A 72,089-nucleotide genomic window follows, 5' to 3' on the forward strand; every position below is an offset into this window, starting at 1 on the left:
CAAACTGGTAATTGCGTCGGCGCACGTGTATATTACAATCCTCCCCACTTACGTGGTAGAAGCAGCACATGTGCACATCCATATAAAATGGCGCACACATTTACACGCATCCATCTGTATTTATAAGATGCGCGCATGTTATAAAATCGTCTCGTCAGTGGGTGAGAGCCAGCAAACGTGCATTCATGTACGCCCGCGCGGCTGTTTAAAAGTTACTGTCTTAGTGACTATCCCCTCTTCTGGACTGGCTAGCTAAGGGCACTAAAGCAGCATCGTGCCCTTGTTGCCAGCCCTTACCCAGCCTGTAGCAACCATTTTTACACTCCTCCTTCTTCAGGACACTCACTGTGTCAGTGGCCCACTGCACTGCACTGCCCTTCTCTGAGATCAGCCAGGCCAGCTCACACAGTGGCCTTTCTGGCAGGGCAGAGAACTTCCCCTGACTCCCAGTAGCACAGCAGCAAAAATAAAAAAAAAGATTACTGATTATAAAACATAGCCCTCACCTTGTCTTCTGCTTCCCCTGCTGCTGCTGTCAGCCTGTCACAAGGTGATAATAAAGTTGCAGCCCTTTTTTTTTTTTTTTTTTGCTGGCTGTAATTTGATCTCCTTCCAGCAGAGAGAGCTTGTCCCTGACATCTTCAGATTCTCCGGGATGGGGGAAGCGAGGAGAGACTGAATCAGCAGAGCCCGTGGGGCCTGATCAGCAGAGGAGGTCTCACTCTCTTGCAGATATGTCCAGTAGGTAAGAAACCTGATAGAAATTTAGAAGGGGAGAGGGGAGCAGTCGATGCTAGCAGTGGCCCGAATTTTGCGAGGCTCAGGGCCCCTGTGGCGCCCCCTTTTCGATGCCTTTGGTGGAAAGAATGCAAAATACATTTACCAAGTGCCAAAATTGTAGCATTTGTGGATTCCCCCCTCCCAAAATATCTCTCTCATTATTCTCATAGGCCCCCTAAAATGTCCTGAAATGTTGGTATGGATTGGATATAAAACCAAAAAGTTATTAGGTGACAAATTTGCGTGCGCATATTTGTGCAAAACATAGATTTTTCCTCTCCTCTATCCCTCCCCTACCCCCCCACCCCACCCCAAAAAAATAATAATCCCCATGTCATGATCCTTGTAGACCACTCACATCTCTATTTGTAGTGGCTCAGGTGTAAAGGCAAAAAGTCATTAGGTTGTGTAATTGTGTGTATCTGTTCGTGGAATATGTGGATCCACCAAATATACTCCTTTTATGATCCCCATGAAATCCTCACATATTCTTAAAATCTGGTATGGATTATATGCAAAACAAAATATTAGGAGGTGGACAACTGTGTGTGTATATTTGTGGGGTACCTGGATCCCAGGGAAAAAAAAAACAAAAAAAAACAACTATTAGGATTTGTTCTCTCTGTCATGTCCTGAAAATTTGGTGTGGATCAGATGGAAAGGAAAAAAATGATCAGGTGGTGTAACCTGCAAAATAATTGTAACCACATATTTGGGGAAAACGTGGACAACCCCCCCTGCACTCACAAAATACCCCTTTCTCCTGGACCTCCTGACATCGTAAAAATTTGGTGTCCCGAAAATGTAGTGTGAATCGGATGCAAAACCGAAAAGATGTTAGGGGTTGACAATTGCATGTGCATATGCGTGGAATACATGGATCCCCCCCCCCCCCCCCAAAAAAAAAGAAAAATACCCATCAGGATTGTTGCATGCCCACTTCCATGTCCTAAAATGTGATGCAGATCAGATGTAAAACTAAAAAGTTATGAGGAGGCATAATTACCAAAAAGTTATTAAGTGATCTAATTGCATGCGCATATTCATGAAATATGTGGCTCCCTCCTAAAATTCCCCTTCAAGATCCTCGAGGACCCCATGACATGTCATACAAATTTTATGTGACTTGTATGCAAAATGGATGCCAAAACCAAAAGTTATTAGAGGATGGCAATTGTGTGTGGATATTCATTGAGTAACTAGATTGGAAAAAAAAAAACCCCAACCAGGTCTGCATTTTCATATCCTCTGACATACTCTGAAAATTTGATGTGGGACGGGACAGAGGGAGAATGATTTCCATGGACATTGCCACAGTGCTTTATTTGGGCTTTTACCCCGCCAAACTCTGAAGAAGTACATTTGTGGGCAGGGTCAGAGCAGGGTTTGGAGTAACTCGCATTGCTTTTGCATTTTCAAAAGTAATGCACATAAAGGTGAATTATCAAAACCTGACACGCACCAAAACCAGGAGATACGTGAATATGTCGGGCTGGCGTGCGCCAAGCGGATTTTAAAATCCACCCGAGTACACGCGTATCTCCCACCGTGTGCACAAAACATTTTCCTAAAAAAGGGGGCGGGGCTTGGACAGGGCACGGGCATTTCTGGATTTCACATTCAAACCGGCACGTAAAATATCTTTCGTGCACAAGCAGGCGCTGGGTTCCCCTGCCACGTAACTTTACCTCTGCTATAGATGGCGTGTAAGTAATAAAATAAAGATTAAAAAATAGTTTGGCGGGGTTTTAAGGGTCGGGGCTAACAGGGGAGAAGGGAGGCTATTAAACTAAGGGGGTTTGGAAGTCCTAACCCTCACCTGCGAGAAAATGTGCCTGATACTTCACTTTCGATGCATATCCAGCATGGCTCTCTGCTTCAACAGCATGGGAGAAGAAAAACAACCAATAAGGGCTGAATAACATAGTCTGGGTAAAACAAATAAGCATGGGTGTAGCTTGCTTATTGCGGCGGCTACTACCCCTAACTAATCAAGCTAGATATTTCACTTGGATGCAGCTCCATCACTGCTCTCTACATTAAAGGTGGGGGTGGAAGGGAAATAGAACCAAGAGCTAAGAGAAACAGATAAGTATGAGAGAAAAAAATGTGTGAAGCTTGCTGGGCAGACTGGATGGGCCATTTGGTCTTCTTCTGCCGTCATTTCTATGTTTCTATGTTTGTAATGGCGTTGGCACACGTGGCTTTTAAAATCCCCCCCACTTACACGGTAGAAGCAGCGTTTGCACATATAGGCGGGCGCCCACTTACAATTGCACACACCTGTGTACGCGGTCAGCCTATTTTATAACATGCGAGCATATACGAACGACATGGGCGCGGGCTGATGAATGTGCACGCATGTGTGCCTGCCCATCTGTTTAAAAGTTACCATCCCTCTGTATTCCCCCTCCCAAAAAAAATAAAAACCTATGGGGTAGATTTTATAATCTGCGCGCATGGGGTACATTTGTGCGCGCAACCCGGCGCGAACAAATGTACACCTGATTTTATAACATGCGCATGCTGCCGCGTGCATGTTAATAAAATCCAGGGTCGGCGCACGCAATGGGGTGTACACTTGTGCACGCTGAGCCCTAGGGGAGCCCCGATGGCTTTCCCCGTTCCCTCCGCTCCCCCACCTTCCCCTCCCTTCCCCTATCTAACCCACCCCCCAGCCCTACCTAAATCCCCCCCCCCCCACACACCTTTATTGCAGGATTTACGCCGGCGTAACTTACGTGCACCGGCCGGCTGCCGGCGCACCATTCCCCGGCACGACCGCTGTGCTGGAGGCCTTGGTCCCGCCCCCGAACCGGAGCCTTGCCCGTGGCCCCGCCCCTTCCCGCCCCTTTTTCAAAGCCCCGGGAGATATACGCATCTGGGGCTTGTGCGCGTCGCCGAGCCTATGCAAAATAGGCTCGGCGACGCGCAGGAGTAGGTTTTCGGAGCCCCTATGTGCAGACATTGGCATCTGTCAATTTTTGTGGGTAGTTTTGGCAGGATAATGTTCAAAGAGAAAATACATGCAGTGGTGGACTAAGACCCTCTGGTGCCCCCACCCCATAGACTGACTGATATATAGACTAATATACAACAGTCAGCTTACAGGGGCATATGATCAGGTTTACATTGGCTTGATAGGTAGTGCTGTGTTTGTTTTCCCCTCTGCTTTTAAGAGATGAATGTTGATTACTTAGGTAGCAAGCTTAAAAGGAAAACCTTTCGGAGTAAAACCTATTTGTTTGAAAAGTGCACTGGAGGAAAGGTAACTTGTAGAAGGGAGCATGCAGAAAAATGATGAATTTTTTACCAGATAAGTAGAAACCTTCTGCATGTAAGACACTTGACAGATCAATTATTAACCGGCATTCAGCGGTGCCAAGCCGTCCTGTGTTGATAGCATTATTTATTTATTTATTTATTTGGCCCAGATCTATTTCAAGACATTAGTGCTGACATTTAAAGCCTTACTTGAAAAAATTGCCTCTCATATTACCCACCGTCGAGATGGCTTAGATCTGGTCAGCCGGCAGCTCCTTCCCTCGGAATAGGCAAACAGGAAACGTGCAAGGAAGCCTTCTCAGCTTTATGGAGTGCCCGTCCTAAAAAAATTGCAAGTAAGGGGAGCCTCTCCCAGGTGCACAGCGCTTATAAAGCTAGGGTTGTTTTACAGCAGCTTTCTAAAATTCATATTCACGTTCTTATGTGTAAGGAGGGTTAAGATGCCTGATTTTAATAGAAACTGCCGTAATACAATTTTTAGATTTCTGCTGCTTTTCAGCCTGCTAATAGTTTGGCATGTTTACAGGTATTCGTAATCTTTGCTTGTTGCAATCGTCCTGGCATTTTGTATCTTTATGCGCTCTTTTCTTAGCCTATCTTTTGTGTTTTTTTAGTTATTTATTTATTGTCTTGGCCATGTTTTCCTTGAAAATTGTATTTTGTGCTATTGTGATTCCCCTTGAGCAGACCTTGGAAAGGCAGAGAGAAACTTTAAATAAATACATGCTTATTTGTTTAGATACCTCCTGAATGCAGGGTGCTTAACTGCATATGGAAATAGATCACTGGAATTAGCATCAATACAAAAATTAAAAAAAAAAAAACAGGCACAAATGCAAAAAATGTTAAAAATAGTTGGAAAAGTAAGAAATTGTCAGCAATTACTATAAAAGGGCAATCATACCACGTGTGACCAAATTTTAGAAAATTTAAAACGTTTTCCGGTGTTTAAACCACGACCCTTTAAAGACTTTAAGTGACGAACTTTAGAGTTCTCTTAAATTTGGTCACACATGGTATGAGCATCCTTTTATAGTGATTGCTGTTCATTTCTTACATAAGGGCAATAACTTTGAAAATAACATGCGGGTACACATTGGCGCATGTGCGCTAGCGGGTACCCAGGGACGTGGCAGTTTTATAACATGCGCGCACATATGTTATAAATGCAGTAGGCGGTGCATTTTAAAGGGGCACACAACTAGGCATGTAAATGCCGCTCCTACCATGTAAGTCAGGGAATTTAAAAGGGGCTCATGACCAGTTTCACCAGTTTGCCCACTTATGAGCCAGGTGCTCCAACCCCCCCCCCCCCCCCCCCCCCCCCCCCCCCCCGGTTTAATAGCCTACACTCCCTCCGGTTACCCCAGACTCTTTAAACCCCTCCGAAACAACTGGTGGGGGTTTTTTTTCTGACTTACACCTCCTCCATAGCAGAAGTAAATATATGCAGCAGAGGATCTGGGTGTGCACTCAGGTGCATAGATAGATAAGTGCCTATCTCTTGGCCCCGCCCTGGAATGCCCCGAGAATACCCATGTCCCACCCAGGCCACACCCCTTTTTGAAACTCAGTGAGATGAGCACACATCTCCGAATTTTGAAAATAGGGTGGGTGCATGTACTCCCGATTTATGCGCACGTCCCCTAATTGATGTGCACGCCGGACTTTTAAAATTCACCTTTAATGCCTCTGGCTCTCTGCGTTGTTTTATTTTTTCAATGGAATTAGCTATGTGGAATGTTATGGGATTCCATCAACTTCTCCATAAGCACAACATTAGAGGTAACCCTTCATAAGCCAGGTCTTGTGGTCTTGAAAACTTATCATACCATTGAACAGTTCTTAGATTGGTCCAATAAAGGATATTAAAACCTGCATTAAATCAAGGAATGGAATGCAAATTCCTCCTAGACAAATCTGCCTGTTGGTGTGTTGATTCGGCTGTTGGCGGTAGAGCGGACTCAGACTAAATTTGGATCGATTTCTCCATCTCTGAACTGCCCAAGTGACCATGAGAACTGACTTGCAAATCCAGGGAGAAGATGTAGATGGGATTGGATTTACAGCAGCAGTACTAGTTAGAATGTTATCAATTTGCTTATTTCTTGGCTCTTTTGATCTAATTTCTAGGACTCCTTTTTTTCCCTAATATATTTTATTTCACACTGGTTAAGAATAAAACATCTTTTATTGAGTATCAGCTTGTTTTTAATTACATTGAAGGGTGAGATATTGTATGCCCTGATCAGGGTGTTTTATTTATGATATTGGATGGAATTCACCTTGTACAAGCTGAAGTTTATAACATTCTTTAGTTGTGAATGATTAAAGCCTTATTAGCAACAGTGGGAAAGGTTTGTGATATGGATCAGCCCAGCATGGCCCCGATTTGCTTCAACTCATACTGGTGGAACGGCTAAGGGGGAGGAGTTTTCAAAACCTTTTAACATTGGGATGACCACAGCAATGAAATAATCAGAACAAAGGAATCATAATGGTTTTCTTTTCTGCTTATTGAGTTATCTTAAATTGTTCTTGCAGATGCTTTGAAATACATGTGTAGTTATATAAGGGTTTTGCTAAACCACTTTCATTTTCCCTTATCATATAATGCATTTTGTATTTCTATGTTGGGGCTGGGTGGAAGGCTGCATGGATGCTTGTTGGTTCATTATCACCAACCTGTTAAACTTATTTGTCCATGTTTGCAGTCCTCATGAGCAAAGCCCTGCTCTCAGCCTGGTTCAAGCCGTTTAAAGCCCTGCACGCCTGGCCCCATCAATGGTAAAAGTAACGGGAAAGCCATGGTCGGGCTACAATGTGACTAATCTTCCGCCTTTCACCAACTACCGTCTGAAAGTGGTGACTTGTAATTCTGTGGGCAGCACGGCCTCTGGATGGATCAACATCACTACGCAAAGGAGGGTAAGTACTAAGAGGCAGCTGATGTCTGGAACAGCCATCAGGTTTTTTTTTTTTCCTTCTGTGGTGAAGTAATAGGTGTGTGAAAATAAAAACATGTTGCATTAAAGTGTCAACGTGAAGTAATAGGCTCATAAAAAATGTGCTGCATTAAGATGTCAGGAAAGGTGAAAAATGATTATGAGGGGATAAAAGGTTCTAGTGCATGATGTATGGAGGAAGCAAAGAATGTTTAAAAATGGCATTTTGTGGTACCTTTGCATTTAGTCATTTTGGTGATATCTTTGCAGGTGAAACAGTAAAAAGTTGTTTGGGGAACTCTGCAAAGCAATAGGATTGGTTTTGGTTTAGTTTTTTAGATAAGCATCCTAGGAGTCAGTCTTAAAGCAATCCAAACTATAGGAAACATTTCACAAGACAATTCGAATGTTGCATAATCATTGTCATGGTATAGTGCCAAAAGCATGAAAAATGAGCATGTCCAAGGCATATATACAACGTTGCTTTCATCTGATATAGTAGTAAGAGACCAGTGTTTGATTATATACTAATGTACTACACTACTGATTGATTAGTCAGAAGAGTGAGTTATTGGGCCCAACTTAGCATCTATCAGGTCTATTAAATATCTTTGAAAACAAACTAATGGGTCGAGGAAGAGCTTAGAAATAAGTGGGTGCCAAATGGGCACGATTCACTTTTGAAATTGTCTAGTTTGGGGAAAATATGATAACTTCTTTCAATATTTTAGCCTCAGTTGCAATACGTATATTGATCTGATGTGAAGAATAGCTTCTCAGTTAATGATGTTAATTCTGTTGTACCAAATGTAACAGTGTGAGACAATGAATTTAGATCCAATAGAGAAGTCAAATAGTGCCTCTTTATTTAGAACCCATTGTACAGTGTATACAACTGCATATATAGTAGAATCCGAGCCTACCTTTGAATGCACCAGAGCAGCAAGGTTATTCAACCCCCTCCCCTAATGATCCTAACCCAAAACAGACCCTCCTTTTCTGCAGAGCTATATGAGGCCAGGCCTGGTACCCACATTAGTAAGGACCTAGGACCAGCCACGCCTGCCGTGCTCCAGTATATTTTCACTTGATTTTTCCTATCCCTGAAAACAATCATTAAAGTGTCATTGACCCCATCCCCTTCAAGAAGCCTTTCCATTGTGTTTGTTCTTTTCTGCTGATTTTGAACTTATTCAGAACTAGTATTCGGGCAACCAGGTGAAAATACTTGTCTGGATGGAGAGTATGTTTTAGATCTCAGCCGTTTCCTCAGAAAACTAGCTTTGACTTTGGGATCAGGGATGTGCTTTCATTACATACGAATGAGCAAAACATGATGAATACAGGCAACCAGAACCTGCTGGCCTCTCCCCACATCTGCTCCCTTCATAAATGCATCCACATTCATTCCAGTAGCCACAGACAATATAATTGAGATTCAGTAAGGTTGCAACTTTAATAAGCAAACAAAAATAACCAACTTCTCTAGCCAATGATTAAAATGTCTAATAGCCCCATTGGCCATTCGCTATGCCCCAATAGAATTCACCACCCTCAGGCCAAGCCAACCTGTATGCATTTGACAGCATCTTGCTGCCACCCCAGGAGGCCCCCACCACATTCCAGCAAGCCCCCACCCTCTTCCCACCGATGTGAATGAACCCAATGTCATCAAACCCATATAAGGCTTCTGGAATCGACCATGCAGACCCCTGGCCAAACCGTCAACACCAAAACATACTCAGGTATTCCTCAACAGGCACGGAATAGGCAACCTATCCTGTGACCCCAAAAAATGCAGGCTAAAATTTCCAAACAGAACATCCTCCAAGACCACTTAAAATGCATTATTTAAAAGATCCTGATCCATAACGGATAAATGAACCCTATCAATGTGTTTGACACACATCAGAGAAACATCCCAAGCCCTCATGTGTTTGATGTGCCTATCCCCTTGTGCTCGCAGCCAGGAACCAATTTACTGGTTAACCTTAGCCTGGCCACAACACCAGATAACTGGATCCAGACAAGCAGGCCTTGGTATACTGTCTGACCAACAAATGATTGTATTAGGCAGCCAACCTATAAAGGTAGATACATCCTTCAGCACTGCATCAAACAATTGGCATGTCCATTTTCCTGATTTATCACATTCCTTGCCGCCCAAACCAGTGCACTCACAAGCCATGCTACAGCAAGCCCAAATGTGGACTATAAGGACGCTGCAGAGCACGCCTGTGTGCCCACACAATGTAGAAATGCCATACAATCCAAGCATGTCTGTCCCTTTGACATGGACATGAAAAATATAAACCATACTCAGACTTTAATTAAGAACTCCCAGTTCTAACATAAGACTGAAAGGCCCCAGATTTCCACCACCCCATGCGGCAAAAGACCCCCTCTGACAGATCAGATAGCACTGCAGAGGCTGCTGCACCAATCTTAATTGAACCGGTCCTGTAACGTTCCGTCTGCAAACCCAAGAACACTAACGTTTTTCACAAAAATGCAAATTGATACCGAGTAAGGGCAGAAGAATTGGAATGCACCAAAAATTGAACACCATCTGCAGGCCTTAGAGACAAAAATTCCCACACAGCCACAAGCACATGCAGCCAGCCAACTCACCGATGCAAATACCAACCAGGTTCCCCTTCCAACCTGATCCGTCTTAGATCGATGAAGCTTCAAATGAACCTTCTCCCCCTCAAGAATCACAGGCTCGAACAACAATCCCGTGTACATCTTGCAGCCCACTGCCCTATTCACTAACTCACCCACCCCTAGATGCTCCAAAACCCGCCAACACAAACACCACTCTGAAACAGCACAGCTCATAGCCAGACAAATTCCCAGATGTACAATAATAAGTCATGAGTGATTGGCAATCTGTTGTCAGAGGCCAGTGTTAAACCCTTTGAGCATCCCGCCAAAGGCGTAGTGAGGTTCTCCGGCACCCGGGGGCCAATTCTATTTATTTATTTATTTTATTTATTTATTGAAATCTTATATTTGCAGCTGCCTTGCGCAAAGCATTCACTGTTGTCTCCCCTGCGGGGTCCCCCCTTTTCTCCTCCCCCAGTCACCACATGGCACCACCGCATGGGGTCTCTTCACTGGGGAGGGACGGGAACCCCTGCCAGTGCATCCCATCTGGTGCCACCATGCAGGGCCAGTGCTAACTTTTCTGTAGCCCCGTGCAACCAATTACTGGGCTGGCCCCTCCTCATTCTGGGTTTTTTTAAACATTTTATTTGTATTTTTTTTTTTACTAAGGAGGGTTAGTGCAAGGGTATTAGGCACCCTTAAGTAAAATTTACAGCTTTGTGCCCAGCTTTTCCCCATCACGGCTCTCTCCACACACAATTTCAAATTAGGCATTTATAATAAAGATTCTACATGAAAAAAGCACAGTCAAAGTACAGTCTTTTGAAGTAAAAATATCACAACAGCATGAATATTATGTTTACATGCATGTGGTGCATTAAAGCCAAAAAGACATTTGTAACACATTTGGTATTAGGACTATTGTAAAGCATTTTGATTGTGGGCTTGGTCTTCAGAAAGCCATGAGCAAACTAAATTACAATTACAATATAATAAACCTCCCATTCCAAAACAGCACTAACCGTCAGCACTACTCAAAGTTAGACGTCATAGTTGATAACACATTGAAATCATCGGTTCAGTGTGCTGCAGCAGTCAGAAAAGCAAACAGAATGATAGGCATGATTAAGAAGGGAATTGTGAATAAAACGTAAAATGTCATAATGCCTCTGTATCGCTCCATGGTGAGACCGCATCTGGAATACTGTGAACAATTCTGGTCACCACATCTCAAAAAAGATATAATTGTGATGGAGAAGGTACAGAGAAGGGCTACCAAAATGATAAGGGGAATGGAACAGCTCCCCTATGAGGAAAGGCTGAAGAGGTTAGGGCTGTTCAGTTTGGAGAAGATACAGCTGAGGGGGGATATGATGGAGCTCTATAAATTCATGAGAGGTCTAGAACAGGTAAATGTGAATCGGCTATTTACTCTTTTGAATAATAGAACGACTAAGGGGCACTCCATGAAGTTAGCAAGTAACTCATTTAAAACAAATCAGATAACATTTTTTTCAATCAACACACAATTAAGCTCTGGAATTTGTTGCCAGAGGATGTGGTTAGTACAGATAGTGTAGCTGGGTTTAAAAAAGATTTGGATAAGTTCTTGGAGGAGAAGTCCATTAACTGTTATTTATCAAGTTGATAGGGAATAGCCACTGCTATTACTGGCATTAGTAGCATGGGATCTGGGTACTTGCCAGGTTATTGTAGCCTGGTTTGGCCACTGTTGGAGACAGGATGCTGGGCTTGATGGACCATGGTATGACCTAGTATGGCATCTTCTTATGTTCTTAACCATATGAAAAGGTGACCATGCAAACATTACACTAGGCCTTAAAACACCAATATACCTTCTATTTGGAAAACAGAAAAAATCAAGCTTCAAAAGATCCCTACATAGAAATGACACATTAGCAAAATACTTAACCTTAATCTCACATGCAGAGCACAGACAGACCCTCACCAAATACGGAAAAAAGTGATCATAAATTAGTAATACAAACGTGCAGACAAAAACTGAACTGTAAACCATAATAGGCCAGACTATGCATGCATTTCAACAACGGAAAAACAGAAACATTACAATTCTTCATAAAACATCAAACAATAAAATCAAGAAATATAAATCATCAATAGAAGTAAAATCATACTAATAAAAATAATATTTCAAAAAAGCTGACAAAAAGAATGACATTCAATTAATAATATAAAACTCATACACCACCCAATGCTTAAAACTTTAAAAAAGATAAAACCCTTGCTGTCCATACCTGGGATCTTTTGATTTCCAGATACCCTGAGATTGTTATGGATTAGCAGGGGAGAGGAGACGAATTGTTGCTAACAGTCTTCTCTCTCTCATATATATACACATGCTGAATCACAGAATATGCTCTCACACAGACACAGACATGCTCTCTCACACATACAGACATGTTCTCTCACATACCTACACAAACAGAAATGATCTCTCTCTCTCTCACATACACACAGGCATGCTCTCTCTCTCTCTCTTTCACACACACATACACACAGATATGCTCAGTTCCTTCCCCCTCTCCATCAGACACATTCACTTCTTCCCATCAGAAGCAGAAGTCCAGCAGGCAGCCTCCTCTTCTTGAGGCCACGGGGGCTGATGACGCACTGTTTCCTGCGTATGTGGGCAGGGGGAAAGCAAAGCAGTGTTGATCCTCTTGTGTCCAAGACCATGCAGGTCCAGGGCTGATGCTTCCTCTTCCTGCTATGGCACGGAGGATACGCTGTTCTTTTCTCTTGCCATGACTGCATGGCCTCTCCTTCTTTCCGCCCGCATAGACCCACCACTTCCTTTTCTGGGCTGCATGGATGGGAAGGAAAGACCATGCTATTACCACGTCCAGACCAGGGGCATTCTAGGCCAGGGATGAGCAAACTTTTTCAGCCATGGTCCCCCCTTCCATCAATACAATTTGTTGTGCCCCAAGCCCCAAAAGTTGGGTTACATCATGTATATATTATATATATATATATATATATATATATATATATATATATATATATATATATATATATATATATTATATATATACATGCATACACCAACCAATCAGCTGTTGAACCGTTTGCCAAATACCAGACAATAACACTGCCAACCAGAAGCTCAAAATTCCAGTTTTCATTCTCTTGAGGTTGCCGAAAGGATCAATAAGAATCATCAAACAGGGGTGTAGCATCCATTTTGGACAGTGATACACAGACACCACCAACTTTAGAAAGGTGTGTGCCATGCACCACCAAATTTGTAAGACTGTAGTCACTGGAGGGATCCCATCCCGTGCAGCGGCACAAGTGAAAAAGATCCCTCGCTTGCTGAAGGATCATACCAGGCTTAGCGGCCAAGTGGAGGAGGCCCAGGGATCTCATCGATTTCAAGCCTGTGAGTGTGTGTGTGTCTGATTGTCTGTCTGAGAGGGAACCAGCATGCATGAGAGAGAGAGAGGCGTTGTGAGTGTCTTTACTCTCTGAGTGAAAGGAAGCCAGTGCATGTGTGTACTTGAGAGATAGGGAGCCAGTGTATGAGTGCTTGAGAGAGAGGGAGCCAGTGTGTGTGTATTTGAGAGATAGGGAGTAAACGTGTGTGTGTGCACTTGAGAGATAGGGAGCCACTGTGTGTGCTTGAGAGAGAGAGGGAGCCAGTGTGTGTGTGTCTGTCTGCACGAGAGGGAGCCTGTGCATGTGTGTACTTGAGAGATAGGGAGACAGTGTGTGTGTATGTGATTTTGAGAGCGAGGGAGCCAGTGAATGTGTGTGCGCTTGAGAGAGAGGGAGCCAGTGTATGTGTTTGCGCTTGAGAGAGAGGGAGCCAGTGTATGTGTTTGCGCTTGAGAGAGAGGGAGCCAGTGTATGTGTTTGCGCTTGAGAGATAGGGAGACAGTGTGTGTGTATGTGATTTTGAGAGCGAGGGAGCCAGTGAATGTGTGTGCGCTTGAGAGAGAGGGAGCCAGTGTATGTGTTTGCGCTTGAGAGAGAGGGAGCCAGTGTATGTGTTTGCGCTTGAGAGAGAGGGAGCCAGTGTATGTGTTTGCGCTTGAGAGAGAGGGAGACAGTGTGTGTGTATGTGATTTTGAGAGAGGGGGAGCCAGTTATGTGTTTGCGCTTGAGAGAGAGGGAGCCAGTGAGTGTATGCGTGTGTACCCAAGAGAGAGGGAGCCCATGTGTGTGTGTGTATGTGCTTGAGAGAGAGGGAGCTCATTTGTGTGTGTGATTGCTGAAAGAGAAGGAGCCTATGTGTATTCCTGAGTGAGAGAAAGCTAGTGTGTATGTGTGTGCCTGAGAAAGAGGGAGGGAGCAAGTGTATGTGCCTGAGAGAGAGTGTGTGTGTGTTTGAAAGAGAAGGGAGCCAGCATATGTGTGTGCGTGTGCCTGAGAGAGAGGGAGTGAGCTAGCATATGTGTATATCTGTGAGCCTGTGTGAGATTTGAAAGAGTATTTATGTATGTCTGTGTGAGCATTGGAATGAACATGTACATATATGAGGAGTACATTTGTGCACCTTTCTTCCCCTCCCACTAATCCATGAAAATCTCAGGGTGATTGGAAGTAAAAAATTCCCAGGTATGGAGAGTGAGTGATTGTTTTTTTACTCTTACTGATTTTAATTAATTGGGTGTTATTTGATTTGTATGATGTTTTGAAATATTTTATTGGTATTAGGGAAATGCAAAAAAAAATAATAATCTATGCATTTTTGTTCTGGATATAGTTCTGATATATTAATTATTTTTAATAGTTTGGTTTTACTATTATAATTGATGCTTTAGATATTTTTATTTTATTGTTTGATGTTTTTCCATTGGTGCACTATATACAAAGTATGACTGATTGCGATTTCCAGTTCAGTTTTTGTCTGCATGCTTTTATTTATGGTCTCTTGATTCTGTATTTAGTGAGGGTCTGTCTGTGTTCTGCATATGTGACGAAGGTGAGGTATTTTGCTAGCGTGTAGTTTCTGAGTAGGCATCTAGAGCAGCTTGGTTTGTTCTGTTTTCCTGATAAGTGGTATGTTTGTGTTTTAAGGACCGATATAATATTTGCAGTGCTGCCTTTTCATAGGTAGGCTGGTTACTGTTTGAGTGCTGGTAGTGCTGGTTTGGATTGGTAGGTTTATTATATTGTAATTGCATTTTAATTTGCTCATAGCTTTCTGAAGACCAAGCCCACACTCAATTTGCGTTACTATAGTCTTAATACCAAATGTTCCAAATGTCTTTTTGGCTTTTATACATGGTTTTCTGGTTGACACCACAGCAGTGCATGTAAATATAATATACATGTTGTTGTGATAGTTTTATTTCATGTGAGTGTTCTTTTTCATGTCCTTTCTACCATGTTATTTTTGTATCCAAGTTGTTTTCTTCCTTGTTCACTGTAAGACATATTTCATGTCATTTGTTTGATGGTTTAAATGTAAACCGAGGTGATTAGTAACTCTGTTACCGGAACCTCGGTATAAAAAAGATTTAAATAAATAAATCAATAAATTAATTAATTAATAAAATCTTGCATTATAGATGCATAGTTTTAAATTGTGTGTGGAGAGGGCTGTGGTGAGGGGAGGCCTGGGCACAAAGCTGTAAGATTTACTTAGGGTGCCTAATACCCTTGCACAGGCCCTGTTTAGAAAAAGAATACAAATTAAATGTTTTAAAAAAAGAAACGGAATGGTAATTGCTCACACAGGGCAGCAAAAAGCTAGCATTGGCCCTGCTCAGCAGCGCTCTGTGCTGATGCGCTGAAGGGGGTCCCCATCTCTCCCCAGCGAGAAGAGACCCCGCGTGGTAGTGAGTGGGAGAGATGGGTTGAAGGTATGGAGAGAGTGGCAGGGAGGGGTGAGTGTTGAGAGGGAAGGGAAGGGGTGAGTGGGAGGGAGGGGGTGAGTGACTGAGAAGGAAGGGGGAATGAGGAAGTAGAAGGGGGGAGTAGGAAGAGAGGTGTAGAAGGATTTTGTGAGAGAGGAGAAAGTTGGTGTGTAACCTGCTCCCCCTCCACTCTTCTCCACGACAATCTCAGGGTGACTGAAAGTCAAAGTTCCCAAGTGTTACTTCAAACGTTTTCTGGCAGTGAAGGTGTTTGTGTGGCTGTTACGGTGGTGACACCAGAATTTGAATTTTCTTTTGTATGGTGAGTTATTGTGGGCTGTCTCTTGGAGAGTGCACCCCTTTTGGGTACCTTAGCAAGAGCAGCAGCGCAGGGGGCGAGCAGCTCATCCTATCCTATCCTATCCCTTGCCTCAGGCAGCAGATTGCCATGAGCTGTTCCTAACTGCCGGCATCAGTAACCGATAGATTAAAGCTCTGTTCCTGCTCTGGGCTGCTAATAGTCTGAACTACTTCCCACAGCCTGACATCATCATCAAAGGCCGGCTCAGTGTTGCAGGTGTTAGCATCCCAAAGGAGACATTTTGAGCCTGGCCTTTATTGATGATGTCAGGCTGGGGAGGCAGCTCAGAGAGTTGATCACATGGCAGCAGCAAATTTTTTGATGCACCACCAACTTCAGCAGTCACCCTACGCCCCTGCACACAAACACAAAGAGAAGCAGATACCACACCACATCCCGACAGGTACCTCACAGCAATAGCAGCACAAACTCCTTCTACTGCCAGACACATTGTGAACTAACACAAAACCCTGCAAAAAAATAAAAAAACCACTCAGAATCTATACAGCAAACTTATAATTTCGTAACAGTAGTAACACCAAAGAGTCAAATAACAAGAACCCTACCTGTGAAAAAGCAGCACTGCAAATATTGCACTGGATCCCAGAATATGAATACATCAACTACCGGGGAAATGAAACAAACCCGATTGCTATAGATCCCTACAAAGACATGTCTCACCTCGATCACACACACGAAGCAGAGACATACCCTCACCAAATATAGAATAAAGGATCACAAATTAGGACCAGCAATATGCAGACGAAAACTGAAATGGAAACCCCAATAACCCAGACTCTATATAACAATCAAAAAATAGAAGCACCATTCCTCATAAAACAAATAAAATCAAGAAACAAAGCATAAATTATAACTAATATAATAATATTTTAAAACTACTGACAAATAGAATAACTTCTATTAATTAGTCATATACATTTTTCTTAAATTTCTCAAACACCAATAAAATATCTCAAAACGGCACATATATCAAATAACATCCAACAATTCAAACTAAGAAGGATAAAAAAAGGCCCTAATTTCCATTCACCCTGAGATTGTCGAGGATTAGAAGGCTAGGGGGACACACAATCTTTATCCTCTCTCGTTCTCTTACAAACACACACTCACACACACACTCACACTCTCGTTCTCTTACAAACACACACTCACACACACACTCACATTCTCTCTCACACATACACTGTCACATGCGCATACATACATGCTCTCCTACACACCCACACACAGGAACTAAGACCCTCTTACTCCCCCAGATTCCCATGTAGACACATAGGGCCTCAGCTACTCTCTGTCGACCCCAGCTGTCTCAGGGAACCTTGCTGTCCCCTTGGCCATGCCCCCTGATGATGTCATCTTCATGCCAGATAATAGGGCTGCCGCAGGAAGAGGGTTGCTGCCAGCAGATTGCCACCAAAAGGACAAATCAAAGGAGTTTATCCCTTTCTGTGCCCTTTCATGGGCCCTGGACATTCAATATCATTCTCTGGTTTGCATTTAGGAGGTTACTTTGGTTGGGGGAGGGGGGGGGGCTGCTGTTATGGTACCTGATCTGTGTGGTAATCATGTAATTCGAAGTATGTTATTTATTAACTGATTTTTATTGCTAGTATTTGTGATTATATTGTAATTGAATTTTATATTATTATATTGTAATTATGTATTGAACTGTGAATTGTAATTTTCTGAAGTAAGCCACTGTGGACAATCGTTTTAGATAGGAATGGGGGAGAATAGGTCTAACTAGATGACAGATCCTATAAAAATGTATTATGCCAGACCAGCAGCGCTCGACACCCAAATACTTATGAACTACATCAGTAAAGGGTTTTTTTTTCCTTCCTAGAATGGCATTGTACACATTACAGAATGTGCATCTCATCAGGGCAATTCAGTTTCCAAAGGGATTCTATCCAGATAAATGGCTGTTTACCTATGAAGAAAGCCTCTTTAAAAATTGTTCTTCCCCTCCCGCAGTGCGGGGGAAAATACACGGAGCAAGTACTTTACCGCAGGAAAAAGGAACAGCCCTGCGGAGGGGGGCTGGAGCAGTGCACAAGGCAGCCCCGGCAAAGGATGCGTGGGGCATTTATTTTGAACTCCCTGTGCCTAGTTCCCAGCAGGGAGTTTCCATTTGAAAATCAGCTTGCAGGAAATTAAAATAGCTTTCACAACGAATAAAACAAGGACAGAATCGGTGACGCTAGCAGTAAGAAAAATTGCAGCAGAAAGTATTATTGATGGTGGACTTTAGCAGTTTGCAAATGTTAGGGACTCCAAATGTCTCTGCTGGATTTTAGAAAAAGATGCTCTTTCTCGGGGCTTCCCAAACTTGTTCTGATGAGCCCACAGCCGATCAGGTTTTCAAGATAGCAGCAATGAATATGCAAGAAATAGGGTTGGGTTTTTTTTCATACACTGGTGTCCTGGTGTTTTGTATGCACACTTCTCTCATGCATATTAATGATGGGTACCCTGAAAATCCAGCTGTCTGTGGGGTCACCAGGACAGGCTGGGGAAGCCCTACTAATGCATAATTTATTAACCACACTTTCAGTAATTTTAAAAATACATTGGTCAAAATGTTAACAATGGTTTAATGAATGCTGATTACAGGTGAGTTTGGGAAAACATAATTCTAATAAGCATGCATGAAAAACCATGCATCTAATAAGCATCCATCAGATCTTTAGTTTTATGCTGTTGATGTATAATATGGCTACATATGTAAATTCTGAGCTGTTTCTTGAATATATTTATTCATGGTGTAATCTGATTCCTTTTGTTTGTTTTTTTTTTATAGCCTTTTTCTTTCAGATAAGCTGCAGAATCAATAAAAGGAGCATCAGAACACCAGTGATCAGATACAGCACTGCAACAGGACTTGGTAAGTAATTTGAACTTTATCTACAACATGGTCATCCATTTTAAACCACTACTTCAAACATTTGTAATTGTTAATTACCAAGAGAAAATACATTTTTTTAAAACATGGAGTATAGAGTTTAACATTTGAGTTTGGAAAATATGGGTTTTGCTAGCCTTGGGCATACAAGGTTCATGCCCTGAATCTAATGGCCAGTGACTAATCTCAAACAACTGTTCTGTTTATTTCTCTTCAGGGAACAGGAGGGGAGGAGATGGAAAAGGGAGAAAAGCAAGTGTTCATTTCTCTGTAGTATCTGCCCCACCCTCAGCCTCCTCTCCCCACGGGAGGGGAAAGGGGTGAGACTCAGCAGACTATAAGCAGCCTGTGGAGAGAAACAGGAGCAGAGGGGCTAGACAAGGGAGCAGAGCGATTTCTTTTCTGTTCTTCTGTGTCCTGTGTTGTAATTTCTCAATCCTCCCACCTGTCCCCTTATGTCTACAGGAAGGGTGGGGCTGGACTAGATACAGACACAGCCACATCCTGTGGCCTCAGGATTTAGGATTCAGCTGAGGGCAGAATAAGGGAGACGGAAGGAGGCATCCGAGGGCACAGTCAGGAAGCTGTAAGTGATTGATGGGGAAGGAGCGGAAGAAAATGCTGAAAATGGATGAGGTGAAGAGGAAGTGAATGCTGGTGGTGGGAGAGGATGAAAGTTGGAGGAGATGAGGATGGGGTTGGATGTTGGGGGGAGCACATGGAGGGGAGGTAAATGTAAACTTGGGCTGTCTGAGGAAATGAGAGAACCAGGAAATGGGGATGCATGAGAATCATGTGGGAGGAGACGCATGGAGGGGATGGGGTGGAATGTAGGGGCACAGTACAGGGGGGAGGGAGAACAAAAGAGGTGGTAGTAATGGAATGGAAGTGAGCCAGAGGTGGAGGGTTTATGTGAAAGAAAGCCAGAGGTGGTGATGAGGGCAAAGAGAGCCATAGATTGGGTGTGTGTGTGAGAGAGAGCCAGAGATAGTGATGTGGGTGAGAGAGAGAGAGAGAGAGAGAGAGGTGTAATGGAGTGATGGGAAATGAGAGAGAAAGAGAGAGAGAGAGACAAATCCAGAGTTTGGGATGAGGAAGGGCTTAAGAGAGAGAAAAAGGGGTGATGGGGAGCATGTATAATAGAGATTTAGAGAATTTATTGGAGGGAGGGGGAGAGTATGAAAGGGGATGACTGGGGTGAGAGTGAATCAAAGGCAGGGTAATGTGGAGAAGTAGATTAGGGGATAATTAGAAGTAAGGGGAATCAGAGTGGAATGAGTGAGGCAAACTGGAGGGAATGGGAAAATGCGAGTTGAGGTGAGTAAAATGAAATGATTGAGGGAGGGTGAGAAAATCAATATGGGGGATGGGGAATGATGTGAGAGGAAAGAGGCTGTTGGGAGAGAAGAGAGCCAGATTAGCAGGAGATTGATGGGGAGAGTAAACTAGTGGGGGAGATAGAGGGAGAGAGGAACAATGGAGCGGACAATTGGAAAAGTGAAGGGTTGGGATAGGGAGAACTAGAGATGTAGGAGGAGTGAGAGGCTAGAGAGAGTGAAGTGATGCTGAGGGAAGGGAGAGATTTGGAGCAGAAGCAAGGGAACTGAAGGAACGGTAGATGAAGGGAGGAAGTGATGGAGACAGGAGATCCTGGAAAAGGAATTAGGAAAAGACATAAGGACATCATGAAAAAGAAATAAAGATCAATGCAAAAAAAAACAAAAACACTGAGGCATAAAGGTAGAAAAACGTATTTTACTTTCAGTCCAGTGAATGAAATATACAATACGGTGATCTAGTAGCTGTATGGCTCCTAGAACAAACTGTATTTTATGCACACTGTGCTGGCTTTTATTGATCAGTATAAGTATTATCCATAAATGTTATATTTGAGTTCTCAAGACCACACAGGTCTTTTCTTCAGATGTGAATATGTAGTGTCCAAAAGACTGCAGTGTCTATTTGAACACTGTTCCTAGAAGACAAGTAGCTTGGTGTCTTTTCACTTTGCCATTACTAAGTTCATGCTTGATGTGGAGGTTTTGAGCTAAATGTTCCTATATGTTGGACTGGTATATGATTAGATTTTGAAAGTTGATATCTGAGTCTGTCTAAAGCCCATTTGAGCACATATTGAAGTCTAATACCACTCCTGTAGCTATTAAAACATTTAAAAAGAAAATTCTCGAGAAATATATTGAAAGATATTTTAACTGAAGAAGGTTCCCTCATCCTTTTTTGTTTGTAAGGATGGAGTGCTATCATTTGTAACGGCACCAGTTTTGCTCCATGTGGTGAGATACTATTTTCTGTCATCAGATTAACTCTCCACTACAGTACCCTGCCATCACCAATGTGCAACAGTGACCATGGTTGATAGAAGGAGCACGTAGCCTGCCATCAGACCTGGCTATGTGAGCACCTGCACTTTCACTGGGAATTCGAGATATTACTGTACTTGAAGCTGTCGGCCAAACCTAGCCGCAAATTCATTCTGTGATGCCTCTGCATCTCTACCTTCCATTACTACCTCTTCACTTCATCCTAGAAATTCATCTCCATCATCCCTCTATTTCCATCTCTTGCCCATCCTTCATCCCTTCGCCATACTCTCATCTTTAAAGTTCTTCCTATTCCAACATATTACCATCTTGACTGTCACCTCCATTGCCATCTCTCTGATTTCCATTTCTTCCTCACTAGATCTCTCCCTGCCCTTTGGATCTCCCCCAGCCTCTCTTTTCCTGTCTCTCTCATCCCAGTCTCTCCCATGTTCAATCTCATCCCCCTCAATCATTTTCTCTCTGACACCTCACCTTTCATTTTTCCCCCTAACACCCCTTCTCTTGTTCTTCCTCCCTCAATCCCCCCCCCCCCCCGCTCCTGTGCTCCCTATTTCCCTATTTCCCTATTATCCCCACACCGGCTCGAGCTCTCTCTGCAGGTACTGTGAGGCCCATGAAGTAAGTCAAGTACTGAAACCTGGCCCCACAAGACAAGTCTGAAAATGGAGGAAATTGCCTAATGAAATATTAGATAACTAAATATACTCCTCAAAACTATTAGAATGACAATGGGCTCAGGTCTCGTCTGGCTACGTACGAGTAAGTGTCAAATTATTACCGATTTGAATAAATAAAACAAAATCAAAAAGGAAAAAAACTGAAAAGAAAAATCAAACAAAGCAACGTTTTTTCTAGTGCACACACTAATGCCAATATTATCATGAAATACATGTAATTAAGAACAAATGATCAGAAGTGCTTCCAGCTTCTTGGTATTTTTTTTCCCTAATCCCCAGTACCAGCACAATACAACCAAATCATTTACTAATCTAATTTATTTGTATTCATTCTATTCTTTAATAAGGATCTATTCAAGAAGCTCCTGCAGAAAAGAATGGAACAAAACCAACAATGACCCCGTTTTACACTGAACTATGGTTTATAACATTAATGTGCGGTCTGGGCTTGATCTTGTTGGCCATCTTCTTGTCCCTGATACTTAAAAAGAAACTAAGTATGCAGTCTTATGCAAGAGAAAGGCCTCCTTTGGTCCCACTCCAGAAGAGAATGGTACCTGCGAGCGTCTACTCACCAAATGAGACATACACGGTGAGTCAAACTAATTCTGACCAGAAAGAGAGATTTATTTTTAGCATTGCAGATGATTTCTATTAATGTCTCAAGCCATTCCATTTCTGGAGCATAACCACATAGCTCTGTATTTCAACGCAATCTATCTTATGATAATTAGCAAACAAATCATGGCTAAATAATTTAAGATGGAAATACAGCACCCGTACAGATGATATTAAGAAAGTGTGCGTCGGTTCGCCAGTCGAGTCCTGGACTCATGCTGGTGTACGGCAAAGCATCGGGCATCCCTGCCACATGTGCTCATCACCCACTCAGCAGTGGCCAGGGCTTGGTGCTGTTACTGCTGGGAATTAGCAAAAATCTGAACTGGATAAGGTGCTGGTTCACGTAGTGGGAGAAGGTAGCGAATCTGACCAAGCGGAAAATAACTTCAATTTCTGTTCTTCATCAAATCTAAATGCTTAGGGGAGAGTGTTAAAGGCACAGCTCTACTATGAGGCTTTTACGTGATAAATTATCATCTGTTGTTGATATTTTGGATGGTAGTTATCTGCCATGAGCAGGAGGGCTGGTAATTATGGCAAACGATACGTTCTTATAATTAAATAAATATATCCAATAAATCTTTATTACCCAACTTGCTTTGAGGCTGCTGCTGATTTTTAGGGACATCGGCATTGTTTACTCAGTTGGAAACACGCATGTTGATCTTCTACCTCCGTAAACATTGCAACCAGATCAGACCTGGGAACAGGTCGGAGCCAGCTTTACCTAACTTTGGAAATGCGGAGTAGTCCGAGTCAGGTGAGACCCAAGGTGAATAGATGAAAGAGCAACTGATTCAAAGCGCACTTAATCGCGTTGTATGTGCGCTGAGAGAGAAGTTAAATGAGAGACTTGTGCATGTCCCTGGAAACATATACAGAAACAGCTATGCATATTTATTTTATCACAACTGGCAGGAAATGACAGTGAGCTGATATTTCATACAGCACATTTAGAAACTGCTAGTAGTATAGAAAAGTAAAAAAATACCCAGATAATAACTAGCAGCATCTAGGGTCAGATGTGCTACGCTATTTTCACAAAATGCAGAAAACCCTTTACAACCTCTGGCTCTTAGTGAGTGTAGTGACAAGCTATATACATGCTAATGCAACATATCAAGCTGTCTGTCATGCACTGTACTGACAGATTGTAATTTTACTGCGGATGTCTATTTTTGTGTTTTCTCTGAGAATATAGAAGCTCGTGTTGTTTTGTGGACTATCTGCAACATATATTTCCACTTCCTCTCTTTGGGAGACAAATGGGTAAGAATTTCAAAAGCAGTGAGACACTTAAGGGGCAGATGCACTAAGCTTTCTCCCATAAGCACAAAGTGGACACAGAGAGTCCACTACATCTGGTCCTTTAGGGTATTAGGAGAATGTTTTAAGGTATTGGGGAAGCTTGCCGCATTAAGGCAGGCAATATGAGCCTCAATGAGAAGCATGCAATGCAAAGATCAAGGGATCATAAAAGTGTATTATGGGATCACAAGGTGCATTCTATGTAGTGACAAAGCCATTACGTCTACGTGAGGATGTTACTTCACCAAGATTTGATTTCTATTTGTTCCCTGCCTCTCCATTTTCCTCTTTCTGAGCAAATTCAGTGCATGGTACTGCAGCACTGATGGAAGCAAAGTGCTGCAAGATTGGTTTTCCCTCTGTACTCTGCAACCTTAACTTTCTCTGCCTTATGGCTTAAATAGAGAAAAGCTCTCTAGCTGCTAATCCTTTCAATCAGCAGCCTATTACACTCATTGTATCTCCTGGACAAGCTGCTGTCACATCATCTTCAGAAGCAGCACAAGCCAGAGATAAGGTAAGCCTTCACCACGCAGAAATCACTTTACTTGCTGTAGATATTCTGCACCACGAGGAAACGGTACATGAAGGGCGGTGCTATTTGTGGTTTACTATCATTTTCAAGGTTGTATACTGAACAGATGATTTGGTTAAAAAGTGCATGTACTTACATGCAAAGCAGTTCTAGGTTGAACGGGGAAGCTTTTCTCTCTGCAGTACTGTTGAGAAATGGTCAATGAGATCTCCAATGGTTTGCTTTCTCTTAGCTGCTGTTGTTAACACTACTGATTTTACTAGGTTTGAATATGTGTTTTTTACTGAAGCATTACAAGGCAGTGCAATGGGATAATGTTGGCTTGCTAGGCTTACGTATTTATTTCTTTGATAGAGTTTTCCTACGAAAAGGCACAAGGTGGATTCCAAAGAAAAATGTGAATTGCTGTTCCTATGTCCTGAGGGTGATACATTCCCCAGTTTATATGTTCTTTATAACAATGCAGAACTTAATAGGTAGCAATAAGCAGTGTACTCTGATTTCATAGTATAAGGATATCTAATAATAACATAAGCAAACATGGCAGATAATAAAGTAGATGACAATAGATACCAGGAGTAAGAGACACCACATGTAACATGCAATTAACACGACACAATTATAAAAATGTTATATAACCATAGAATGAGTTTACTGATGGATCATCATCATATAAGATCCACATGACTATATATTCTCGTATATTGATCGGCAATGGAATATAATCATCTGCCAGACAATTTTATTTTTTTTTTAAAGATTTTCTCGCCTTACGCTTTGTAAAACAATTGTCATCAACATACTAGTAAACCAAATTATCCAGGGGCAATTAAAAGTTCCAGCTGTTAAAAATCTTGCAATGCTCAGCATCAAAGAGATAAGGAAGTAGCTATCTCCTTGAGGAACATGATGAAGAGGATTAAGCCGCCTGAATGAAGCTAAAGATCATCCCCTCGATCTCAAAGTTTGGGCGATGTGCCTGCTTCTGAGGTTCCTTACTGAATTTCTGCCTTGCCACAGAGAGCAGAACAACTATTTTATTTATCACAATCATAACCAGCTTAAGTGGATTGCAATATAATATAACCATTGTTTAATTACAACCAACATTTAACACAAACATTAGAATAAAAACCATTTAAAATAAAGCAATTCAAATCCTGTCAAACGCTTGACAAAAAAAACCTTAAAACCATCAACTTATCTCAAATCTGATGGTAAAGAATTCTATAAAACCGGCACACTCACAGAAAACACATGCTTATGTGTCTCTTGATGACAAGCTTCATTTTTAGATGGAATCAATAAAAGATCTGAGGATCTTAATGATCTATTTGGGCAATAGTTCTGTAATTCATTAGTCAAATTTAAGGGACCCATGTCCTTCATGACCTTTAAAGTCAATACTAGTACCTTAAATATAATTCTCTGGGTGACTGGTAACCAATGTTAATTGCTTTAGAATTGGTGTGATATAGTCCCTTAGACTACATGATGTAACACGCTTTACCATTGCATTTTTCAGCAGCTGCATGACCATGATCTGCCAATCAGACCAATATATAAAAAGCTACAATAGTCAACTGTTGTTAAAATAAATGCCTGAACAATACACCAGAAATCATACTTTAACAAGATATATTTTATACATCTAGCAAGACGCAGCTTAAAAAATGCAGATTGTAAAATCAAGTTCACTTGTGAGCACAAAGTCAGACAAGCATCCAATTGAACACTAAATAAATTAATAAATAATAAATAAATAAATAAATAGATTTGAACACCTAAATTTTTGACACTCAGAATAGTCTAGAGGAACTCCATTTATCTGTAATTTGGGCAATCCTAAGTCAGGTGACAAATATCCCACCCAAAGGGACTTGACTTTAAACAAATTAAGTATTAATCCATTCTGTCCATGCCAACAATCAATCGCTTTCAAACAGTCAAGCATACTAGTGAAGCTGAAGTCTATATTCTTAACAATAGGATAAATCATCTGTGTTTCATCAGCATACACTCAAACAGTTATGCCATAACTCTCAATTAATTGACATAGCACCCACAAATAGATATTAAACAACACTGAAGAAAGCGCTGAACCTTGGGGCACATCTGACTCTATGGCCATTCGCACTGATTGAATGTTTTCTACATACACTTGCTGTTGACAATTTGTTAAAAATAAATTAAACCATCTGAGAATGCCCCTTCTTATCCCAGTCAATTGCGTCCTCTCAAGTAGAACAATATGAGTGGCAGGGTGGAAGGCAGAAGAATTGTCTAGGGATATCATAAATGCATCACTTCCATTAACCAATTCAAGTAATAACTAAGATAACAACAATGTTTTGATACTGTGATTCTTAAGGAATCAATAATAGAACGAACTTAAACAACCATTTTCTTCTAAAACGTCATTAAGTTGTGATAAAACCACTTTCTCCGGTACCTTTCCCAATACAGGAAGATTTGAAATAGGTTTGTAACTTGATGGCTTTGCCATAGATAAACTTGATTTCTTTATAACTGACTGAACCTCAGCCTTTTTTAAATCATCAGGTACTTTCCCCTAGCACAATGACTGTCATGAAGTGAGGGAAATGAGCCCTTGAGCCACTGTTAAATTTATGCCACAAGACTTAGATCTTTTACCTGACCAGCCACCTCCCCCTTGGGTTGTGCACACGGGTTCTGGTGGCCGGCAGGGCTTTCCAGGCTGAGTACATAGAAGATTGAAGTAAGCAAGGTTGGTAGCTGGGCTGAGGTCGGGGCAGGCAAAGAGCAAAGTGAAGTCAAGTTCAAGGTTGAGTTCAAGGCAGGTGGAGAGCAAAGCTAAGTCAAGGTCCAGGCTAGCATTATAATTCCCATCACTTCCTTAGAGATCCCTTGTATTTATCCCATGCTTTCTTGAATTCAGATATTGTTTTTGTCTCTACCACCTCCACAGGGAGGCTATTCCACGCATCCCCCACCCTTTCTGTAAAGAAATATTTTCTAAGATTACTCCTGAATCCACCCTCTTTCAGCCTCATCCATGTGAGATATTTGAATGTCTCTATCATATAAGAACATAAGAACATGTCATACTGGGTCAGACCAAGGATCCATCAAGCCCAGCATCCTGTTTCCAACAGTGGCCAATCCAAGTCACACAAGTACCTGGCAGGATCCCAAGGGGTAGATAGATTCCAAGCTGCTTATCCCAAGAATAAGCAGTGGATATCTGCAACTCCACTTTAATATTGGTTTATGGACCTTTCCTCTAGGAACTGTTTTTAAACTCAGCTACACTTTCACCACATTCTCTGGCAACGAATTCCAGAGCTTAATTAAGCGTTAAGTAAAAACATATTTTCTCTTATTAGTTTTATATTTATTACCTAGTAACCTACTCTTTATACATCTTAAAAGAGTAAACAACTGATTAACATGTACTTGTTACATTTCACTCCTTATTTTAAAAACCTCTATTATATGTCCCCTTAGCCATTTCTTCTCCAAGCTAAAGAATCCTGGCCTCTTTAGCCTTTCCTCATAGGAGTGTACATGTTTAGATTAAGTCTATTCCCATATGCTTTTGAACGAAGACCACTGACCATTTTAGTAGCCACCTTCTGGATCAACTACATTCTATTTATATCCATTGAAGGTGCAGTATCCAGAATTGTACAAGTGAGGTCTCACCAGGGTCCTATACTGGGGCAATATCACCTCCCTTTCTCTGCTGACCATTCCTCTCCCTTTCTAGCTTATACCTTCACTTTATCTGCCTGTTTGGCCACCTTAAGATCGTCAGATACAATTACCCCCAGATCCTGCTCTTCCTTTGTGTTTAGAAGAATATCACCTCCAATACTGTGCATTTCCCTTGGGTTTTTGCATTCTAAATGCATTACTATGCATTTTTAGCATTAAATCTTAGCTGCCAGACCTTAGACCATTCCTCGAGCTTTGCTATATCCCTCATGTTTTCCACATCTTCCTAGCTGCCTACCCTGTTACAGATTTTGGTATTATCAGCAAAAAGACAAACCTTCCCCGACAATCCTTCCACTATATTACTCACAAAAATGTAGAAATGTACCTGTCCAAGGACCGATCCCAGAGGTGCACCATCAGTAACATTCCCTCCTCAGAGAAACCTCCATTTAGCACTACATTTGTTTGCCTCCCATTCAGCCAGTTTCTAATCCAGTCAGTCACTTTAGGTTCCAGCCAAGAGTGCTCAATTTATTCTGTTCAGAACTGTGTCAAATGCCTTGTTGAAATCCAAGTAAACTATGTCTAGAGCTCTCCCTTGATCCAACTCTCTGGTCATAAATTCAAAGTAATTGATCAGATTCATCTGACAAGAGTTACCTCTGATAAAACCACGCTGCCTCGGATTTTACAATCCAATAGATTCCAAAAATTGCACCATCCTCTGTTTTAGTAGCGATTCCATTAGTTTGCTCACCAGAGTTCAGACTAACCAGTCTGTGGTTCCTAGCCTCCTCCTTATTTCCAGTTTTATAAACAGGAACCACATCCGCCCTTTTCCAGTCCTCTGGGACTACTCCAGACCCTAAAGAAGCATTGAAAAGGTCAGCTAGTGGTGCTGATGGGACATCTCATAGTTTCCTTAATACCCTTGGATGTATCTCATCTGTCCCCATTGCCTTATCTATTTTAAGTTTAGCTAGCTCCACACAAACATACTTTTCTGAAAATCGATTGAGGCTTACTTCAGTTTCAATCTTATTTGTGTTTATTTTATGGCTCTTCCACAGTAAACACCGAACATAAATATCTGTTAAGTAATTTTGCTTTTTCCTCATCAGCCTCTACATATTCCTCATTTTCACCTTACAATCTCACAGTGCCACTTTTTCACTTCCTTCTATAACTAACATATCTAAAATAAAAATCTTGTCCCCCTGCAACTTTGGGGTTTGCTGAATTGGTTCCTCCTCATCATGGGATATCTCCTCCTCCACACCTGTTCTTCCAAATTGGAGATGTGGTATAGATCTTAACAGGCGGCAGTGATATGCCACAAGACTAGATCTTCTGCCTGACAAGCCACTTCCCTCTTGGTTTGAACCTGCAGATTCTGGCGGCCGGCATGGCTTTGCAGGCCAGTTACAAAGAAGGTAGAAGTAAGCAAGGTTAGTGGCCAGGTTGAGGATGGGCAGGCAGAGAGCAAAGCAAAGTCAAGGTCCAGGCTAAGGTCAAGGCAATGAGAAATTAGGCTAGAGGAAGAACAGGACAGACAGGAGCAGGCAAGGCTGGAACATTTATTATGATTTTTGAATTGCCTAAAACAAAAGGCCTAGGCGATGAACAACTTTACACACAGAAATAAAACCAAGAACAAGGTAGGAACACACAGCAACAAAACCAGGAATAAAGCAGGAACATGCTGTAGCACCTAGCACTGCAGAATAAGCAGGAGAGCTGTTGCAAAGGCACTGGAAGTTATCTCTTAGCATCCCTTTTTTACTAGGCAGGATGTGATGTCACCTGTGCATGCCACAGGAAGTCCAGCCAGCAGGCTCTATAAAAAGGGGCACAGGAACTACAGGAAGTTCAGCCATGTTCCTGGGATGCAGCACGATGCTGGAGGCTACACCAGAGGTGCTTTATATTAGAGAAGAGGGGCATAACAGTGACAAATTAATACACTTCATAATTATATCTAAAAACAATAATTGTTTCAATCTACATAGCACCTGTAAAGGACATGAATCAAGGAGACAGTAAATGTTTTTTTTTTTAGCAGCTCATGACCTTTTTTATTTCTGTTTTCTGTAAAGCACAAAATTGATCCTAAATAGGAAAAAATCTACCCTCTCAAAGTTCATTATTATATAATTCATTCCTACAGCAGATACCTGAAGAGCTCTTATTTTTTTAAGACAGTAGACAACAAACATTCACTCTAATCTTCTATTGTCATCAAAAGTATCTGGGGGGTTGTATTAAATTGTTTACAATATTAAAAAGCTCTAATGGAGAGTTCAAAGATGCCTGTAAATGCATTGTAAAATATGATCTGTGCGCTTCTTGTGTTATTTATGCTCAGCATGGAGCATGGCCCGTTTCACTTGTAAGGGACTTCCTAAATTCATCACTATCTAAATTGTCCCTAGCAGTAGATCCTGGCTAAGATTTAGTAGTTTGTGGATAATCCCTGTAGACTTTTTCACTGAGAATAATCTGGATTAGTGGGCAGGGCACTATAAAAGGCAGTGCAGCATGAGGAACAGTGTGATTTTTCCTTTGACCTTCTGAGTTGTTTTTTGGAAAGTTGGTCCCAATTTAGGATCCATGGCCTGTAGCAGGGAAAGCAGACTCTGCCTTTGCCAGTATCTTCACAGGTCTGGAAGGAATTCTCTCGAGAGTGAAGAGAAGAATTGAGAAAGCTGTTTTTGGTTTTTGAGATGTTGTATTTTTTAGATCCTATGCTTAACTGAGGATTTCCCCTCTGTTTTGGAAGATCAGTAAAGTGCTGTGACACCCCCCCCCCAGTACAGAAGGAACAGCAGTATCCAGTCCGAGAAGAGAGTTTTTCTGTAGAGATTTTATTCTTGTTTTGGGAGGAATTATTTTGGCCAAGTATTGCCCATTTAGAAAAGTAGAATGGAATTTTTGGATTTAAAATATCTTTTGGGGATTTTGCCCCCTAGAGCTCCAGTTTACTATCAGAGAAATAGATACGGTGATTCCAGCCCTATTAGGAACCTACTTTGTACCTGTAAGGAGTGTGGGGTTTTCTTAGTGTTTGCCATCCAGGAGGACAGTGACTCAGCTAACCAAACTGAGAAAAAGCATTTTTGACTGCTTATTTTTGTAAGAAGATTATCAGGATAATTTTTTGCTGTAAATTGGACTTTAAAGTATTTTTGGTTGCAATAAATATTTGTTGAACGCCCAACCCGAGTGTCCAGAGTCTTTCTTCTAAGTCAGAGATGACCTGAAGCAAGGACATCCCAATGAGTATGCAACCAAGGAGAGATTGAAAGACTGTGTGGCTTGGTGCCCACCTCTATGAGCCTAGGCCCTGAAGATTTGTCCTCTTCCCTGCCAGAAGAACTCTAGCACCCCGCTGGCCTACTTTTAACTGTGGATTGTATCAGAGGGAAAGGGAGATCTGAGAGAGACAGTGGCCCTGGGGACTGTTGTGAGTCCCTGCACTCTGGGAGGTCCCCGAAGAGGGCATTAAATAAGATGGCATCTGAACAGGGACCCAAGAGCATTTAAGGGGAAAATTCATTGGAGAAGAAACTAGTTTTTCGACTTTTGGGTGGTTTCTGAGGTTTTGGTACAAAATAGAAAACTCTTGCAAGATGACCATTGCTTCCACTTTGGGACAGCTGAGCAGAAGAAAGCATGCCAAGTGAGAAAGAGGCAAGTGGTTGTGTACATGATCAGTCCATCATCATAGTACAGCCATTGAGGAGCTATAAACTGGCATGAGCCCAGGGTGTGTTTTCAATAGTGAAGTAGGAATTAGAGTGTGCGCTGTCCCAGCAAGCAATTTGACACTGTGGGATGCAGCTGTTGCCTGCAGCCGAGGTCTATACCACAGTTCAATGTCAGCACTGTACAGCAGCAGCGTGTCTGATCCCTCGCTATCTTGGGTAGGAGATAGCAGCTCTGAAAATGGTCATGGATTACCATCAGAAGTGCTCGTTAACAGCCTAACGAATGTGGCTGCCACTAGGTTCAGTTCCTTTCAATCTGTGGGGCTGGGAGTCCAAACTGATGTCCCAAAGAAGGTCCAACTTTGCTACCTGAGAGGTTGGTTGACGTTATTGCTGGCTCAGTGTGTACCATGACTGGCAAAGTAGAGTGCATAGAGTGTCACACTTTTCAATAGCCATAGATATTGTGCCTATCTGTTCTTGGAGGTGAATATAGGTACCGTTCTGACCCTGCCATGATATCTCAAAGCACACTTGATGAGTGTTTTGGCATGAGCTGAAGTACGAGCACAAAGGGGACCCTCCTCTCCAATAGAGTTGTAATATAGTGGGGGGAGGAGTGGCAGCTGTGGATGAGAGCATGTAAAAATCACTGCCCCAAGCATAGTCTCTGAGCCCCAATCAAATCCTTCTCCCAAGAGCAATGGCAACTTTAAGCTGCTGACAGTATTGGCACTCCCTCCCATCTGATTTTGGAGGGAGAGTGTGAGGATGTCACCCCAACTTCCACCATTGGGACAATTGAGCTCTTGTGGGCTGAGTAGGTAAATGCCATGGAGTTCGCAGCTAGGGAGCAGAGTGAGTGGGGTGTGATGAGAGGCAGTCCCATGCTCTGCAAGCCTCTGCAGCCAACTAGGCCTTAGTGTTACGACTGTCGCTGCCCGACGTCTCCATTCCGCCCTCCTTACCTCTTTGGCGACTCCTCCCGCGGTAGATGGACGTCTGCCTGCCGCCCTCTCTGGCGTCCCCAGTCCGGCTTGGGCGCTGCATCCCACCATGTTGTTCAGCTGCCATAGGGCGCACGCACCGTGCGGCCCTGCTTCTTATTCCTTCTTTGGCACGAACCTCAGGGGCATCCCCCTGTGATGACATCACGAATCCCGGATACAAAAGCCTACTCTGTTTGCTAGCTAAACGAGTTAGCAAAGGACTCCTTACAGATGGGATTCGCTCTCCGTACCTAGCTACTCTGCCTCTCCTTATTGGACTTACTCTATCGGGGTACCCGCTCCTCGGGGGCCTCTCTCTTTTCTTTCAGGTCGCTGTCTGGAACCGGTACTCGCTCCTCTAGGGCCCATGTTCCCAGACTCGCTGCCTGAGCTCACTTCTCTTGGAAGAAACCGCTGCCTACACCATCAGTGAGTTACCATCGAGATTCTCTCAGAGCTGTTCCCTTTGAACCAGGTACTCTCTCTTCGAGGGCCTGCCTCTATTCCAGCTTCTGTGTTACCTTCCGGGAGAAACCGCTGTGTGAGTATTCAACCAACGAGGCTCCATACCAGAACCCTGTGTATGCTCCACTGTACTCACTATCTCAGTTTCTCTCCACTACAGCACAGCTATTGAGGGATCGCTGTTCCAGTATCCTGAGGGACTACAAGCCCAGCCGGGCTTCATCTCTACTCACTACTGCCACCTCTGGTGGCTTCTCAACTCTGTTTAATAAAAGATAATTCTGTGTTGTGCGTCCTAAAGCTGAGCCTGACCTGTGGCCCCTCACGGGACTTCCCCCTGTGGGCATGGTCATCTGGCACAGTGTCCAAGGTTCCACCCAAAACCGTACAAACAATAACACTTGGGCTGTATCACAAAGTTATCTGCCAAACCCCCAAGATCAGAGATGGAAAAAGGAGAGCCTACTCCTTTGGGAAGGGATTGACAAGTTTATGGTCCCCTCGGAGTGATGGCAAGGGCGAAGAGAGGCAGGGAGGTAAAGAACCGTACAAGGAGGACGAGCAGAATAGAGGAGGGAAGACAAGAGGATTGATCACAAACAACAGGAATAGAAAGCTGACCACAAAGAAGATGAGGCCAGAACTTAGGAAAGGGAACCAGAACTCTGAAACAGGAAACCAGAAGGCTTGTGTTTATTATCTGGGTATACTTGTTAGTCACATAATATCCACCAAACCATCAGTGAACAAACATACTCCAAACATTTCAGATTCAAAACATCCCCTCTCCCACCCCAATCTTAGGTGTATTGATCAATAGAATGAAAGACAATAAACATCTTCTGATTAAAAAAAAGAAAATGAGACAAGTCAAATTCTGAATTTCAGCCTGAAGGCATTATTGTATTCAATGTAAAAATCCATCTTTTGATTTGGTCAGACTCCCACGTCTTTCAAAAACAATTTTATTTGGTTAAACGGTTGTGACCCCAATTTGCAGTTTCCATATTCAGCTGATGTCCAGTACACGGGATAACATTTTTTTGGTGGGCATAAAAAAATTTGGGGTAATCATTTTGATTTCTCTACATATCAAAAAGACGGATAGGAACACCCTGCTGCATTGTACCAGTAATCATCCTTATTGCTTGAAGACAAATCTACCTGCAAGCCAATTTTTCCAGTTGAGAATGCTGTGTTCTGACATTCAGGAGTTTAAAGTTCAGTCACAGGCAATGGACCCTGCTTTTTACAGTGAGGGTATCCAGCTTGATGAATCTGGAAAGACTACCAGTGACCACTATCATGGCACAGAGCTATGATATTTATATCACAGCAGAGCACAAATTAAGTTTGCATCATACGCGCTCTTCCTTTCTCATCACGAGCATAGGAAGTTTGACAATTTTAAGTTTTTGGTCCATTTTATAATATCACCAGGTATTCGGTCCCCCCCTCCTATTTTTGTTTTTAAGGAAGCAAGAACCTTCGTGATTTTGTATTTCTCTCCATGATAGCTGGTTGATTGGTAGAAGGTAAAGAATTTATATCCGTACCTGGCTTCAGCCCATGAATATTGTTCTATTTGTCCTCAAGCTATTTCTGGTTTGAGTTAAATACAAGAGCGATTGCACTTCTATTTTGGTAGTCTACGTAGTCATTTGTTCATGCAGTCATCTATATATTGGGAAAACCATTCGGATGTTTAGGATTCAGATGATTGAACACAAAAATAGTTTGCTTTGTGATCAAACTGAAGCTCCTATGAGAAATCACTTCAATGACCTTAGGTATTCAATCTTAAATCACATTAAACTCACTGTACGAGGAGGGGACCTGGATTATCAGTGAACTCAATTAGAAAAAGATGGATTTTTACCACTGGACACAATAATGCTGTTGGGCTTAAATTCCAAATTGGACTGGGGTTTTTTTTTTTATTAATAAATCAGAAGAATTTCATTATCTGTAATTCTCTGGATCATTACACATAAGATTTTTTTTTTTTGGGTGGGGGGGGGGGCGTAAATCTTTTGAATTGGAAATGTTATGGAGTATGTTTGCTTGCTGACTGGTTGATGGATATCATGTAATGAATACACTTGGATACTTTCCATATGATAAATGCAAGACTTCCAGTTTCCCGTTTTAGAGTCGGTTTGAAAATGGTTTGTTCCTGTCTCTGTGACAAGGCAAAAATTCCACAAGGAACCCCAGAAGAAGGCATCTCACCAAAACATCGATGTCATGAGGATTCTCTTTAAGTTCAGTCAGGTGGTTGAAGCCTCTTCATCATGTTCTTCAGTAAGGTAAGTACTTCCTTATAGCTTTAATGTTGAGCATTGCAGGATTTTTTTATAGCTGGAACTTTTAATTGCCCCTGGATAGGAGCGAAGAATTTGTCTCACAAAACATAAGGAGAAAAAAAATCTTTTCAAAAAATTGTCAGGCGGATGATTATATTTCATTGCTGATTCATATACGACAATATGAAGTCATGTGGATCTTTTATGATGCTGACCTATAAGTACAATTATGTTGTGGCTGGAACTGTTTTAAATCTGTGTGCTCCAGGTTTTTTTTATGTGTTACCATAATAAAGTAGAACACTGTTTTCATGGTTAAGGGAGGATAACGAGCAGTAGGATGGGCATAGATGCAGGGGAAGAAGGCTTGGCTGAATAGCCAGGTTTTGTTTTGGTTTTTGATTTGTAAAGGAAGAGTAACTACCAATGTAAAAACTGCATTATTTCCCTTCCCATTTATATCTCAGTTTGATCCCATCGCTGCAATTTCTGATGCATCAGGTCATATCACCCTCAAAAGTTACACGATGCATGTTGAGGTACTGCACAATTACTAGAGTGTAATATATTCTGTGTGCTGTGTCAGTAAACCTTTTGGAATTGCCAGAGGTGTGTTCCTTGCATGTGCATCTTTTGCATGAAAAGCTTTTTGTTAGAGATTTAAAAATAAATAAATAAATAAATAAAACTCATTTGTAATACTACGCAGCACCACATCTGGAGGTTCTTGTACTCTGACAACCAAGTAATAGTGCCAAAGTGCAACATAGGTCCTGTTATATAAGAGAGCACTAAACATTCTGAGAAGCATGGGGTCCCCTCCTCCTATTATGCTTTATTATCTTCATGCTTTTTTTATGCTCCCTCCTACTTAATCAAAACTACTTTTAGTTTAAAAATGACATGTATTCAATACCTGATTGAAAAGTTTGGAATGATGGTGTGTCTGAATTTCATAAAATGAAATGATAAAACAAAAGGGGCCCATTTTCAGAAGTATACAGTTTCCTATCAGGAAACTGATCTAATCCAATATCCTTCCACTGGATGCATTTTTCAGTGACTCCTGCTTCAGCACCTAATGCTAGCGGCACCGTATTTTATTGAAGTCCAGTTTAGTAGAAACAGATCTTATTGGCAGAGCTGCACTGTTCGAGGTGTGGGAATGACAGCTGGTAGAGCACATTGGTATTCTCCCATACAAATCAGTTTGGGATGAGCTTGATAAATGAATGTGCTCACAAGGGCTTCCATCTAATACCAGCAATAGGAAGCTGCAAGTATCAAACAAATTTAGAAGTCAAATAAGAGTAACATTTTGCCTTAATACAGTATTAAGGCAAAATGTGGATGGGTAAGCATTGATAGATAAATATTTTTTTCTCAATATATCCTTATTAATGATATGGTCCACACCAACAATTCATAAAGCAATTTTACAGCAATTCATCACAACTAGATCTATTTTCAGGAATTTATTTTTAACTGACTAACTTATTTATTTATTTAAGTGTTTTATATACTGATAACCGTATTCACATCGTATCGGTTTACATAGAACGTATAGTAATGATAGAGAAAATACATTGAACAATTTGGTTACATGGCAAACAGAGAAAGGAGAATAACTTTATATGGAGAGGGGCAGATTTTCAAAGGGGTACGCGCATAAGATATGCGCGTACCCTCCGAAAACCTGCCCCAAGCTCCCCCTGCGTGCGCCGAGCCTATGTTGAATAGGCTCGGCGGCGCACGCAAACCCCGGGACACGCATAAGTCCCGGAGCTTTCCTGGGGGGCTTGTCGGGGGCGCGTCATCCGGGGGTGGGGCTGCGGGCATGGTTCCGGCCCAGGAGGGTTTCGGGGGCGTGGCCGAGGCCTCCGAAACTGCTCCCGGGCCGGGGAATCGCGCAACGGCGGCCGGCCAGGCGCGGGCAGGCGTAACTTTGCCAACAAAGGTAGGAGGTGGGTTAGGTAGGGGAAGGGAGGGGAAGGTGCGGGGGGGTAGAAGGAAAGTTCCCTCCGAGGCCGCTCCGATTTCGGAGCAGCCTCGGAGGGAATGAAGGCAGGCTGCGCGGCTCGGCGCACGCAGGCTGCCGATTTTGCGCAGCCTTGCGCACACCGACCCCGGATTTTAAAAGATACGCGCGTATCTATTAAAATCCGGCGTACTTTTGTTTGCGCCGGTCGCGCGAACAAAATTACGCACGGGCGCAGTTTTTTAAAATCTACCACAGAGTGAACAAAACTGTTGATATAAGTATATATGTGTATATTGCGTATGCGTACTATATACAATATTTGGATAAAAATTAGGTAATAAGGCATGTTTAGAGATAGGTATATATTAGTGAAACTAAAGAAAGGTGCATGACGTTATATGCAGAGTGAAACATACCTGAGGATAAATGCATATACATATTGTACACTATATACAATGTTTGGTTAAAGATTATGGTAACAGGCATGCTTAAAGTGCAGTATATATCATTAAAACTAGCGAGTAGACGGCTGTTGAAATAAAATATGTGTAAAGGAAAATGGCTTGGTGACTAGGCATGTTCAGAGATTATTTTATGACTTTAAAGCAGTTTATAACTTTAAAATAGAACATAAGTGGCTGGGGGTAATGGTAGGCATTATGGGTAGGCTAGCTTGAAAAGCCAAGTTTTCAATTTTTTTTTAAATTTGTGTATGCAGGGTTCAATGCGTAGGTCGGGAGGCATAGAGTTCTAGTTGATGGGTCTTGCTATTGAGAGTGCTGTTTCCCTAGTGGAGGTTCGTTGTGTAGTTTTAGGAGAGGGGATGTGGAGGGTTCCTTTATAGGCAGATCTGGTTGGTCTGTTGGAGGTATTGAAGTGGAAAGTTGCTTAGCCATGTGATGTTATGGTTGTGTAAGGTTTTGTGTATGAGGGAGAGTGTTTTGTAAAGAATTCTAGATGAGATGGGAGCAGTGTAAGTCTCTTAGGATGGGTGTAATGTGGTCTTTTCTATGGGTATTGGTGAGTATTCTGGCAGTGGCATTCTGTAATAGATGGAGGGGTTTGGTGGTGGAGGCGGGGAGGCCTAGTAGGAGAGAATTACAATAGTCTATCTTGGCGAAGAATAAGATTTGAAGAACGGTGTGGAAATCATGGGCGTGTAGGAGTGGCCTATTTTGTTTTTTAACACATTGTTTAAAATAGCATTCCTTTAAAGGTGATTTTATGAATGCTTTAAGGTTCATCTGGTTGTCAGTAGTAATACCCAGGTTGCGTATTTGTTGAGTGAGGGGGGTAGGGAGGGGTGATGTGCTATTAAGTGTGGGGTGATATGTGGTGGGATTGTGGGAAATAATGAGTTCAGTTTTGTTGGTGTTGGTTTGTTGGATAATGGTCAAGCCTTCCTCCTAGCGATGCTTGACATCTCCTCTGCCTTCGACACCGTCAGTTACAAGATCCTTATAAACAAACTCTCTAACAAAGGCATATCTGGAACTGCCCATGGTTGGTTTAAATCATACCTTGAAAACAGACATTTCAAGGTCAAATTAAGCAACAGCGAATCTGACCCCATTAAACTTACCCGTAGTGTACCCCAAGGCTCTGCCCTCTCTTCCACCCTCTTCAACATCTACCTGCTACCTCTCTGCCACCTCTTAACCAACTTAGGCATCGTTTACTTTATATACATGGACGATGTCCAATTTATTATCCCCGTTACCGATTCACTAGACAATTCATTAAGGGGCAGATTTTAAAACCTGCGCACGGGCGCAGATTTGTTCACGCAACCCGGCGTGAACAAATCTACACCCGATTTTATAATATGCGCGCGCATATTATAAGAGTCTGTGTCAGGGGGAAAATTTGCTGTCAGATTGGCGACTTTGTTATGGAAGAAGGAGGCTAGATTGTCACATTTGTTTTGGAGTTTAAGGATGGGCTGTGTGGGGGAAGGTTCAGTGAGATTTGATATCAGAGTGAATAGGGCCTTGGAATTGTACTGATAGTCGTGTATTTTGCATGCGTGGAAATCGTGTTTTGTTTTTAGGATAGTAGTCCTGATTTTGTGCATGGAAGTTTTGTATGATGCGAGTAAAGAGGGGGATGGGTCCTTTCTCCATTTTCTTTCCTGAATTCTCAGGCTGTTTGAGTTTCTTGAGTTCTGGTGTGAACCAATCTTTTTTAATCCTGCGGGATGGGTTTACATTTATTGTTTTTAGTGGGCAGATTTTGTCTGCAATGTGTTTGGTGGTGTCGTTCCAAGAGGAGATAGCTGATTCTGGGTTAGTAAGGTCAATCTTGTTTAAGATGTCAGAGCATGATGCGATAAGGTCTTCGCTGGAGCAGGTTTGCAAAATTGGAAAGAGTGCATGGGGGTGGGGGGTGTTGGCTTCATTATAGAGAGGGTGGTGTTTATGAGGGCGTGGTCGGACCAGGGTACTGGGGTGTAGGTGGGGGTATCTGTGGTGGCTATGCTGGAATTCATAAAAATGAGATCAAGTGTGTGTCCTGCTTTATGGGTTGGGAGGTTCATGATTTGCTTGTATCCCATGGCGTCAAGGGTTAAGAGGAATGCTTCACAGGAGGGGGAAGGTGGGCAGGAGTCGACATGTAGATTGAAGTCACAGAGTATGATGGAGGGTGTGTTGAGATCCATGTTGTCGGCAAAGAATTCAATGAGGGGGGATGTGTCATGCTCTAGTATCCCAGGGGGGGTGTATACTAAGCATAACTGTAGCAGTGGGGATTTGAAGAAGCCAAGCTCATATTTGGGGGGTAAATTGACCATTTGGGGGGTAAAATTAAGTTCTTTTTTGGCTGCGAGGAGAAGGCCGCCCCCTCTTTTTTTGGGTCTGGGTAGAGCGTAAATGTTGTAGAGATGTGATGGTAGTTGGTTTAGTAGTGCTATGTCAGTGTGTTTGAGCCAGATTTCTGTGTTTGTGCAGATGTCTGGCTTTGATTCTAATAAGAAGTCATTGAGTATGTGGGGTTTTTTCACTAGGGATTGGGCATTGAAGAGAGTGAGTGAGAAGAGTGTGAGTCCAAGGAGTTGTGTGAGGGGGGAGGTCATGATGGGAATAAGTGATTTTGGTTTGTGTGTTAGGGTAGGGGTGGGGTTTTTTCTAAGGTTGCGATAAACGTGTTGTATGATGGGGATGGGGAGTGGATGCATCATTGAGTGTGTGAGGTGGGTGTGCTATAGCGGTGAGGGTAGAGTGTAGCGTGAAGTGGTATGTGGTACTTGGTGGAGGGGAGATGGGGTTCACGGGGAGATCCAAAGGACACAGGGGAGACACCAAGGGGCTCAACTAAGGGGCAGGCTCCTTAGTCGCGCTCCTTCGGCACGCAGCGCCTGGGGCCTGCAGGAAGTTTTCAGGCCTTTGCAGCTCTCCGCCTCCTATGACGTTGTGTCAGCTCGAGGGGCAGTGCTGCCCAGAGTTACACTCATAAGTTTAGCGGCTAACTCTGAATATTGGAGTTAGCCACTTTAACTTATGCAACTAATTTCACTTCTCCTCAGAACACATTTTGCCCGTCCTCAGAACGCCCCCTTCTTATCAAACTAAATTCTAGCCGGATAACTAGTTGCCTGGCTAGAATTCAGCCGGATAAGGGCTAAATATAGCCGGGCAAGCCATTTAGGATGATAACAATTATGTTATCCATCTAAATGGCTTTTGAATATGGACCTCCATATTTTCCTCAATCACACAGGAAACTACTGTGGCAGGGTTTCATAAGTTCAGAGCCCTACCCCTCTGAACTTACATTATGTTGGCATCCCGAATTGGGAAAATGTTTAAGACTGAACCGATAAAACTATGTCTCGGACCTTCCAACGTGGCATTAACCACTGCCAAGCCCACTAGTTTCCTCCCAGCTGTCAGAAGAGAGATGCCAGAGGGAGGAAGCCGATACCTGAATCCAGGGAGGAGGAGGAGGATCCCCGAGGTGAGAGACAGCTGGCCGTGCCGACGAAAGGAGAAAGCGAGGAAGAGGAACGCCCCCCTCGTGAGCCCTGATGTCGCTGGGAGGACCCCGGAAGAACTATAAAATCAGGGGCACAGCGGCGTGGAACCCAGGGAGGAAGCCAATACCTGAATCCAGGGAGGAGGAGGAGGATCCCCGAGGTGAGAGACAGCTGGCCATGCCAACGAAAGGAGAAAGCAAGGAAGAGGAACGCCCCCCTCGTGAGCCCTGACGTCGCTGGGAGGACCCCGGAAGAACTATAAAATCAGGGGCACAGCGGCGTGGAACCCAGGGAGGAAGCCGATACCTGAATCCAGGGAGGAGGAGGAGGATCCCCGAGGTGAGAGACAGCTGGCCGTGCCGACGAAAGGAGAAAGCGAGGAAGAGGAACGCCCCCCCTCGTGAGCCCTGACGTCGCTGGGAGGACCCCGGAAGAACTATAAAATCAGGGGCACAGCGGCGCACAGCCGCAGGCGCGCAGCCGAAGCCGTGCGCCAAAGGGGCACGCCCCTGGGAGGAAAAATGGGGAAGAAAAGAAAATCAAAGACCTGGACCTCTTTGCCTATACCCTCCACATCGATAAAGTGTGGGCCAATGGACGATCATGTGGTACATCTCGGTGAGTTGTCCATGAAGGACTCTTTGGGGAATGGGTCACCCTCGGGGATATCTTTGAGTCCCGGCCCTGTGCAACCACCCCTACAACCAGTAGCCTTGCAATTGGACAGCGGGACACTTCCAGGGGCAACTGTTACCACCCCCCAGGGTAACCACCACTCACTATTAGGGGTGGAAGGACTTGGGGGAGCGGATAGCAGAGGTACTCCTCGTATTGAATCGGTTATTACTAATTTATCCCTTTTGCCTTTACCTGTTGTAATACCTTCTATAACTGAGTCAGTTGGGGTAAGTGCAGAACCAGAAAATGTCTCGTTGTTGGATCTGTGGAGACTTATCTCTCAGGTAGACAAGAAAGTGACTAGTACTATTTCTCAAATTCATAATTTCTCATCTCAGACGAGAGATAAGTTATTGGAACATGATAATAGGTTAAATAATTTTGCTACTTCTATTTCTACATTTAGTGCTCAGTCTGGTTCTTTGCAAAATGTATGTACGTCCTTTGTTAAGGATAATTTATTTCTTCATAACCAGATTGAGCAGCTAGAGAATGAAATAAGAATTAATAATTTACGTTTTCTTAATTTTCCGATTACCCGCCTGCTTTCCTCCAAGGAATTATTTAAGAAATATATGTGTGATATTCTATCCTTTGAAGAAGATAGAATACCTGTTCTATCAAAAATCTACTATATTCCAAATAGGAGAAAGATAACAGCACAGGAAGGGGGAATGGATGTCCTGGAAAGTCCAGGCATCACTACATTCCTGGAAGATTCAGCTGATAATATAGCATCCAGAGCTACTTTGGTGGTTTCATTTTCTTTAAAATCAGAGAGAGATTTGGTTTTCCAAAAATATTTTCAAAATAAACATGTAGTTTTTTGTGGACAAAAAGTCCAAATTTTTCCGGACGTTTCCAAAGCCACCCAGGCTCGCCAGAAGCTATTTTTGTCTTATAAACAGAAGGTTTTAGACATAGGAGCTAGTTATTTCTTAAAATACCCATGTAAGTGTTTAGTAACTTACCAGAATAAAAAATTTGTGTTTGTAGATCCTATGCATTTGGATCAATTTCTTAGAGATAAAATTGAATTTCAGGTAATTGCAGTTAGAGGGGCGGAAGGGGAAAGTAGGTTGCAATAAAGAAATGGATACTGTTTTCAGGTTATTGTTTTGCTTCCAACCTCTAGATGTGGACTATATAATTGTATAATTGCTTGATTGGTACATTTTTTATGTATTAATATATGATTATTATTTTATTTTCTTAAATTATGTCATTGTTTAAATGTTATAATTTCAATAAAGAGTAAATAAAAAAAAAAAAAAAGAAGAGAGATGCCAAAGAAACTGTCTGTATGTTAGACACAGGATTTGCTTGTTGGAGAGCCAGAAAGATGTGACCACCTGACTCTGGTTAGCCTATGAGAGCTGGCCAGAAGCCAGGAAGAAAAAAGAGAGACTGTTGCACCTATGGGGAGTGAAACTGGAGGGGAAAAAAGGCACATTTTTGTTCTACTACCTGGATTTTTTTTCTGGGGTGTGGCTCAGAGCTGTGCAGCAGAGGGACCAGAAGCAAAGCATCTCACAGATAAAGTTGGAGTTACAGCATGCATACAGAATCACAACTGCAGCTCAGGACTTCCCTTGGTGTGCCTAATAGAAAAGTGACAAGAAATTTAGAAGAGGACTTTATCTTAGAGAACTAATCAGACCCAATGCTGCTGTAGCCTGATAAAAGCACAGCTGGAAATCTGAGGTCTTAATGGCAAGGAAAAAGAGTACATTCAAGCCTGTTTAGGGTTTTTTTTTTCCCCCTTCTCCTCAGCCAAAAGGGACGTTGCTTGGGGAAAAAAAAGAAACAAAATAAAAGGGAAGTGAAGATCATTTTGCTACAGGGGACTAGACATTCCCATAAACCTGCAATCATTGTCGGGTTTTCTTCTATCTGCCTTTTTACAGGACAGTTCTGGGCCCCACCACGTTTTTGTTTTTTTTCTGTGCACAGAGATTTAAATTCTAAAACATTATTTACCCTGGGCCTAAATCACTGGTAATCTGGGGGTGAATCAAATGTCTGCGGGCTAACCACTCCCCCAATTTTAAAAAATGCCTTTGATTAACCCTCCTCCCAGGCCTCCAAACTCCACCTCAAAAAACAAAAAGACTCACAATTTACCCTAGAAGCTGTAGTGATGAAAGGGGGCAGAAATGATCCCCATTTGCTCCTGCTGCCCCTCCTGTTACCATAATACAAATTTGCATTGGCTGATCCTTGGGTCAAAGGGGAGTCGCAGGTCAGCTGGCATCATTTTGTATTTTGGCAATAGTAGGACAGGAGTATGTGGGAATTACTCTTGGCACCTTTTGTCACTGCAGCTTTTGTGGTAAACTGAGGGATTTGAGGTGGCGGGGGGGAGAATATTATAATGGGGATGGAGTTTAGAAGCCAGGGTTCAGGCTTAATCAAAGGCAATTTAAAAAAAATTTTGTGCCAGTTTGGGAGTGGGTGGAGCCAGCTCAGGGACATTTGCTTTAACCCCACAGGCCACCAGAGATTTTGGGCAGGGGGGGGGGGGGGAAGCAGATATTACAGGGCTCTGTGGTCCCTTTAAGCCAGTTGCCTGGCAGCATCACCAGGAACCTTAACCTGGTGGTAATCCCATGGGCAAGTTACCTAGATGTCTTGAGGTGTAGCTAACGTTCCTGGAGTAGGGCAGCTTATGAAAGACTTTTTCTAACTGTGCTACTAGATGGCATGGTAAAAAGCTTCTCTGCATGTAAAAGAGCTCATTATGTTTACTTCTTGTGCTGATTTGTGCCTGCCATAAGCTGTGAGATCCCCTAATAAACACACATTATCTGACAACAATGCTGTTGTCCAATAACATGCATTATTGCAATTTTGTGGTTTAGTAAGTAAGCCCTTATATAAGAAAATAAGATATGCCATAATGGGTCAACCAAGAATCCATCAAGCCCAGTATCCTGTTTCCAATAGTGGCCAATCCAAGTCACAAATAAATGGCAAGCATCCAAATATTAAATAGATCCCAAGCTACTAAAGCCAGCAAAAAGCAGTGGCTATTCCATATTGATAGCAATTTATGGTCTTCTCCAGGAAATTATCCAAACCTTTTTTAAACCCAGCTACACTAACTGCCTTAACCACATCCTCTGGCAATGAATTCCAGTGCTTAATTGTGCATTGAGAGAAAAAGAATTTTCTCCAATTTGTTTTAAATGTGCTACTTGCTAACTTCATGGAATACCGCTGTCAGATTTATGGCCCAAATAGTCCTGGCAGCTTAATTGCAGCTGACAGAGGACCCTGACATTATTCATTTCCATTGAGCAACTTTCAGTTTGTCTAACTTATCTAGTAAATAAACACAATTCTGCTTGAAAGAAGCCAACATTTCATCTTCGGTTTCTTTTTTTCTTTTCATTTATTTAGAAAAACTAACTACATGGTATTAGCAAGTTGCTCTCTCCCTCTGACCCTATACAAATTAGACCGGGGCTAATATCTTCTAATTCTTCATTAGCAGAACATATAACCAATCAATGCATCATTCTTTTGGTTGTTGCCTCATGTAACTAAGCCCAAATACTTAAGCAACACCCCTTTTTCAGCCATTCTAGGTTTCACCAACCAGATCATGCTGGGTGTCAGTTGCAAATACTTTTTGCGGTAGAGATGTTGCTAGCCCTATGTTATGGCTACTGTCTAAAGCCTCTCTAAAAATAAACCTTTTTCTAAGATAACAACAACTTAGAGAACAGAAAACAACTAGCTCTGCAGAATAAAATGTAAAATGTTCCACTGTTTCTCAATATAGCTGACCTATAATATGGAGACCTCAGAACCCCCAAAAAGGGTTTTTTTTACTCTAAATTCCACACCCCCTAGTCCTATTATCCAAAAGAGTAAATAACCGATTCACATTTACCCATTCAAGCCCTTTCATGATTTTGTAGACCTCTATCATATCCCCCCTCAGCCGTGTCTTCTCCAAGCTGAACAGCCCTAACCCCTTTAGCCTTTCCTCATAGGGGAGCCGTTCCATGTCCTTTAGAGTGATTCATCCATAAAAATGACAAATAAATGGTATGAACCTGCCCTAGATTTCTCTTGTGCATTGAAGTTTACAGATGCTCTTTCAAAAGCAGTTTCATATTTCTATCTTAGGCACAAAAAGGGAAAAAACCTGTTAGAATATGGGATCATTAATGTAGGTTAGTCATTGAAGCAGACAATATGAAGCTGTAGCCCTCTTTAAACTAACCCTTGTTCACAAGAGAGTACACACAAGAAACTCCTGCCCTATTTATTTTATCTTGCAAAAAATGAATATTCAAATAAATTTACAGCACAAATTTTTCATCTGAGTTTGAAAAAAATATCCATAAAATATTCTCTTTGAAAACCAAATTATTGGATGAAAGGATTACAGCTGCACTTATTACAATCCCCAGTTGCTAGTATAAACTAATGCATTACCTTTAAGTTGATAAATATGGTCTTAAGTGATAAAACTATTTCTCGGAATATAAAATATAGATGCTTATTACATTTTTGTGCACTTAATAAGATAAAGAAAAATATAAGAAATAGCACTATTCAGTTAGGGTCCCAGGCTGGGTCCTTTATTTTATACTAGCCGTTAAGCCCGTAACAACGGGCTCCGTCCGTTTCCTTCCCACTCCCTCCCCCTCATTCTCCCTCCTCCTTCACTCTCTCCCCCCTCCCTCTCACTTCCCTCTCTCTCACCTTCCTCCTCCCTCCCTCCCTCCCCCTCACCTTCCCTCCCTCCCTCTCTCACCCCCTCACCTTCCCACCTTCCCTCCCTCCCTCTCTCCACCCCCTCACCTTCCCTCGCTCCCTCTCTCACCCCCTCACCACCTTCCCTCCCTCTCTCACCCCCTCCCTCTCTCACCTTCCCCTCCCTCTCCTCAGTCACGCTCCCCTCTCTCAATCCCCTCCCCTTTAAGATCATCCACAACCGGCAGATCTCGGAGGGGGTGTCCCTCCCGCGCGCGCGGCGCCGCTGCTCCTTCTCCTCCCGCTCCTGCCGGCAGATCTCGGGGGGGGCTGTCACTCCCACGCGCGGCGCCACTGCTTCTCCTCCCGCTCCTGCCGGCAGATCTCGGGGGCCTGTCACTCCCGCACGCGGCGCCGCTGCTTCTCCTCCCGCTCCTGCTCGTCATCGCGCCTGCCGCCGCTCCTGCTCCTCCCACTCCTGCTTCGCGGCCACCGCCGCTCCTGCGGCCCCACCGCCATTTTTTCGTCGCTACTGCTCCTCCCGCTCCTGCGGCCCCACCGCCATTTTTTCGTCGCTACTGCTCCTCCCGCTCCTGCGGCCCCACCGCCATTTTTTTTTTCGGGCACGCACGGCTCTGACTGATAGAGTGTGAAACTGGCCAACTCTGTCCTCAAGGATCACTAAAAGCACTGGTTATCAGGATAACTAAACTATGTTCATTAACTTTTTCATAGACATTAATTTTACAAATATCTCATAATTATTAATCATGCATAGCCTGAAATACAGAGCTATCTGCAGTCCTTAAAAACTGTAGTTAACTATGGGTATCTCACATTTAGAGCACCTTGAATACTGTGTTCAGTTCTGGTCACTGCATCTCAAAAAGGATATAGCTGCACTGGAGAAAGTGCAGAGAAGGGTGACCAAAATAAGGGGTATGGAACGGCTGCTCTAAGAGAAAAGGCTAAAGAAGTCAGGGCTGTTCAGTTTGGAGAAGAGATGACTGAGGGGCGATATGACAGAAGTCTACAAAATCATGAAAGGACTTGAACAAGTAATTGAAGTTAATGTAAATTGGTTATTTACTCTCTCAGATAATAGAAGGACCAGAGGGCACTCCATGAAATTAGCAAGTAGTCAATTAAAACAAATTGAAGAAAATTCTTTTTCACTCAGCGCATAGTTAAGCTCTGGAATTCATTGGCAGATGATGTGGTTACAGCAGTTAGGGTAACTGGGTTTAAAAAAGGTTTGGATAAGTTTCTAGAGGATAAATCCATAAACTGCTATGATGGTAATTAATAGGGATGTGCAGACCAAAAGTTTAAGTTCATAAGTCCATAAGTCGAAAGGGGGGGTCATTTGCGGTCAATATGGACATATGGAGAATTCCATAAGTTGAGTCTATGTCCATATGTGCAAATAAAAATTTAAACCCCTAACCCGCCTTAATCCCCCCCCCCCCCCAAGACTTACCAAAACTCCCTGGTGGTCCAGCGGGGTCAGGACGCCATTTCTGAACTCCTTTGCAAGGAGCACGTGACGTCGGCGCCACGTCGGAGTGACGCGGCGTCACGTGATTCCCCGCGGGTCCGCTCCCGGAACCCTCATTGGGCCCAAAAGGAACTTTTGGCCAGCTTGGGGGGGCCTCCTGACCTCACCGCTACAGCACACCCACCTCACACACTCAATGATGCATCCACTCCCCATCCCCATCATACAACACGTTTATCGCAACCTTAGAAAAAACCCCACCCCTACCCTAACACACGTCACTCCGACGTGGCGCCGACGTCACGTGATTCCCCTCAGGTTCGCTCCCGGAACCCTCGTTGGGCCCAACGAGGGTTCCGGGAGCGAACCCGAGGGGAATCACGTGACGTCGGCGCCACGTCGGAGTGACGCGGCGTCACGTGATTCCCCTCGGGTTCGCTCCCGGACCCCTTGTTGGGCCCAAAAGGCACTTTTGGCCAGCTTGGGGGGGTCAGGAGGCCCCCCCAAGCTGGCCAAAAGTTCCTTTTGGGCCCAACGAGGGTTCCGGGAGCGAACCCGAGGGGAATCACGTGACGTCGGCGCCACGTCGGAGTGACGTGTGTCAGGGTAGGGGTGGGGTTTTTTCTAAGGTTGCGATAAACGTGTTGTATGATGGGGATGGGGAGTGGATGCATCATTGAGTGTGTGAGGTGGGTGTGCTGTAGCGGTGAGGTCAGGAGGCCCCCCCAAGCTGGCCAAAAGTGCCTTTTGGGCCCAACGAGGGTTCCGGGAGGGGAACCGCGATGGACCACGTGACGTCGGCGTCACGTCGGAGTGACGCGGATGTCACGTGATTCCCCACGCGTCCGCTCCCGGACCCTCACGGAACTTTTGGCCAGCTTGGGGAGTTTTGGTAAGACTTGGGGGGGGGGGATTAAGGAGGGTGAGGGGTTTAAATTTTTATTTAGATCAACAATCGCGATTTCCAACTTATTCAACATAGCTATGTTGAATAAGTTGGAAATCCGATCATTTACGCCTCATCACTTTTTTAAGTTAAAAAAAAAAAATAAGTTGCGTTTTCCATTTAAGTTCAAAACGAATGCACACCCCTAGTAATTAATAAGCAATAGTAGCTTGTGATTTATCTAATGTTTTGGTACTTGCCAGGTACATGTGACTTGGATTGGCCACTGTTGGAAAAAGGATATGGCATATCTTATATTCTTATGAGCTAGTCCAATCAGGCTGACTCAGGAGCAAATGGCACTCTTGCCGAAAATCACTGATTGTGACCCCCACCCCTTATATTTGGCATGGATTAGCAAGAGGCGGGGAGGGCTGTGTATGAAAGTTCTCACTATCAGGTCGATACAGTAAAGCGTGCTCCGTCGGAGCGCACTGTCAGCCTGCTCTGGACGCGTGTTTTCCCTTACCCCTTATTCAGTAAGGGGAGGAAAACACGCGGCCCACCCGCGGCACCTAATAGCGCCCTCAACATGCAAATGCATGTTGATGGCCCTATTAGGTATGCGCGCGGGATCCAGTAAGTAAAATGTGCAGCCAAGCCGCACATTTTACTCTAAGAAATTAGCGCCGACCCAAAGGTCGGCGCTAATTTCTTCCAGCGCCAGGAAAGTGCACAGAAAAGCAGTAAAAACTGCTTTTCTGTGCACCCTCCGACTTAATATCATAGCGATATTAAGTCGGAGGTCCCGAAAAGTAAAAAAAAGTAAAAAAAATAAAAATAAAAATTTGAATTCGGCCCGCGGCTGTCGGGCCGAAAACCGGACGCTCAATTTTGCCGGCGTCCGGTTTCCGAGCCCATGGCTGTCAGCGGGCTCGAGAACAGACGCCGGCAAAATTGAGCGTCGGCTGTCAAACCCGCTGACAGCCGCCGCTCCAGGCCAAAAGGAGGCGCTAGGGACGCGCTAGTGTCCCTAGCGCCTCCTTTTCCTCGTTTGCACCGCGTCGCCTAATTTGCATACTGGATCGCTCGCACCGGCCAAGGGCCGGTGCGTGCGCCGGGAGAGCGGGCGTTCGTCCGCTCTCCCGCGGTTTTACAGTATCGGGCTGAATATAAGTAAGTGGCTGGCCAGGCTGGGTGTCCCTCCTCACTCTGAATCTACCCCCTGACTCTTACACCCTCCCCTTGAACCCACTTCTTGCCTCATACTATCCTCCCCATCATCCTCTCCCCTGCTTTTTAACCACTCTCCTGTCCCCAGCATATGCCTCCTGCCTTTTCTGCAGCTCTCCCCCCAGTATATTCTTCTTGCTTCTCCCAACAGGAAGTGAGAGCCTGTGAGTTTTGAACATGCTTGCATGGTAGACGCCGACTAGGAGGAGTGTCAGTAGCAGTGGCATGGGCTCCCACTGCTCCTTCTGATCTCCTGCCACAGCCTGGGTCTGTGGGATTTGAGGCATGGTAGGCATGACCACACAAGAAACCCTGCTTGCTCGCACATGCCCACAACACAGGGAACAGTATTGTGCTGACTCCAGCTGGCAGGCGCTCATCCTGCTCACCCTACCCTAAAGCTGGCACTGGCTACAACTGAAAAAATCTTAAACAGGATTGTGGTGCGATAGGAAGGATTAATTTTACCAGCAAAATTTTCTGTTGCATCACTATGCAAATTATATATTTTGTAAAACCATTTTCTTTTTTTTTTTTTTCCTTAAATTACATTTCTAATAAAGCCTTTATTTGTAGGATCTGACAGAGACAAAAGTCCAAGGATCAGACTCTCACATAAGCAATCAGAGTGGGAGGAATATGTCCATACTCCGAATACCAAGTCAAAGTCAGCTAAGTCTGACCTACTCCCAGAATTCCCTGCAACTTGGTGCCAGTCAGTTTATCGATTTCCATGACAGAAAGTCATTAATTGAGGATTCTGTGTGGGATACGATTATCCACAGTCGCAACAGTGGAATGGTGAGTTTCATGTGGCAGTGAACTGAAAATTAATCATTTTGCAGCCAGATTTATGGATGGAAGAGTTGTTTTCAGAATCATTTAATTTTCATAGCTCTCCTTTGTAAATATTTACATTGTCTCCACACCTATATACAGACAGAATCTCAATTTTATAATTGTTAGGAGGACCCCCCCCCCCCCCCCCACCTCAATTGTGCCCCATTCTCGTTTAGTAGAATAAGATATTTTGGGTAAGCAAGAGACAAGGATTTTTCGTTGTTTGAAGTGTTATGGAAAATGTTTGAATATTTTGCACCTGGCAGTACCTACTAAGTGTCCTGTGGATTGCATTTTGTGTGACATGGGATCAATGGGATGTGGTTTCTGGGATATTTTATGGCATCAAGGGTTAAGGGTTTTTGATGAGGTTGCCCTCTTAAGAGGACTGGGAAGAGGCCCAGGAAGGTATAAATAGTGGGTCAAATTGGCAGGAGTTGCCCTTTCTAGGTTGGAGCTTTGGAAGAGAGGGACCTCCAGGATGCAGAGTCTTGAAGTAGCCAGGCTCATGGGCTGGTGGGGCCTGGGGACTCTTCCAGTATGGAGTGAGCCTTGCGGGGGCTTTTCCCCCCCAAGGGAGAAAGCCAGAGACCAAGGAAAAGGAGAGCTGGCAATTCTTCCTCTGAGGGAAAAAAAAGCCTGAAGCAGGAGGTGAAGGGGTGACCCACAAGGAGGAGCGCCCAAGGAGGACTGAAATGTGGAGGAAACTGGGTAAGCGTGCGCATTGCTGGAGAAAGAGGGGCATCGGAGGTCAGTGGGTAGTCTTGGGGTCAGTGGCCTTAGGAGCTCAGTGAGGATTTAAACTCCATGTACCCCACAGGGAGAGGGAGAAACTGTAAGGATGAAAAGGAGGTTTAGTGATTTAAGGATACAAATTCCATTCAAATGTGGATTGGGAATAAGGTATTTCAAACCTCAGGGATACCAGATAGTGTTAATATAATGATCATTTTATTTCGAATGTGATTCCAATTAACCCTGAGAGTTCTGTACAGACTGTTTACCCTCTGATAAATTGCGCATAGTTGCTGACTGGAAAATCCAGAAAAATCAAGTTAGGATTTTGGTTAAGTCTGTGAGTGGTGAAATTTTGTTTGTGAAACTTTTACGTACGGCAGCACTAATTGAGAAATAGAGGGGTACAAGTTCATGGAGGGAGGAGAGGCAACCCTCTCCCTGTACCAGCCAGGAAAAATAATTTTGCCCCACTGCTTCAAACAAAGTCCACTTCACCATCTGCATGACCCAACTTGTTGAATTCACAAAATAAATTCGAGAGACTGGCCCTCAACCCAAGGGGACAGATCCTCTCATTAATTCGTGTACCCAAGGATTGGGCTACATAAAGATTTCCAAAGAGGATATAACCACCTCCCAACAATATTTTTTCTTTAAAAAGTCGGCTATAACCACATTATTTCAACTTTGAGAACTACAAAGCTGCTTCCAGTTATGGATAAAGAAAGCCAACAATGTTATTGCTTCAAACTGATTTTAAATAGGGATGTGAATCATGTGCCCGATCGTCTTAACGATCAGGTTCGGCTAGAGGGAGAAAAAAATCTGATCGGTGGTGATGTGAATCAGAATCGGTTCCGATTCACATCGTTAATTTTTTTTTTAGTGAGGCCCGACCCTTTAAAATTGACCCCTTACCTTCCCCCACCCTCCCGAAACCCCCCAAAACTTTTTACGAGTACCTGGTGGTCCAGTGGGGGTGCGGGGACCGATCTCCCGCTCTCGGGCCATCGGCGCCATTGTGGCTGCCACTCAAAAATGGCGCCGATGGCCTGATAAAAAAAACAACCCACCCGACCCTTTAAAAATGACCCCTTAGCTTCCCCCACCCTCCCGAGCCCCCCAAAACATTTTAAAATTACCTGGTGGTCTAGTGGTGGTCCCGGGAGCGATCTCCCGTTCTCGGGCCGTCGGCTGCCACTCATGGCGCCGATGGCCCTTTGCACTTAACATGTGACAGGGTATCCGTGCCATTGGCCGGCCCCTGTCACATGGTAGGAGCACTGGATGGCCGGCGCCATCTTTAAAGATGGCGCCGGCCAGCCAGTGCTCCTACCATGTGACTTGCAAGAATTGACTTGCAAGAATTTCCCTTCAATTGACTTCCTAGTTCACAGAAAATGGATGACAAAAATCCCAGCTTTTTGCTTGACAGCTGAATGTTTCAACCTTTGGGCCAAATGTGGACAGATGAAAAATTTGAAGTTCATCTTTTTATTTTTGTCTTTTTTTTTTTTTTATGACACATTGGTATAGTAGAGATACTATAGCCATAGAGTAAGCATAAAGGACGTGAAAGAAATTCAGTCACAGCACTTAAGGACTTTATTTGAGCTAATTTGCTAGGGGGAAGCTGAGGCAACACATGCTGTCAGTGAGTCTTTTAGGTGCAACAGGCCTATACGTTGGACCCCTCCCAGTCCCCTGCAATTCTGGGGCTAATGAAAGGGCCACAGAATCTGGCCTTCCCAGGTTCTCACCGCAGAATTGCCATGGGAGAGCCGGGGCCAGATCGAGCAACAGCAGTATCTGGAGGCCCCCGCATCTCTCTCCTTGTCTACTGGCTGCCTCTGCTGATACGGACAAGGTAATTGAAAAACAGCATCAGTTACATCTCAAGCGACTTCCTCGTTGCCTGCAGGTTGGGGTCGGAGTATGACAGTTGATGCGCTTTGCACCTGTTGAAAGTGTGACTCTCTGGCCCCGGGGCTGCAGGCATAAAGGAAGTGACCAGAGGTGGTTCTGATACTGTTTTTCAATTACAATGGCTCAGTTGGCAGCAGCAGCCAGTAGAGATGGGGAGAGTTGCACAGGCCAATGGATTGGCCAAAAATTGAAAGGGAGAGAGATCAGCAATAGGAATAAGGGAAGGGGGGGGGGGGGGGGCTTGATTTGATGAGACGGGATCAGTGGTGAAAAAGTATATTTAAAGTGTGTGGGTGTGAATGAGAAAACTGGAGGAGATGGAGCTGTTAGAGAAAGGGTAGGTGGAGGGTGTGACCGTGTGGGAGGGTATCAGAGAGGATATGAGCATAAAGGGATTGGAGGTATGGGAGTGCATAATAGTGGATCAAATGGGGGTGTAGAGTGAGCGGATCGGAAGGCATAGGGAGGGGGTTTAAATGAAGAGATTGTTATTCTCTCCTTTTCTCCTAATCCCCCTTCATTCTCATCCTTGATGCCCCCTCATCCCTCCATCTACTATCCCTTCTTCCTGCAATTCCTTGTTCATCTCCCTCTGACAAGATCTTGTCTCCTTTTCCTGTTCCACCCCACAAATCTCCCTATCCCCATTCTCCCCTCACAGCACTGATTCTAAAACCCCGTTTCACAAAAAAAAGAACAAAATAAATCATCAAGACACACAGGCAAATGTGTAAAAATGACTATTTTGATAAAGTAGAATAGAAATTTATATTATGTTAATTTATGCAAGTGTGCCACATAATTTCTGAAACTTTGCTGAACTGTGTAACTCTTGCTCCAAAATTTACCCTTGAGCAGCTGCAGGAAACTGGGGGCTCTGCCTATATGTATACAAACAAATAAAAAAAAATCACTTACAGTGGATATTTACAGTGATTAAATTCATATTACCAATTTGCTTTTGTATTAGCTTCAGTGGTGGTGGAACAGCTTTCCTCATCTGTAAGATTTTATTATTGCTCTATAGGTTGTTACTGTGGCAGCCTATGCTCACATAATTTAAAACATTACCCATCTCTCCAAAGAGACTTTTTAAAGTTAGAAACATTACTCTTGTCTTCTTTTTCAGTACACAGATGAAGATCTTATAAGTACCATCAAAGGCTTCAGTACTGTGACACAAGAACATACCACTTTTACAGACACTCCGTTGTAGAGGAGAACAAGGTCTTTATGCTGGGGGGCGGGGAAGCAGGAGATTCCACGCCATCCCCCCCATGTGTTTTATTGATTTTGCCTTACATAAGATTTTTTGTACTACAATGTGCCTAGCAGAATGTAAGCAATATGAATATATTTATAAAGGGTACTATTGTAACAGCCATGAATTTAGCTTGAATTTCTCTGCTCAAGTATGTCAGTGTCAATGTCAGTATGTCCATCGCACATTCACCTGAGGGAACTCATTTCCTCATAAGGAAGCTTTATCCACTTTGAGACCATTTCACACTTTTCAAGGCCTCTCCTTCCCATCTATTATCCTCCACACCAAGATTTGTACTTTGCAAAAGATCAGTTTAACCTCTCTCAGCATGTTTAGCTCTGTCACATTAAAAAAAACCAAAAAAAACAAAAAACATTCAGGCCGATGCCATATTGGCTCGCGTAAAATGGGCGCTCATGATTGAGCGCCTGCTCTCCTCACGCGTGCCCAGCCACCTCTCCGTACAATCGTTATTATAGTGAGGGTTGCACCCTTGGAGCTAGCGTTAAGTTTTACGTGTTAAAATGCGGACATCAGACGCATGGTGATTTTTTGCGTTGGGAGTAATAGCTAATAGCGTCATCTACATGCATTTACATGTGATGAGCGCTATTAGCCATGTGCTTTTTTTGGACGCAAGTTTTGTACGCATTAATCCCCTTATTGCATCAGGTGTTAGCCTAGCGCAGCCAAAACATGTGTCCAAGAGCTCGTTAACCTGTACTCTAGGCTCAGCACACAATATAGTATTGGTCTAATTGAGAAGAAAATTGATTGTAAATGAACAACTAATATAACTTTTTTAGATGCATCACAAGGGAACAAGCCTGCACAGGATAAGTCCCATACTGAATTGCAAAAGTCAGTCATTTAAGGCCCTATTTTTAATGGACCGCACATGCAAAAAACAGGGGTTACGCGCACAAGATCTGGGCCTCGGCAGAGGGGTGGGGAGGGGGCGGGCTAGAGGCGCCTGGTACAGCGGCCATTTGCCAGGGTACCGGCACACGCAACTTGCTGCAGCTCCTTTGGAGGAGCGAAAGGTAATAAAAAAAAAAGGGGGGTAACCTAGAATAGGGAACGGGTAGGATAGGGGGTAGGGAAGTTCCCTCTCAGTCTGCTCCTTAATTGGAACGGGCTGGAAGAGAACTGGGGAAGCCGGACGATGTGTCACTGCACGATTTTTGCCTATGTCTGCCCCCCTTGCGTGCACCACCCGTGATTTTATGACATGCGCGCACCGACATGCACTTTATAAAATCACGCATCCATGTGTGCGCGCCGGGTAGCGTGTGCACATGGACGCGTGCGTGTTCTTTTTAAAAATCTATCCCTTACTGTACTAAATATTAATTCTTTGTAAAATAGCTTGCAAACGATTACATAATAATTTGAAATACTGCATCGATTTATAACTGTTAAGGTTGGAAGTATTAAAATTACTTTTTTTATGTATGAGAATGCATGAAATGTAACCTTTTAACAGATGAGATCCTTAGCAACATTTTAAAAGTTAATGTTACTCCCTGACACTATCAAACGAAGTTGCAATTTTAGAGGACACAAATCTGTTTACTGTGTGATATAGGTAAACCAGTACTGTAGAGTTTAAAATATGCATTAACAAGGCTGTGCAATTGTGTCCAGTCTTAAAATGAAATTTGTATACAAAATAGTGTCAGAGAGCCTACAATTATCTGCAGCACCGCAAAATCTTTTACCCGGTTAGATGCAAACCCTGTGGCCTTTACTCAGTCTAAATGAACCCTTTGTGATTTTTTAGTAAGATGATCATTTGATTATGTATTCATTGAAGCTATCCACAGAGCGGCACTGAGGAGCACAATTTTAATTCTGGAGGACTGTATTATGCCCAGATAGCACTATCTAAAATAAAACATATTTTATTCTAACAGCAATTACTGCTCTGTTCAATGTACAGGAACAGACATATTGGGCCTGATTTAAAAAACAAAAAACAAAAAATTTACTTGAGTAAAACTGGGTTTTACATGTGAAAAGGCACTTTACACAAGTAAATGCCTTTTGAAAATTGCTACAATAGTATGTTATATTTACATGCCTTTGAAAATTACCTCCATTGTTTTTAACATAAAGGTATTCTTGCTAAGAGCATGGGGCTGTTCCCGAGGAAAGCAGACACACAATAAGAACTGCATGCTGATCTCTAGGAGCTGAAGATAACTAGTAAAAATGAAATAGCAGTACACTAGAGAACTCACAGAGGAAATTAAACTAACTGCAAAAAACAAACAAAAAAAAAGCTGATCAGACAGCCAGCATTAACTCCACAATAGTTAACAACAATAACACTCCTCCTTCCAAATGGAGAGCCAAATAACATCCCCACAAACTAATGACCAATAGCCTGCTTGCCTACAATCTATAAGCTGTTCACTGCAATTGATGCCGATAGAATGTATGGTCACATCAATTCTAATAAATTCTTGGCAACAGAACAGAAAGGTAATGAAAGAGGAGCCTCTGGAAACAAAGACCAGCTGATACTGAATAAAACCATTATGACCAGCTATATAAATAGCTGAAACCTCTATAGAATGGATTGACTATTAAGAAGACCTTTGATAGCATCAGATTCTCTTGGATAATAAATTGCCTTGAAATGAACAAAGTGAATCCTGAACTGATAGAATACATCAAGTTTATCACGAAATGTGGCAGACTACACATCATATGAACTATAAGGGTGGACAATATGTCATCTCTAACATTAGGATCCAGTGAGAAATATTTCAAGGAGATTCCCAGTCACATTTTTTGTTCTGTCTGGCATTAAATCCGCTGAGTACTCTAATTAGCTACTTGGATTATGAAATTAACCTTAATCCTAGAGTGACCAATCTCATACTAGTGATATTTCACTTATTATTTGTAGATGATTTGAAACTCTACATGTAAGGTTTGTGGTCCTCACCAAGAGCTGGCAGGAATAGACTTCACATAATCAGCCCCTTTCCCCTTGGGTTGAGCTCTCAGGTTGCAGAGGCCGGCAGGCCTTAGGCATGAGTCTCTCAAGAGTTGGTAGGGGCATAGATCCCGACTGAGACTTGAGTTGGAGGCAAGCAGCAGTTGAAAATGGTCAAAGTCCAGTCTAAGGTCAGAGGTGGGCCTGCAGGCAAGAATGGTCAGGCTAGGGTCAAATCCGGTAGTCAGTCCAAGGGCAGGCGAGGAAGAGACTGAGAGGGATGGAGGCAGCAGGGTTGGAAGGATGAGGCTGGTAGGGCAGGAAAGATGAGGCAGGCTCAGGATTAGGAACACAGGACAAGCAGCAACTCATTCTACACAGGATGCAAGCCCTTTAAGTGTGGTCGAGTCTGGTGCGTTGGAAGGAGGTAGGAGTGGTGGCATCCTGCCATGAAGTATTCGGATGGCGGCAACCCATCCCATAGCTGGTCAGCGGCGAAGTAGACCCCATGAGCGGCAAAAGATAACACTACAGTTCTTGTGATGCTTATTTAGCAGAACAATTAGCGAAAAGTAGATGACATCATGATGACTTTTGGCCTGGACATATTTACTAAGGCAACTTTCCTTAAAGGAAAATTAAATAAATTGAAAACATCTCCCTGACTGAAGATTGCAACATAAAGAAACCAGAGCAAGAAGGTGTATGTAAATATCTAGCCCGGACGGCTTTAGTGCCAAGTACTATAAAGCCCTCCTTAATCAAATCACTCCGGATCTTCCAAATTTTATCAAGATGCCCAGCAATGAAAACAGTTCCCTCCAGAGCTTACTAGGGCCTACATCTCAGTACTAGAGAAACCGGGTAAAGATCCGGCATTTCCTGCATCGTATCGACCAATATCATTGCTAAATTTTGAAGCCAAGCTAGTCGCAAAGATTATGGCTGATAGGCCAGGCTCTGTATTTCCCTCTCTTATTACACAGAATCAATTGGGATTTGTAAAAGGGAGATCAGTTAGCACTAATATTTCAAAATTGCTCAAAGCGCCATGACACTGTCAAAAACCTTTTTGGAGTCGAACCCTACTATCATGGCTGGGGTACCCTTTGCTTTACACTCGTCCATAGCTATGAGCAATTTTGAAATATTAGTGATTTGATTAAGGAGGGCTTTATAGTACTCGGCACTAAAGCCGTCCAGGCCAGGTGCCTTACCCCTTTTACTGGATTTAATGGCATTGAGAAACTCAGTTGAACTTATTGGCTCATTGAGTATTTCTAGTTGTTTAAACAAGCCAAACAGTGCTTGATGTGCTAGTACACATTGCAACGATGTCTGCAGCGAGGTCAAAAACACTAAAACATAGTCTGCAAATGCAAATATCTTAAATTCTTGCGTCCCCCATATAAATCCCTTGACCTCTATATCCACCTCTATTTTTCTGAGGAGTTTGATTATATGACAGCAAATTCCAAGTGTCAGACGCAGTAACCAGATATCACGCTATCTGGAGTAAATACTGGGACACTGGCGATTTCAATGCAAGAATGTGTAATGGACTGTACCATTCCCTGAGAGACATTGGAACCAGGATGCTGCCACAGAGACTTGTCGATTTACAGATCCTGTGGGGAGGGGGGAACCTGATAAATATGTTAATGAGAAATAAGCTACAGGAGGGAAGTCATGATTTGTTCATTTCTTAACACTGTTTACAGATTGTGTCATGGTTACCAAAATTCAATAAAAATATTAAAAATATATATATATATCTAGGAGTAGAGGAAGGTACAAAGATTTGGCATAAAGTACTGAGAGCAAAAATCAGTAAAGAGTACTATAGCAGAGTGAAGATGATATTGAAGAGTACCTTAGTATGAAATAAGATGCAAGCTATTAATCAGTTTGCAATTCCTGCACTATCATACAGTTTTGGAATAGTAGACTGGCCCCATAAATATCAAGAAGAATTGGATGTAAAAACAAAAAAGCTCCCCTACACACATCCGATAATCTGTAAAAACCAATGTATGCCGATTGTACATCCCTAGAGCTGAAGGTGGTATGGATCTTACTGAAATTGATAGGCCTTCAGGCAAACTTAATGGCATCAATGGACCCAAATGCTCACATAGTCCTGAAATACGAACGTGAGCAAGCATCATCAGTCTTAGTCCTTAAGCAAATAGAGGAAATGACTGAAAATCCACCAGCACATGAAGAGCAAGAAGCTACAGAATTAGGAAAACAAAAGAAAACCACTTTTAAAGAATTAGATCAGCAAACAAGGAAGGATAATTGGCAGAAGCACAAATACAGTGAGCAGTATCGGGAGCTAACTCCAGAAACCCCACAAGAATCAAGATTTGATACAGCAGTGGTTAAAGAGAGGTGAACTCAGATCTATAGATGAAAGACTGATAATTGCAGCACAGGATCGTGGACTACAGACAAGATATTTCTCAGCCAGCATAGAAAAAACTGGTAAAACTGACAAATCAGATTCTGTGGAACAAACCTGGAAACAGTTACGCATCTCGATGCTGTATTGATGTCAGAAGGCCTGTATATAGAAAGGCACAATAAGTTGGCATGGTTTATTATTTGGAATTTGTGTAAACATTATAATATCAATGTCCCAAACAGTGGGAGCACAACACTAATACACCAGAAGAGAATGAAGAAGTTGTGATCACCTGGGACATTCTTATTCCCACCAACAGGAAGATTGGTGCTAGAAAACCAGATATTGTGGTGAAAGGGAAAAACACAAGAATAACATTGCTGATAAAGGTGTCAATACTAGAGATGTGCATTCGTTTTTGCCAAATTGGACAATAGATGGCGCCAGCCATCCATTGCTCCTACAATGTGACAGGGGCCGACCAATGGCACCGGTAGCCCCTGTCACATGGTAAGGGCAAAGGGCCACCGACGCCATTTTGTTTACTGGCAGCCGATGGCCCGAGAGGGAGAGATCCCTCCCGGGACCCCGCTGATCCACCATGGCTTTTAGTAAGTCTTGGGGGAGGGGGAATCGGGATGGTGAGGGGGTTGTATTTCAGTAAATTTGAAGGGTTGGGGTGGGGGGTTTTTCCATTTTGTTTCGGCAAATATTGCCGAGAAAAAAAAAATGACCTGTTGGAAAACGAAGTTTTCCACGGGTCGCCCGACCCGAAGCCCAACCCAGCAGATAAAAACGAAGCACATCTCTAGTCAGTACACAGTGACTATTCTGGGGATTGTATGGAGAAAGCTAAGATACTTAGGTGCCATGAAATGCAATCAGAGACCAAGAAAATATGGCAGCAATATACAGAAATAGTCCCAATTATATTAGTGCCACTGCCCTTTTTCCAAGCGTACCTTGATATGTTGCCTATAAAAATGACACCCTATGAACTCCAGGAGGCGGCACTCTTTGGTACAGTGCAAGGCCATTAGCAGTAAATTTGAGAACCTGAGATCATTCTCAAGAAATCCTGGCTTACGAATGAGGTTTATTCCTGTCAAGGTATGTGCAAAACAAACTCATTTGGAGAAACTGCCCCAGGAGGTACCTACCTATTGGCAAAACATTACTGGAAGCTGTTTTGGTGATATTACATGGTTTGACAACACCAAAACTTCAGGTGTTGACTATTTAGTAAAACAGACACTTTCGCACATTCTGACCAATCAAGTCACTTTGCTCTTCGATTACATCAGTTTTCTAACAGTAACTTGGAACTTAGAATGCAGGCTGCATTATGGGATGGTTTTGCAGTTGGCACCTGAAGGTGAACCTGACAAGCTAGAGGCAAGCAACTTAAAACAAAATGAAAACTAATATGCTTGCTTGAAAAATTACTTGGAATTAATTCCAAATGTGCTACATTATTCAGTACTAACAACATATTCAGTTCAACTAATGTTTCTGATGTCTTGTTAATACTAACTTCATAAACTGGTTTAGGTCTGAAGCATGGATTTTTCAAAAGTGTCAACTGAATTATGAGTAACCATTCTTATGTACTATAGCTTGTGTCAACCTTGAGATACATATTTTATAAAGCAAGGAATCTGTCTTTACTGTTTTGTAAGTATCTGTTCTAAGATAAAAGTTTACACTGTTTTAGTGTAAAGTTCACTTATGGTCCTTGATTCAGTTCAAGATTTCAGGTTGGTCAATTCTGCCACTCTATATGGATAAAGACTTGGACCAGAACCTACATTAGTGTGTGCTTTTAAATAAAGAATTTAAATGTATGGTTGTGATTGCCGATGTATAGCTCTACGTGCATATTGTGCAGTTATCAACATGATGTACTGCAGATTATGTTGCACAAACTGCATTCTTTTGAATGTTGAGCTGTGGAAAATGTATCAACTAGTGCTAGGTATGTACACAAGCTTTTGGGTTAAATATGAAAGATGTATAGCTCGTCTCCAAATAAATTAAAAGCATTTATTTTGCCATCTAAATAAACACCATTTTTTGGATGATTATTTTGCTCCTGGAGACTATGCAGTAGGATACTGAAAGGTTTTCATCATACATATGCCATTCGATACGAGCAAAGCTGGTCACAAATGTATTAAATTAGGTTAACAAAATGGCATTGCCTCAAGTACTTTTTTGTTGATCTTTTATTTCCATGCATTCAACTAGCATGGCAACCACACTACTTTATCGTCGTACACATTCAAAATTTTCTTACAAAGGTGTAAACAGTTCCAGTTCTGCAATCAGAAAACCCCCAAGTGTTTGCCGTATTTTCTCTTCTCGCTGTAGGTATTTCTTATGAAAGAGCCTTGTTGGTTGGCACCCTAGAACAATCATTCTCAACCCAGTCCTCGGGGCACACCTAGCCTGTCAGGCGTTCAGGATATCTGTAAAAACTATGCATGAGATCGATTTGCATGCATTGCCTGCACTATGTGCACATTTATTTTATGCATATTCATTGTGGATATCCTAAAAACCTGACTGGCTAGATATTCCCCAAGGACGGGGTTAAGAAACCCTGCCCTAAATTACTATAAATCGCTGGTTATTTCAGCTTGAGAATCCATACAATTTGATGATCATCAAAACTTGAACTGTAGTCACTGAGTTTAAAGGTAAAATAATGTATCCCAACCACTCAGAGATCTTTACGCTACAAGGTTTCCATCTCTGAATTGGGTGTGCAGAAGCTAAAGAGATCCATATGCAAAGCGGTTTATTTAGATTAGATTTAGATGTATTTGTTTTTATCCAGATAAGTTGCTAGATCAACCCATGGTTTTAAATTTCTAGCCTGTTTGACTGCCCCCCAGTTATCTGGCTAACAACTTGGCTAAATAAGTCCGGGGGGGGGGGGGGGGGGGGGCCCAGGCATGTTCCAAGGTTATTCAAATAAGTGAGCCGGATAAGACAGATATACAACATTGTCTTCCTCAGAGAAGTCCTAAAGTTATCCGGATACCTGGATCACATCAATCAGCTATATTCAAAAATACAACAGGTTACGTTAAAAAACAAAACAAAACAAAAACCTTCTGTGCTAGCAGGCCTGATCCTTCTCCCCACCATAAACTAAAAATACTTGGCACTGTGCCCGATAACCGCCCCAACACCACCACCACAGAACCTCTGAAAAGTATGAAGTTACAGGACAAAGTGGCCCAAGGACCCTCTCCCAAAGATCTTTAAAAATCACCACACATGCTACAGGACCCCGCGAAAGTGGTAGATTCATACCACTCCTGGGGGCATCCATTATTGCTGCCAGGGGCGGTGCCAATGCATCATGCTCCCGGTGACTTTGGGAGGGGGCTTAGCGGGGTGAGAGAATGAAGTGGGGATTTTAAGGGGGAGCGTGAAGCCTGCATGGTGATTTCAGTATTTTGAGGGGGGGGGGGGGGGGAAGGAGGAGTAAGGAGTGGGAAGGCTCCTTGGGCCAGTATGGCCCGCAACGTAGCGTAATTCTTTTTGAACCATTTGATGAGAAGGGGGGAGGGGGCAGGGGCATAGGTGGGTTATTTTGGTGGTTGGGCTGAAGGATCAGGCCTGCTGGCCCACAAGATTTGGGGGGATTTTTTTGTACTTTATTAGCTATATTTTGAATATAGCCAGTTAAAATTAAAGATATCCAAGTATACGTAGCTGAATAACTTTAAAACTAACCAGTTAGGGTTAAAGTTATCCATGTTAACTTATCCAGATAACTTGTGACAGATATTCAGTGGGACAAGTTATCTGGCTAACTTTAGTCAGATCACTTGTCCACTCACCGATTTACTGAATATGGACCTGAGATTTCCTAGACTAATCTTACAGAGAATGACAAAAGGTTCCCCCCATTGCTTTTCTTATGAAAATAAGAGTAGTTTCTTGGGTGTTCTTAAAACAGGAAAAGCTCAAATCCAAATATTTCTGTTATTTTAAGAATAAGTTGAATTAAAATAGAATTGACCAAATGACCATGTGTCATGGGGTCCATCATTTTAGAAATCCCACAAATTGTGTATAGAAGGAAACAATTTATTTCTCTTCCCAATGCAAACACATGAAAATACCTTGGAAAATGTATTTATTTATTTTAACAGTACTACTCACTAATTAGGTAATTTTCAAAAGGATTTATACATGCAAATGTTACTATTGTAGCAATTTTCAAAAGCCATTTATACACAAAGGGGCAGATTTTAAATACTTGCGCGAGCGCGTATCTTATAAAATCCGGGGTCGGCGCGCGCAAGGGGGTGCACATTTGTGCAACATGCGCGCGCCGAGCCCAGCGCGCGCTGCCTGTTCCCTCCGAGGCCGCTCCGATTTCGGAGTGGCCTCAGAGGGAACTTTCCTTCGCCCTCCCCCCACCTCCCCCCACCTCCCCCCACCTTCCCCTACCTAACCCACCCCCCCGGCCCTATCTAAACCCTCCCCCCTTACCTTTGTTGGCAAAGTTACGCCTGTCGGCTGGCTGCCCCGCTCCGTGGTCCAGTCCCGGGGGCTGTTCCGGAGGCCGCGGCCATGCCCCCGGAACGCCCCCGGGCCAAAACCACGCCCATGTCGCCGCCCCCGAAACGCCGCACCCCACCCCCTAAACGCCATGTCATCCCGACACACCCCCGACAGGAAGCTCCGGGACTTACGCGCGCGCCGGGGTTTTAAAATCCGCCCCAAAGTGCACTTATGCAGGTAAATGCTATGAACAATTCAATAACAGCAATTTTCAAAAGTCCACTTACAGAGTAAAGTGCATTTACACACGTAAAACCCAATTTTAAACAGGTAAATGCTTTTGAAAATCAGGCCCTAAATTTTTAAGAAAATTCAATTGGAAGTTAAACCTTCAGGCAGAGACAGAGATCTACAAGTTTTCCATGACATCACTCACAGTACGTGAGCTTATATAGCAGTAAACCGTTCAGTACATCTTTGTCAAAGCTAATCAACTGAACAATCATCAGAACAGCAAATGATGAATATCTTTGCCAACTGATATGTTTAGAACCATTATTACAGTCACTCGTATTGAGTCATCTAGACCACTGTAGCAGTCTTTATGTTTGAATTTGTTGAAAGCATTACGAATGATGCAGCATGCTGCTGCTGAGTTTTTAACGGGTCTCGGATGTCGTGATCATAGAACCCCTGCATTGGCTCCCAATCAAATGGAGATCTACATTTAGAATGCTGGGAACTGTACATAAGCTTTTGTACTCAAAATCTTCTTGTTTATTGCATAAAAAAGCTGAACTGGTATGGGCCCTTTAGGCCCCGACTCTCCTCGGAAATGAAGCTGCAGCAGGTGCCTCGGTTAAGAAATTATCTGCACGCACAGATGCACTCCAGCGCTGTCTCATTGGCCTCCCCTACCTTGTGGAATTTTGGGCAAATAAGAGAACAGCAAGTCTTGAAGGCATTTAGGAAACAGCTTAAAACTGTGTTTTTTAAGGAAGCATTCGTCTGATTAGTTTTAGATCAATTGCTTTTACTTTAATTATATTTGCTATCATGTTCGTTTGACTTGTAATTTTATTTGAATTTTACGATCGTGCTGCTGTCTGCACTAAATGAAAGTATTCTTGGAAGATGCAAACTATAAGATTTAAAAAAATAAATAAATAAACTTTTATAGTTAACCCTTTTGAAACCAAAACTACTCCCAAGGCCTTCACTCTTATCCTATCCCCCCCCTTTGGGAAGGGAAGGCTTGAAGAACGGAAGAGACTAATATACCCGCCTAACTCTCTGACTTCCCAATGAATAAACTGCTGCAATTTCTGTATTTTCACCAGCTTAGACTGACCCCAAGTGGGTTCTGGACTGATACGGATTCAAGAAAAGGAAATTATCAGGGTGGATTAAATTTCTCCCTCCTTATTACCCTGCCATACTACTCCAAATTAGTTGAGTTTATCTTAGCTTTCCTTATTACTGGGTGGGAGGTGGTCCTGGCTTTTTATCAAGATCCTGCCCCAAAGGAAGCATCACTCTTAGCCAGGCCATCAAGCACTAATACTTAGCAAATGAAGGACAGGACAACTAAGTTGCCACTTTGTAAATATTCTCAGGAAATGCCGCCCTAGATTCAGCCAGGAAGCCACTTGTACTCATGTTGAATTTGCTCTGAGACCTTCTGAAACTGCTAATTCTGGGAAATATATGCTATGCCAATAGCATTGCATAACTACAGTTTGGAAAAATAATCCAAACTTTAATTACACAATGTTACATTCTATATTCAGTCAACACTCAGGAAAATGATCTGACCGTCATCATGGACAATATGTTGAAATCGTTGCCTTAGTGTGCAGCAGCAGTCAAAAAAGCAAACAGAATTTTAGCAATTATCAGGAAAGGAATGGAGAATAAAACCAAGAAAATATCTCTGTATCGCTTCATGGAGCAACACCACCTAGGGTACTGTGTACAATTCTAGTCGCTGCATAAAAAAAAAATATAGCAGAACTAGAAACGGTACAGAGAAGGGTGACCAAAACGATAAAAGGGATGAAATGGCTGCCCTATGAGGAAAGTCCATAGAGATTAGGGTGCTTTAGCTTAGAGAAGAGACAGCTGAGGGGAGATAAGATAGAGGTCTATAAAATCAGGAGTGTAGTGGAATAGATAAACATGAATTGGTTGTTTACTCTTTCCAAAAAATACAAAGATTTAAAGGACTCGCCATGAAGTTACTAAGTACATTTTAAACACACTGGAGAAAATATTTTTCACTCAATACACAATTAAGCACTGTAATTTGTCAGAGAATGTGATAAAGGCAATTAGTGTAGATGGGTCTAAAAAAAGGCTTGAATAAGTTCCTGGAGGACAAGTCTATAAATTGTTATTAGACAGGTAGACTTTGGGAAAGCCACTGCTTATCCCTGGGGGTAAGCAGCATGGAATCTACCTACTATTTGGTATCCTGCCAGGTACCCGTGAGCCAGATTGGCCACTATTGGATTCAGGATACTGGGCTTGATGGACCCTTGGTCTGACCCAGCAAGGCAATTTATATGTTCTTATGTTCCAAATAGCTTCCTTGATCCATCTGGCTGAAGAAGATTTAGAAGCTTTTACAAGACCCTCTAAATAGAACAGAGCCCGTCAAACTTCTGAAAAGAATTGGTCACTTTAAAGACAGGGGTTTCAAACTTTGATCCTTGAGTGTCATAAACCAATCAACTTTTCAGATCACAAATGAATATTTATAAAATATTTGCATACATACTGCCTGAATTGTATGCAAATCAATCTCATGCATATTCATTAGTGACATATTGAAAACTCAGTTTGTGGCCCTCGAGGACCAGAGTTTGAGAGCCCTGCTTTAAAGTATTTGAAAATAGCTCTATTTACATCCAATTAATGTAGACATATTTTCACCCTTACATTCCTTCAAATCTACATGTCAGTAAGGAAATGAGTTAAGATGAAAGCCTAAGACCCCCTTAGGTAAGAAGGAAGGCACGGGATGGATCACTGCTTTAGGGGTGGCTAATGCTGGTTCTCAAAAGCCACAATCAGGTCTGGTTTTCAGGATATCCATAATTAATATGCATGAGATATATTTACATACAATGGAGACAGTATATGCAAATATATCCCTTACACTACATTTTCCTCTAAAATCAACAAATATGGATCTCTGCACGACAGGATCTGTAATTCTGAGATGGATCTCAACAAACAATTGCCACCAGAAATATAAGGGCAGATTTTAAAAGATGCGTCCACACATGGACACGCCAATTTTATAACATGCGGGCACCTATGCATGCATGCTATAAAATCCGATGCCCAATTTTATTTTGGTGCACACATGTGCGTGCAGGTGGAGCTTAAGGGGGGATTTTCTTAAAAAGTGTGCTGTGATGCAATCAGGACATCCCCAGTCCGCTCCAATAAAGGAGCGGCTGGGAGGGAAATTCTCTACCCCACCCCCTACCTAACCTTCCTCCCTTTCCCCTCTTCTCCCTGACCCCTAAACGCCTACTTATCTACCTTTAGTTATTTTTGTTGGCTGCTAGTTGGCTGCTGGCACGTGCTTCCCTGGGACAGCAGCTAATGGCACTGCCCACTCCCCACCCACCCCTTTTCTAAACCCCAGCTCTTCTGCACGTACTGGCACATATGCGCATGGCCAGGCCATTTAGAAAATGTGCTTGGCCTGGCCACGTGAGTATCTGCTGAATTTTGCGCACGCCGGGAATTTAAAATCCCCGATAGTTTTTAAGAACAAATCTTTAAGAGTTACTTGTCTGATAGGCTCAAAGGAAGCTCCTGCTAGAATCCTAAACACATATGATTGAAATCCATAGAAAGAAATGGTGGTCTGAGATGCTTTACACCCTTCAAATAGTGAACCATGTCCAGATGCACTGCAACTGAAGAATCTTGAATTCTTCTCCTATCATAAAGCCATCACTTGAACCTTCAAAGAAATGACACAGCCCTTATTAGAAGCCATTTTATAGGAAAGATAAGTAGAATAGATGTCCTGAAAGGGGAAGGTACCTGTTGCAGATACCAGGCATCAAACATCCTCTAGACCCATATACATGTTAAAGTGGACCACATTTTAGTCTTTAACTGGGTCAATAGACTTCTTTTGCATAAGCGAGTCCTTTCAATGGCCAAACTATAAGCAAGAATTGAGCTAGGTCCTCCATGAAGACTGGACAGTCATAACACATCCTTGTCTGTCATAGCCATAGAGGTTCCTCCACCCACATCAGATCAGTGTACCCTTGTCTCCTTGCTCAACCAAGGATACCATTAGAATCAAAGAAGGCTCATCCCTTATTCTTTTTAGCACTCATCCTATGAGTAGCCATGGAGGAAACATTTAGAGGCGGTGGTATTCAGCCACAGTTGACTCAGGGAATTCATTCCCATAAAACCTTTTCTGTGATGGAAAAACCTCCCTAATCTGTAATTTCTGCCTTGTTCCCATGAGATCCACAGTTGTTCAGTAACTGGAAAGCCATCTCACTCAATTCCCACTCCCCTGGTTCTAAAAGAATGTCCACTGAGGAAGTCTTTTTGAACTTTATTCTTTTTAGATATGTGAGCTAATTATCTTTCTTTCCATTCCATCAAGATAGTCATCTCTTTGGAAACCAAGAAACTTTAATACTCCCTTGTTTGTTCACATGTACTACTGCTGTCGCAATGTCAGATAAAACTGACCACTATTACCACATGGACCTCTTGGATGCCCCACAGCACTTATCCATTGGTAATTTCTAGAACTTTGTCTCTCCCAGTTTCTTCACAACTTTCTCCCCTCCCAGTTTCTTCACAACTTTCTCCAAGTCCTTACTAAAAAGGAACTTGCTTTTGAAGGGTAGCTTGCTCATACCCTACTTTTATCAGCTGACCAGTACCTCAACCATATTAGTCTCTGATCATCATGGCCATAGCCTTAATCAAACCATATTTCAAGACCACCAGGAAAGCTGCGCCAACTCCATCCAGGCTGACTCACTAGAATCCAATCCCCATTCTGGTATCTAGAAGCTGTTGTGCCCAGTTCAGTAGAGCTTGGGTCATGGTGATGACTAAGGTGTCTAATCTTAGGGGCCCATAATATACAATATTAGTCCTCAGCTGGAAGGAGAAAAAACTTCCTAATCACTTTTCCCACTTTCAGACTAGCATCAGGGACTTACCATTCCACAGTAATTCTGTCTTCTGATAGCCCTGTGTAAGGGAAATGACTTTCGAGGTTTCCTGCATCCCACCAAAATGGGATCCCCTCTAATTTGGAATTCCTGGTCTGATGATCAGAAATCTTAAGGGATTTCAGCATTTGGAATATGAGAGAGAAACTAACTCCTCTCTTTTAATCACTTGGAAGAAAGAAGACTTCAGTTGGGGAAAATTTCCCTTTCCAAAACCCCTGAGAAACTACAGAAGCTCAGGCAGACAGAGAGGTATATAGATGAGACCTTCAGAGACATAGTAGCCAAGTCCCAACTCCAGTCTGGCAGCCTTGATTCTGCCTTGGATCAAGAAGGTATCCTAGTCAAAAAGATCACGCTGGTGTAGCAGGAAGTGATCCTGTAGCAAGGACTATATTGTCCTCTTGCACCAAGGATGAGTCTCCCAGGGCTACTGCCCAGGAAGGAAGAGTTAGGCCAGCCATCATAGTTGGTGATTCAATTATTAGAAATGTAGATAGCTGAATGGCTAATGGATGTGAGGACTGCCTGATAACTTGTCTGCCTGATGCAAAGTTGGCGGACCTCATGTCAGCTAAATAGAATTTTAGACAGTGCTGGGGAGAAGCTGGCTGTCATGATACACATGGGCACCAACGACATAGGAAAATGTGGAAGGGAGGTTCTGGAAGACAAATTTAGGCTTTTAGTTAGAAATCTGAAATCCAGAACTACCAGGGTAGCATGCTCTGAAATACTCTGTTCCACGCGCAGATTCCCAGAAGCAGGCAGAGCTCCAGAGTCTCAATGCATGGATGGGACAATGGTGCAGGGAAGAGGGATTCAATTTTGTAAGGAACTGGGGCACCCTTTTAGGAAAGGGGGAGTCTTTTCTGAAAGGATGGGCTCCACCTTAACCAGGATGGAACCAGGCTGCTGGCACTAATTTTTAAAAAGGAGATAGAACAGTTTTAAACTAGAACAAAGGGGAAAGCCAACACTTGCTCAGCAGTGCATGGTTCGCAAGGAGGTATCTTCAAAGATACTAATGAAACAGGAGAGTTAGGGCATCCCAACAGAGAGGTTCCAATAAAAGTAAAAGTAATCCATATGCCTATAAATAAAGAATCACCTGAGCTAAAGGATTCCAAATTATCCCTAACACCTGAAAAGCAGGTTGTTAATACAAACAAAAAACATTTTGAAATGTCTGTATGCCAATGTCAGAAGTCTAAGAAGTAAGATGGGAGAATTAAGAGTGCATAGCAGTGAATGATGAGATAGACATAAATGGCATCTCAGAGACCTGGTTGAAGAATGATAACCAATGAGAGTGCTATACCAGGGTACAAGTTATATCACAATGATAGGGAGGATCAACTTGGTGGTGGGAGCCACTTTGTCTGGTAGGGCATAGAGTCATAGGATAAAGATCATACAATAGATAAAATGCACAGTAGAATCTTTATGGGTAGAAATCCCATGTGTGTTGGGTAAGAGTATAGTAATAGGAGTATACCACCATACACAGCCAAAATGATGAGAGGGATGTTGAAATGCTAAACGAAATCAGGGAAGCTAACCAATTTGGCAGTGCTGTAATAATGGGAAATTTCAATTATCCCAATACTAACTGGGTAAATGTAACATCAGTACATGCTAGAGAGATAAAGATCCTGGATGAAATAAATGACTGCTTCAAGGAGATTTTGGTTCAGGAACTGATGAGAGAGGGAGCTATTTTAGATCTAATTCTTAGTGGAATGCAGGATTTGGTGAGAGAGGTAATGGTAGAGGGGTCACTTGGCAATAGTGATAACATGATCAAATTTGAACTAATGACTGTAAAATCTACAGCTCTAG

The 72,089-nt window shown here is 42.9% G+C and overlaps 1 protein-coding gene across 4 annotated transcripts; it reads left to right on the forward strand.

Annotated features, from left to right (window-relative positions):
* The first annotated feature begins 631 nt into the window (after positions 1 to 631).
* LOC115088491 (usherin-like) lies at positions 632 to 55,511 on the forward strand. 4 transcript variants are annotated; one of them, XM_029596755.1, is made up of 7 exons: positions 632 to 745; positions 6,780 to 6,993; positions 18,652 to 18,735; positions 22,123 to 22,367; positions 35,876 to 35,947; positions 50,944 to 51,168; positions 55,001 to 55,511. In XM_029596755.1, exons 2-7 carry the CDS (start codon positions 6,966 to 6,968, stop codon positions 55,085 to 55,087), a joined length of 741 nt encoding a protein of 246 aa, XP_029452615.1. In that variant the 5' UTR covers positions 632 to 745; positions 6,780 to 6,965; the 3' UTR covers positions 55,088 to 55,511. The 4 variants fall into 4 exon arrangements, with proteins under 4 accessions (XP_029452615.1, XP_029452617.1, XP_029452618.1 ...); XM_029596757.1 differs by having other exon boundaries at positions 632 to 741; XM_029596756.1 differs by lacking the exon at positions 632 to 745 and adding an exon at positions 4,290 to 4,400.
* The last annotated feature ends 16,578 nt before the right edge of the window (positions 55,512 to 72,089 follow it).

Source organism: Rhinatrema bivittatum, chromosome 3 (assembly GCF_901001135.1).
Source record: "Rhinatrema bivittatum chromosome 3, aRhiBiv1.1, whole genome shotgun sequence".
NCBI classification, from domain to species: Eukaryota; Metazoa; Chordata; class Amphibia; order Gymnophiona; family Rhinatrematidae; genus Rhinatrema; species Rhinatrema bivittatum.

What these genes read in the sequence shown, in the direction of transcription:
- LOC115088491 (XM_029596755.1), top strand. Translation starts at nt 6,966, where the DNA reads ATGGATCAACATCACTACGCAAAGGAGG. An exon ending in CAGCACTGCAACAGGACTTG is followed by an intron (nt 18,736 to 22,122) that starts GTAAGTAATTTG and finishes TTCTTTAATAAG; the next exon opens with GATCTATTCAAGAAGCTCCT. An exon ending in GTTACACGATGCATGTTGAG is followed by an intron (nt 35,948 to 50,943) that starts GTACTGCACAAT and finishes CTTTATTTGTAG; the next exon opens with GATCTGACAGAGACAAAAGT.